The 72,089-nt window shown below is 35.5% G+C and overlaps 1 protein-coding gene across 1 annotated transcript; it reads left to right on the top strand.

The window, feature by feature from the left end:
- Nucleotides 1-24,287: 24,287 nt before the first annotated feature.
- LOC149161292 (disease resistance protein RPS2-like) lies at nucleotides 24,288-27,260 on the top strand. Its single transcript, XM_089435505.1, has one exon. The coding sequence runs from the start codon at nucleotides 24,525-24,527 to the stop codon at nucleotides 27,189-27,191; it is 2,667 nt and encodes an 888-aa protein (XP_089291631.1). The 5' UTR covers nucleotides 24,288-24,524; the 3' UTR covers nucleotides 27,192-27,260.
- The last annotated feature ends 44,829 nt before the right edge of the window (nucleotides 27,261-72,089 follow it).

The following is a 72,089-nucleotide window of genomic DNA, read 5'->3' as shown; positions in this document are numbered from 1 at the left end:
TGAAAATGAGAATTTTGAGTGGGGCCCTCCACTGGCAGCTGAGTACCATGGGTCTCTCGTACGTTGAGTCAAGTCAAGGCGCTCTCATGATCTCAAGTTGGTAGCCAGCTGTTGAGTAGGAAAGGACTCTCAACTCTATTCGCTGCTGAAATGAAATAAAGGACCCCGCCTGCACTCAACTTGCTTCCCAACGGCTGAATACGGACGAGTCAACATCTTTCTTGACGTGACGTAAAGTTGTTCAGTGGCCGTCGAGTACAACAAAATGATTCACCATGTGATTGTTGGAGTGTAAAGCAGAGCAAGAAAATAAAGTAACCAAGTGATGCCGCCGTAACCATTAAAAACAAAACAAAACGTGGAAGTGGGCCCTGGAAATAGTGGGGTTCTATAAACGAACAAGGTGGGACCATTTTGAACGAGCACATTATCCGAAATAGGCCTTGGAAATAGTTTCAATGGTTTTACACGTAGTTGAATATTTACTATTAACTGCTTTACATGTTGAACCTTTCGTATTAAATGAATTTACTGCCGGTTGAACAGACCTTCACATATTATATTAAAATATATTAATAAAAACAAATATAAATTAAATTAATTAAATTTTTTTATGATTTAAGTTATTTTAAATAATAATTCATTTTTATTGGAAGAGAGTTGTTGGTGATGGAGGAGAGTAGATGGTGATATGGTGTTTTGTTAAGGTATTTAGTAGTGTAAAAGTTATTGGTTAGAAATTTCATAGTAAAATTTTAGGTATGTTAAAGACTAACCCAGATTGGTACAATCCTTAAGTGATTTTGACTACTTAAATACTTTTATTATTCAACCACTAATTAAACTTAAAAGATCTCAAAATTCATATTATTTAATGAAAAAAACAATTCATTAACTTTTTCATTTATATCTAATTATTATAAATATTATTATATTGAAAAGCATCCCAATTAATTAACTAGAATTCAGAGGAAAAAAAAGAAGTAGCAAAACAAATAAACGTAATGGCGCTAATTTAAAGGCAAATACTTAAATTCCATTGTAAAGTTGTTTTTCAATAGTCGAATCAAATGACAAATGACTAACAATGTCAAGAGTCTTGACATGAATGGAAACCAAATAATTTTATGTGTAAAGTCAAGTTGCTTGTAAATTTTTTGCTTGGTGAATGGAAACCAAATAAATATGTTGATTGTCTTGAAAATTTCTATAATTTTGTCAATATTAATTATATTTTTTTGAATATCAATGTGAAAATTTTAATAATTTTTAAATATTAACATAAAAATGATAAAGTTAAAGTGACATTAACCTGAAATATAAATTTAATATATTCATAAATTTTATTATAAAAAATATGATCAATATGAAAAAGGGATTAAAGTTAAGTTGATTTTAAAATTTATAGTTAAACAATAAATTAATTAATCGACATAAATTCATTTTAATTCTAGACTAAGCATTGAAAGAGATTAAATCTCTTAAAATGCAAATCTTTTTTTGGATGTAAAACTTGAAAGTTTAAACCTACAAATATTTGATTCCTTTATGGATCCATAATTAAGATGGATCTATACTAATTTTCTATAATATTATTTATATTACATATAATTTTAATATCTCTATATATAAAAAAAAAAAAATTAATTTTATTAAAATCTTCATAATACATATCCAGGACATTTTTCTTTGACATGTTTTATAATTTTATTTTATTTTTAATATATATATATATAATAGTTACAAATATGAATTATTATTATTTAAAAATTTTAAAATATGCTATGTATATTATGATTTTTATTTTTGAATAATTTTATTAATAAAAACAAATTTACAATACAAAAAATTTAATTTAATTTAGCTAACTTTATGATTTATTATTTTTATTATTTGATCAACTCTTCAGCACAATATCTTTTTTTTTATGGGTTGTAGCTCATCCAACAAACCACATCATATTTTCTCAAGCTTTTGGGTATATATATATATATATATAAAACCAAAGTTTACCCCAAAAAATAAACTCGTGGGATGTTCATACAAAATCATTGAAGCCATTAAATCGTTAATTTGATTATTTGACTAAGTACTTATAGTGCGACATTGAGAGGTTATGGCTTGGCCAACATTTTAAGGCTAATTACATTGAAGAAAGGTATTTCTTTAGCGAGTTGAGTTGGGTAAAAATTGTTCATTCCAACTAATACCAGAGTTCTATTTTCATCCCCCTCCATCCAACCATTTTTTACCCTGTGGTGACATCGGCGGCTCAAATGACGAGACAAGAGTAAATGTTATTTCACCCATGCTCTGACGCAACATGCAACTGGATTGAATTTGCCATTTGCCTCACTGCCAACCGATGGTACACTTCCAAATAGATCTTGCTTGGTGGTCGGGTCATCGTCCTAGAAGGGAGCAAATCATTAATTACGAATTCATTCTGAAAACCCCTTCAGACAGGGCCTTCCATCTTCCATTGCTAGTGAAGACCAACATAGTGGGAGAAGGGAACAATCTCTATCTGTTTCCATCTTAAAAGAAGAAGGATCACTTGTGAAGGTCGTTAGATTGATTCCCATTCCATAAGTTTTGATTAATGCAAGTAGGATGTATGTCATTCCTTGTTGACTAAATTTTTAATTCTAAGTTGACGCTCATATAGGTCTTATTTTCGTTTCAGTGGTAGTATTTACTGGTCTTTGCACCAATGGAATGGGTTTATGAATTTACTAGGTCTTGTTTCCCCTTTGATTAGTAGTACCTCTTGGCCTTTGCACCAACAAAAGTGGAAGTGATGAATTTTCTTCCATAGTAGAAAAGGTGAAAAAACCAATGTTTTTTCCCATTTTCCACAACAAAGCTTTTAGGATATGAAGCACAAGTTTTAAACTATTTCCTTGATTAGGATTTTTTCTGCATGTAACCACTTTCAGGTGGAAACCCAATGTGGGAAAAAACCACCGTTGTCGTCCTCTCCATCTTCCTTTTATTATGATGAAGTAATTTTTACAGTCTTGTACTAGTGCATGCTTATACAAGTATGCAGGCATCCACTTACATAAGGCTACAACCTTCTCTCATTTTCCAACACCCACTGGAAGGGAGCTCTAACCCCTTGCACTACCATGGACCACGTTTCATAAATTTTCACGCTGGATCCACCTGATACAAAACATCAAATCTGTAGGCCACATTTCATCAAATTTTCAGACTGGACCCGCTACTATCAAATAATAAAAATGAAACCAATCATCATATCAAATCACTTAATCACTATACCAACTGAGACTCAAATCAATATCAAACAACAAAAGCAGTTAGATCATTGTAAACCCATTCACTAGAATACCAATCCACATAATGTTCATCACATAAACTAGATTCTGTCATTGCACACCTTGATCAATAGAATATCAAAATATATATGCTACTTTGCTTTAGAATATCCACGTATATACGTGCTTTCCATGAGGCATACCTACGTATAGATCTCAAAACATTGAACCCTAAAACTGAATCACTATTATTCAGAAACACACACTGAGTTAAACCCTACAACACTGAATCATTCTGAAACTATCACAAAAACATCACAGGTCACATATAGCTAGCAACATCATCACTTCTTCAATCAATGAATTTAACTTCAAACATCACTATTAAACTCAAATTATCAAGTAAGACTTCATTTCCAGACAACAAAAACACAACAAGACTGATTACACTGATCAAACATCCTTTTCATCATAACCCTAGCTTATATATGTGCTTTCCAAAAGATTGATAATGTTTTAAATGACCTGATACACAATGTATAGTATTTCGTACCTATTTAATAACAATCTCAGAGTCTCCGAAGACTTGTAGATACTTGATATCTAATCCGATTGTCTTGTATAGTCCTTAGACTAGAGCTTCGTATTCTGCAGTATTGTTTGTGTAATCAAACTCGAGTCTACATGTTAGCATAGTTTTGTTTCCCTCTGGACTAACTAAAACACATCCTGCTCCTGCTCCATCATTAGACTTAGAACCATCAAAAAATAATTTCCAAAATAAATATTTATTTACAAGACTATCTATAAAATTAACACATTTAGAACTATTTGTTTGAGAAAAAATTTCCACTTGAGACAGAACAGAATGTTCTAGGTAAGGCGAAGTATGAGCATTAAAATTTCCTAAGAAAGAATCAACATAATAGTTGCCAATTATATTGTTGTTGTATGCTATAGGTTCATTTTCTCCTTCCAATTCCGTCACTATGTATTTTTGGTGTCTTTCTCGCTCAACCTTTATCTGATTTGGTTTACCATTGTAAGGGAGCCACATATGTGACCAATCGGTCACAAAGTATCCATGAAGCTTTTTATACCAATCCCTACTAAGAATTAAACCATAAAATTCAGGAATGTCTGCAACTAGAATATCAATAACTTGGCATACCTTTGGATTAGATGACAGCCTTATGGTAACTTGATTCAGTTCACCAATTACTTCAACCTGCAATCAGTCGAGCTGAACTATGCGTACTGCAGATTTTTGAGGTTGGACATTTAACTTTGCACATATTGTTTTAGGTAAGATATTAGATGAAGCTCCTGAATCTACCAAACAATTATGCAAGTTTTTATTGAAAATTTCGTAAGTAAGAAGGAATGGGGGAGTATGGGATTTTGACCTACCTCCAATTAAAGCAATATCATTTGGATCAACTTTATTTGCCATATTAGTTGGAGGTTTTCCCATCTCATGAGAAGCTTGCGAGATTACAACAGCAGGAAGGGGTGCAACGGGTATTGCATGTAACTCTTTCAAAAGTATCTTTTGTTGATGTTTCAATTTGCTCAATTCATGAAAAGTAATGTTAACCCTAGTCTTCTTCATATCTTCAATGATATTATACTCCATCTCATCAGAAACGATCAGTGTTTTTGATGGAGTTGAGGGATCGGATTGGACTGGGCTTGTTTGAGTCGCTTTTGGTGATGATTTCTTACCTGCGACTTTATCTTTAGATGTCGAGCTTGCGCTCTTCTGTTTAGGATTGGGTTGTGGAGGATCAAGTTGATTTCTACTTCTTGTACTAACTGGTAATACCTCTTGATCCTCTTCATCTGGAAGAATGAATTCCCACATTCCCTGTACTTCTACAACTTCATCTTCATTAATAGGTTCTTCATTAGAAACTTCCTCTTCTTCTTCTTCTGATTCTGCATTTGTTATAGCGTTGGGAAGCTTTGAATCAGTTGAGGGATTTTTTCTACAAGGCTTGTAGGGCTTTTTCAAAGAAGTCTTTGCTACTTGTTTCTTAATGTCAACCATTTCGTTAGATATGGTTTTTAAGACTTTCTGTAATCCTTCTAAATCAAATGGGTCTTTTGATTGCTTTTTCTTATGATCATCTTTAAAAGTAACCTTCTTATATTTTCTTTCATCGACAACGTTTTTCTTTTCTAAAGCTAAAATACGTTTCTCTACCGCTATTGCTTCCTTCATGTTTTCAACTAATGTTGTCTTGGCAGCCCTATCAACGAAGATCGCTATGTTTGATGGTAAAGCAGATATGTACCATTCACTTCGAACTTCTTAGCTAGGCTTGGAAGCGGTCGGAATTTTATTCAAAAGCTTGTTGAAACGTGAGTTAAAATCTTTGATAGTTCTCTTGATTCAACCTTTAGATTTGATAGATCATTGATCAGTGTCACTGTAGATCTATCATCGCCGAACTTAGTCAAGAATCGCTCTTGGAAAATGTCCCAACTAGTGATGGATCCTGATGGTAATGAAAAATACTAGGATCTGGCTACTCCTTGTGAAGTGTAAGGGAAAAGCCGAACAACAACATCTTCATTAGTAACACCATTTAAATTTATTGATAACATAAAGTTGTTTATGTGTTCTTCTGCTAGCATGTCTGCTTCAGGATTAAACTTAGGCAACCATTTTGTAGGATGGGCCGGTAATTGACTTAAGGGGTTAGGCATTAAGACTGCCCCTGGGTTATTCCATGGGGTTTCCATCGTTGAACTACTAACAGAGGAAAGCGCAGATGAAGTCGCTTGTGGAAGGGATGAGGATGTTAAAGTTCCAGTACTCTGATGGACAACAATTTGAAGTGGAGGGGTGGATGGTTGACTTTGCAATGGAGAAGTTGGAATGGATGTTGATGATGAAAGAGTCTCATTATCAGACCCTTGAGGTGATTTCCTTACTCTTTTCCTTTTAGGTAGAGGTAATTCGGTTGGTTCGATACCAAACTTTCCACTCTGCAATCTGGTTAGAGGATGAGAAGGATTGTATTGCGAAGTAACACTACCTTGAGATATTTCAGACTTTTGCGGTGATATGAAAAATCCTTGAAGTTTATGAATCATAGATTCAACTTCAGGAGGTTCAATAGTAGATTCCTTTGAAATTTTTGGGTTTGTGGCAATGGTTGTTGTTTTCTTAACTTCTCGCTTAGGATTCAAAGATTTGGAATGCGATGGAGAAGTCGGGGGAGATGTTGAGGGCTATTTACTCTCAGAATCGTATTTAGATTTAGATTTACTAGCCATTCATAGTTCGGGGCCCTCCTTCTAGCGCCAAATATGTTGAAGCCCCAAAAATCGGGTTTACAACAAGGGGGATACCCACCCGGTCCGGACCTTGAAAGCAACTCCTTTTCCGTTTGGGATGGTGGGTCTGACTGGGGATAATGGGACCAGTTTCCCAACTTGTGTGTGTTGATTAATATTTCTGTTTTCTAAATATTTCTAAGTAAAATGCTTTTAATCTAAGTCTAATTTAAAAATGCAATTGTATTCTAATGAATAGAAATATTTAAGTCTAAAACTAAACCGGGATTCAACTTTTTTACTTATGCGATCTAAAATGATTTCGAACAACAATTGGTAATAAAGATCATTCAATCGCTACAAGAAAAGAATTTGATAAAAGTGAATTGTTTCATATAAAAAGTTAGCCGAAACAATTGTGAGAAGCATATCGCATAATAAGTCATTCATATATTGAGCATAAACAGAATAGTCATCACCATACAAAAGTGCCAAATGATAACTCAAACATTCAAGCTTTCATATATAAATAACTGAGCATAAAATATTACTTGGACACATAAGCGGAAATCATTAAGAGATAAAAGTACCATTGATAACAAGTCCTACTCATGAGCTTCAACATTCATTCATCAAAACCTCCTTTGAGGGTGCAGAAGTGCATGTTCTGAGGAAATGTTTTTGACAAATTTTATGACCCTTCTCTAAATGCATGAGGGGTTAAAATACTACTTCCTAAATACTAAAAATAGTTTATTACAAAAATATAGGAGGAGGTTTAAATGACCGTCCTCATCTAAGGCAAAAATAAATCAAAACTAAAACTAAAAATGAATCTGGAATTAACTATCTATGTATCTGTTCTCTGTGGTCACAAGCATTCAGCATAGACTTGAGGAGTGTCGGTTGGCCGACCTCTTATTTTAGTTGCCCTGCGAAAATAGAATCGGCAAGTGTTGGCATTATCTTCTCGGCAGAGTTCGTAAGGCATTTGAGAGTCATGCATTGACTGTGCGGTTTCACCAAGTACTGCCAGTAAGTTTCCCAATTTAACTTGGTTAATTTCTTTATGGACTCTGCCCTTTCCTCAGCTTTCTGTCTCCAGCTTGTCTACAGTTGTTGTGCCTTTGGGAGAAATCCTGGTGCGGTCTCTGAAATGAGATTTGTTCTGTGTAGGTTTTCATTCACACAGTCAATGACGTTGTTTGCCGTTGTAGCTACTTATTCTGCTGCCATGCGTCGGGCGCTGAATGGAATCGCCAGATTTCAGCCAAATCTGCTTACCACCTAAGGGTGCACCTGATAAATACCGTCGGTTTTGGGGCGTGGGTCCCGCCTTTAGCCTTTAGCGTTTTTCCCCATGGTTTTCCGGCTTACATGTGAACGAATTCTCGGGGGCTTTCCTTTTCGAGGGGTTTTGCCCAGCGATGCACTAATTGCGCATCAGAAACTGATTCCTTTTTCTGATCCGGGCTTCCCATGTGCTATTTTCGCCTCTTGCGCGGTCTTGATGGGCCTTGGTCGGCGCACTTTGCCTTTTTTTAATGGTTCTTCCCTTACCAACCAATTCTTGGTGCACTCCGCCAAATCTTCGTTTTCCTTGGAAAACTTTTCTACAAACTGCTTATTGTAGGTTGCCTGCGGTTCTGGTAAATGATACATAAGCCTTAAATCTTATGGAGTGAATGACCCAATGAGGTCTTGGTCTCGAGTCTTGAATTGTCTATCTGTTATATCGGCAGTGTCCGATGCCCACTTGACCATGTCTATGTATGGAAGAATCTTTGGTCTTGCCACTATTCGGTGCAAGAATGAACATGCAAGTTCAGTGATTGATGCCTCAGACGATCGGCATGAGTTTGCTATTTCTTTAACCTCCATAACTCTTGGATTTTCTTCTTCGAGCAAACTGTACATGCCTTCCCAAGTAGTTATGCCAACATCTTTGTTACAGGTGGTGTCTGTGTATAAGGGCATCATCTCTTTGTCCTCTATAACCAGAGCTTTTCCCTTCTTTCCCATTACGTTCTGCACACTGCTGCGTATATTACTTTGCTTGCCGCTCCTGCAAATTTACAAGTAAGGAAAGAGATAAAGTGACAGGAAAGCTCTTTAATTCTGAAATCATATCAAATATACCACCCTACGTGAAATAACCTTTCGATCAGATTTAAATCTTATCTCATAAATGACCACCAACTAACCATTAAATTGACATTAATGCCCATGACTCGGTATCGGATTACGAAAAAAACTTTATTGAACGATGAGCCTTGTAGATCCGCGATAAAGCGATTTTTCGATTTGCTTCACATTATCGCTAATTCGTTTTGTCAACAATCATTTATCACCTTATGCATCTGCGAGATGCGATTTGCAAGATGTCTTATCGCATATCGTTGGATTAGGATATTTTACCTTAGGTGATACTTGCGGCGTATGAAAGCTGCGATGCACGATGGGTCTTTAAGGCGCACGATCTCGCATCGCGTTTTCTCAATTTCGGAAGTTTGTTTATATGATGTCCTCCATTATCCTTTGCGATGCAATGTTTTATTGTTTTGAGAACGATTTTATTCGGAACTTATCATAAAACTTAAAAAAATTGTTTAGCGGGTGTTTTCCTAAGTTTATGATAGCATGTTTTATTCAAAGGGAAACATAAGTGCTAGTTTTTTATTTTTTAGAAGGGTCCCCATTTATTTAGCTTTATTACTAAAACTAAATAAAAGGGGGGTTGTTGCTGGCCACAACACCACCTTAGAAGCTTCTAGAAGAGGAAGCTTCAGAGATGTCTTTTATTTTTCTTGAATTTCTAGAATCAACACACTTGTAGAAAGGAGAAGCCTGTGCTGGTCAACACTGGTGATCAGGAATGAAACCTGCGTTGAGCATAAGTGGGCTAAACGGCCAGGTGCACTAGGGATTAAATCAATGATTTTGAGCTGTCAGTCCCAGAACCTCATACTTTTTAGGATAAGTGATGCTTAGGGATTTGTGAATGGATGATGACAAAATCTATAAGGATGTTGAATGATCCGGTTTGTAGGCCTATTGACCAGATGTGAAAAATGCTATATAACATGTATATTATGGCTTTAACTCGTCTATGTGTGCTGGGATACATATTCTAGGGCTTCCTCTACCTTGAAAACACTTTTTTCCATATGCTAGGGAATCCTTTTGTTATGTGGAAAATTATCTTCTGCGGAAAAAGGGAAATTCCTAGATCTAGTGGCCTGATCTAGAAACAAAATGGGTAAAAAGAACTATGTTTTCCTTAGAAGAACTAAAATATCGAAGAAAGACCTACCTGGAATCTGTAGTAATTCCTCTTCTTCTCCTTGCTTGTAAACTCCAACTTTAGCTCCAAGCGCTATCAATAGAACCTGCAAAACGACTAAAACAAGAAAGAGAACTACAATATCCACAAAAGATAAACCAATATCTCTAATAAATGAGTTAAAAGGCATTGAAATACATAAGCATCGATATGACACAAGTGTAGGAAAAACATAGTGCATTTTGTATTAATAAATGAAGGAGAGAGTTACAACAATTTATAGATGCTTAAATTTGTAGATATCTCCCCAATTTTCTTGTCCTTCCTTACCACAAAAAAAACCTTCAACTTCAACCCTAATGTATCAATGGATGATGATTCCTTAAGCTCAAAGTAGCAGCATGAGGGCACTGGTAATATCCAAAATCCAACCCAAACTCTATGGGAGGAAGTGAATTTATAGGGTAAAAGTGGTAGTTTATGATTTACCAATCTAGGCTTGAGATCCACATATGAAGGAGGATAAGCTCTAAGGATAAGAGATAAGACCTCTAGAGTAGGAATTTGAGATCTCTATTAGTGGTAAATGGTTAAAACCACCTTAGAAGCTTTTGGAAGGAGAAGTTTCGTATATATATATATATATATATATATATATATATATATATATATATATATATATATATATATATATATATATATTTCTTCTGAAATTCTAGAACCATCACACTTGCAAAGGAGAGTAACCTACATTAGTCAGTGCAGGTGCTAAGTTATGAAACTTGCAACCATTGTAGATGGACTGAAGTGCGAGGTGTGTTGGGGCAAAAAACTTAGTGTTTGAGCTAATTGAACCAGAAACCCAGACTTTTTGGAGAGATAATGATTAGGGCTTTGCAAAAGGACAATGAAAAAATCTTAAGGATGTTAATTTATTTGTGTTTTCAAGCCATTTGATTCGATGCGACAAAATGACCTGTAACACCTCCAACTCTTACTTGTATACCCCCACTTACACCCCCCAACAATATCTGTAACATTAAATCAATTAAGAAAAACCCTTCACTCCCTTCACATGAGTGGATATAATATTGATTTCATTTTCCATTATATTAAAACAATGACTATGAATGGACTTATTACCCTATTTCCTAACTAATAAACCCCTCTTGGTATTATACTAAATAGGGAACTACACTACCCTAAGCTTTGTTAAGGAGCCATCCATGTAACCAACAATAATGAAGTGGTTTCTATCACATTCTTCTCTTTTATTCCATTCATATAAGTTATGTTCTATGATGTCAAAATTACAAGTTTCTTTGGTTTTCTAAGGGTAGATTTACAAGTTTCTTACTAATTGGTGATTGATGTGCTATGCATGAATTGTGCATATCATCTACTAGTGATGGAATTTCTATTATATTATGTAGTGCATGTTTTAGCATTGAATATTAAGATCACTTGGAAGTATTTGACCACACACAAAGATAAACTTTACAAATGAGTTTGATATGGGTCTTAGCTATCAATAATTCTCTTTCATAATTGATTACTCATCCAATTGAAGTTTTTTCTTGATGAAATGCATGCAAAAAAATTAAAAGGACAAAATATATGGAGAAGAATTTTACATCAAATCATACTCTTTGGGGGAAAAACTACTAGTATTTGTTTCACACAATCGAAGCAATTAGGATCGATTATTTACATTCTAGCAAACCAAGTCATCTAAACATCATTCCTTAAGCTCTTATTTATATGTATTCGTGGTGAAAATAGATTGAGTTACATCACAAAATCATAATGTTTTTATGATTCTATTTTGAAGAACACATGGTAGGTTATCAACTTTAGGAAACGATAGTTTTAATTCAATGAGGGTTAACGACCTTCAATTACTTTTGGCTCTAGATACTTAAAAAAATGGTTTTGATTAAGAATAATCTATGATGAAAAATAGAAGAATGACTCCACTTTAACTCCCAAATTGTATGAAGAATTGAAGAAATATATTACACATATTTTTGGTCAAAAATACTAATAAAAAAATGAATATTTTATATATTTTGGATTTGTAATATACCTACTCTAACTCATGTATTTACCAATGGTAAAACATTTTAAAGTTAATATATGGTTAACTGTTTGGTCGTAAATAAGGTTGTAACTAAGTAAGTTCGTTTTGGACCTTATACTTTCACTTTTTCTTTCTTGGTCAAGAGGGTGGGTGGTTTTTACAGTACTCTTGTTGGATGATAATGGTTTGTCATTCTTTCTCGACAGTAGATCTGTGCTATGGCACACAAGGAGAGCGTATGCTTATTTTATGCAAGAACCCTATGACGTGAAGAAAAAAAATGTTCTCTCGAATTGTATATACATAGTACAAAGTGAAATTCCTGAATGTGAGTGATTTTATAAAATAATTGGACGAGGAACAAAGCCTTCTTTTCATTCCAAAAAGCTACAACTGGAGACACCTTGTTCACCTCACATGTTTCAAGCTTCCATTTCAAATTTCCTACAAGTCACCGATTTCACATATATTACGCTCAAGAGATAAGTACTCTTATCATTATTCTTGAAATTATAATTTGCATACAAATCTTTTTATATTTAAAAGAAGAAAGATGTATATAAATATCATTTACATAGTTTATGCACATTTTAAGATAAGTAACCATGCTTTTCAATGGTATTTCATATAAAAGATAAATAACCATGTCATTCTTGAAAGAAAACTGCATGGTAAAAGATAAAGAAATCTTATTAATTTTTTAAAAAGAGAAATAAGATTTGTTACTGGGGGATGTTACAAGATTGAAACTCGCGGTAAATCTTACCAAAATCCACTATTTTATAATATTACAATATTAATATTGATTTATTTTTATTTATTTTTATTTTTTTACATTCAATTTTTTTAATTACAATATTTTGAGGTGTCTATCACCATCAAGAGGTAGAATTGTGAATTTCCATTGCCAACTCAATAAAGGTGAGAGATTGTGATAATTACTTCTATATTTTATTTTTTCATCTTTTGTTGTTTGTTTCCCTTTCCAACTTATTTATTTTTGAAAAAATAATGAAATTTCTATAGCACTCACCTTTTTATTTATTAGGAAGGTGTGAATATATGATGTTGATATCATGGTGTCAACTTTTACATTTAAATTTCAAGCCTCCTCATAAAAATGATTTTCTATACTTTTAGATTCTATTGTTGTTGTTATTATATATTTGAAGTTTTTTCAGAAGAGTTATTATATATTTGAAGTTATAAGTAAAGATGTAAAATTATTTTTATAATTTAGTTGATTTAAATAATTGGTGATTCAAATGAGATTAGTTCTTTCTCTTGTTATACCATATAACATGTGGAGTTGAGGCGAGTAAAACATATTACGTGCCCAAAGGAAATGATGGTTTGGTGATAAGAATGGATTGTATTTGGGATATGTTGTGGGAGTTTGAAAGATGGACAATGCATTTTTCGTAACTTCACACTAAATCTTATTTAATCAATCCAAGTTTGGTTGCATCAAATCCACTTCACTTCAAACATTGTTAACGCAATCATGGATCCCAAGCTTCTATACACTAGGATATCATTGACACATGTATTTGTGGAAAGCACTCATGGTAATGTTGGTTAATTACTCGTAAGCCTGAAGTATAACCACTATATAGTCTTGTTGTGAACAAATGCAATTCTAAAGGGAAGACCATTTCCTTAACCATCCAAATCATCATAATCATAAAATAAATCTTCAATAATACCGTTGCTACCATAACTACTTACATGATATGAAGGTGAATTATAGGTTCTTAAATCCTTTTAAACCTCTATGAGGTTTATCACCTTTAAAATGTCTTATATCATATAACTATATCGTGATTCTAAACTTATCTTTTGATTTGTTTGTTTGGATTTTTTTATTATATAAAACTATTTTATTTATTCACCTTGATATTGAATAAAAATATTAATACTACAAGTATAGAAACTTGTATATCAAAGTATAAAATACAAAAAGCTTGTACATCAAAATATAAAATACAAAAGTCAGAATAAACTATGAAACAAAATGAGATAAAATGGAAATGTTTAATTAAGTGCATTATATTGACAAAGACAATAATTTTAGTGAAAATAATTAAATGATTAAATAAAAAGTAAATATAATGAACTTTTATTTAAAAATTAAAGACTAGTATGGTTTATAGATTATCTTGTAGAACCCCACCAACTTTTTGTAAAGTTTTGAAAGAGAATGTAATCAAATCCTTTAAGAGAAGGCGGGTTGATAGACAAGACATTCTCATAATTTCTTAACTTTTTGAAAAAATAATCTTGTAGACTCCCACCAACTTTTGTTAAAGTTTTGAAAGAAAATGTAATCAAATCCTTTAAGAGTAGGTGGGTTGATAGACAAGACACTCTCATAATTTCTTAACTTTTTTAAAGTTTAAAGGACTATGTTGAATTAATAAGCAATTTGATCAAATACCACCTAAGCATATTATATTTTTGTGGATTATTTTTCCCAACATTGTATTCAAGTAAATATAATATAATCTATACTTTGTTAATTCAATTTGTAAATTGATAGAAAGGAATTGGAATAAAGGTGGAAATTGTAGAATAATTGCAAGTCACTTTTATATGTTATTTATTGTGCAAATTATTAATTTTGATAATATTATTTTGCTCCACTCAAAACTAATCTTCCTTTTTCATTTCATATATTCTCTCATATACTTATAGAATTTTAGTTTTATTAAGTTAAAAAATAAAATAAATTTGAAATTCCAGCCTTAGCCCTTGACTCAACCTGCTAATAAGTCGAATCAGTACAATAATGGCTACTACTTTATGCCCGTAACCATTAAAAACAAAACAAAACGTAAAAGTGGGCCCTGGAAATAGTGAGGTTCCATAAACGAACAACCTGGGACCATTTTGAACAAATAATAACATGAACTGCACATTATCCGAAATTAAGTGGTCTATCACTAATTTAGTTTCAATGGTTTTACACGAAGTTGAATATTTACTATTAACGGCTTTACATGTTGAACCTTTCATATTTAATGACTTTATTCGCTGCTGAAACGGCTTTACATGTTGAACCAAAATTAAAGAGATTTTAACAAACATGAAAAATTGAATATTGACTTTACGATGATCTACCCCAATGTAGACAGGAGAAATAGATATCGTATGCAAAGTCCAAATCATTTTAGAATTCCAGGGGATAGGCGGATCAAATTGAATTTCGATGGGGCATCGAAGGGTAACCCTGGACAAGCAGGTTGGGGGGGCATTTTCAGAGATAATAGAGGTATTACACGGTGGGTGTATGCTGAATGGGGAGGGGAAATGACAAACAACGAAGCGGAATTATGGGCAGTATATAATGGTCTTCGAATTGCAGTTCGAAATGGATATAGGAATCTTGAAATTGAAGGAGATTCCCAGATCACGATAGATATGTTAAGGAAATTACGAAATGGCAAAAGATGGGATCATGTGGCGACGAGTTGGCGGACAACAGCGATTATACAAGACATAGAAGGGTTGCTGAGAACGATTGAGTATACAATGATAAATCATGTTTTGAGGAATGGTAATCGAGCAGCCGATTTATTAGCCAACTGGGGAAGTGAAGCGCCGAACAGGGTAATTGATGGTTGTTGGCTATCATTTCAGAATGATCCAAGGTGGAACGCATTACAAACTATACTACGACAGGATCATTATGAAGCGACTGCATCAGAAAGGAATGATTAGTCGCCTCCTGATTATGGATAGGAGGGGAAAAGACAGGATAATTAATGTTGGGCAAGAGCGTATGAAGAAGCGAGTGTATGGAATTAAACTTAGGGGCGGCGAGTTTAATCAAAACATGGGAGGAATGATCATCCCAAGGAGGAAAGTGGGTAAGGTTTCGAGGACGAGAGGTGGCTGCGTCAGAGAGCCAGCGTACGTCTCACATCATGACCCAGTAAATGAGACGCGTATTAATGAAGAGGTCAGGCGGAAACGAAGTTTCAAGAAGAAAAGGTGGCCGAGCAGGGAGTCATTACTGTTTGCATGCGATCGAGCGGAGAAAAGGAATAAGCCAGAAGTGAATTGCAGCAAAGAGAGGAGGATAGTGACGAGTTTGCAGCAGACGAAGACAGGCAGAATGGCCGTGAACCAAGATCAGGGAGAAGGCCGGTGGACGCGAAGCAAGGGGGCGAATTTAGACAAGAAAGGAAAGAGTCTTGCAGAGGAATCCTTACAGAGGATTTATCTTGACATCCCGGATGAGTCGGAGGAGGAGTTTGATATACGAGATTACTTTGCAGATGAGGAGCCGCGTCGGGCAACAGGTGGGAAAGTAGGTAAGTGGAAGCAGAGTAGCAATGAAACGGAAGATAAGAATGAGGGTCAGGAAGATGATGAAGAGGGAGCGGGTGGAAGACGCGGAAGAAGCAGAGGAATGCGAGGACGTGGGAAACAGAGGGGTAGAGGTAGGAATGGAGGATGCGGAGGTAGAGGGAGCAGGGCCCAAAGAGCTGAATTTGAGGAAGGATCAGCTAGTGAGGTCAGAGGCAGAAAAAGAGGAAAGAGAGATATGAGGAAAAAATTGCAAGAGGCAGAGGAAGCATATCTTCAAGAAACAAACCCAAACATCAGAAGAATTATTGACCATTTGGAGGAAGAGGCCATGCAGGAAATTTCAGACCCTGAAATGGAGGATTGGGAGCGATTTATCCCTGACCCGGGGCACACAAGAGGAAGAATGTCTTTGTACAAGCAGTCATTACATGTTTATTGGGGAATGAAGAGATTATTGGCCAAAGCTATGGAACAGGTGGCCATGGAGATGGTGGAATTGGCTCAAGGATTCCCCACCCTCAAAAGGGAGCTGAAGAATATCCAGGTGACTCTTCTTATGCAAGACAGAAAGATGGACAAGATTCTGCAGATGTTTAAAGCAAGTGGAATGGAGATCAAGGCAGAGAGCGGACCCAAGCCAGATACAATGAATCAGTAGGATATGGAATTGCTGCAAGGAGGTTTTTATCTGTTTCTTTTTGTTTTTTGTAATCTTGGATGGTAATGTTTCAAAGAAAAAACAGTTTGATTGTAGAAACAATAGTTGGGTTTTTTGCATGGTTAGATAGACTGGATATATACTTCTTGTGGATGGCTGTTAAAAACCTTCGATGGTCACCCGGTTTCCCTTAAGGGCGGGTTGAGACCTGCCTATGTATGTAGTATCTTTTATTTTCAGTAATAGAATACCGCCTCAGTTTACAAAAAAAAACAAACATGAATTTAAGTTGTTTAATATATAGAATTTGAGTGTTTTAGCTACTTTTTAAGGTGTTGAATCTATGGATACTTTTCAAAATGCATTCTAAACAATAACAAAATCACATTCTTGCTTGAAATTGTATTGTTAGATTCTAGTGAAAATTTCATGATACTTTGTTTGGTTAATTTTAACCAAAATTCAAGATATATCATCATCATCACTTGACACTCTGGTGCTGGATATAGGAAGCAATTCAATTCTTTTGCTACCCTATAATGAATAAAATTGTGGGTGCTTCCTGAATCAATCAACACTATTACCTTTTTCTTCTTGATTTGTCCTTCTATCTTGATGGTTTGAGGAGTGGTAATTCCTGCCAATGCATTACAAGATATGGTCGTATTTATTTGTTCTTCATATAGGATTTGTTCCTGGAGTATATCCTCTTCTTTTGACCTTTCTTGCTCCTTTTCTTCTTCCTCTTCACAATCTATGTAGAATAATTTCTTCTCAGCACACTTATGACCTTTAGTGTATTTGCTATCACAACTGTAACAAAGCCCTTTTGCTCTTTTTTCTTCCAATTGTTGTGGTGTCAACCTTATAGCTTGTGGAAGACTAGGGGCAACAACACTTCCGTCTTTATAGTTGTGAGTGGTATGCTTCCTGGTTGCCATAATTTTGCTTTCCATTTTTCTTGCTAACCTGAATGCCTTCTCTAATGAATCAGGTTCCCAAAGGCGAACATCATGTTGGATATTATCCTTTAAATACCCTATGAACACATCAATCCTATGCTCGTCTGGAATATCTTTTACCCTTATGTTCAATTTTTGGAACTCCTCAATGTGCTCCATTATTGAACCCTTTTGTTTGAGACTTATCAATTGGCTAAAAAAAGTGTTGCTTTTTTTATCCTCATAATGTGCTATCAATTCTTCCATAAAAATTGCCCAAGTGATAAATTGTTTACGAGAGCAAAGCCATTGATACCATACAAACTGATTTGGTTCCAAATATACAGTTGCCATACATACCTTTTGTGTGTTTTACACATTATTGAGATCGAAGAACTGTTCCATCTGTAATATCCATGTGGCGGGATCCTTGCCATCAAGCTTCCTCATATCGATTTTTGGAATATGGTGGGTCTTCGATCCAACATTAGAGTCTATGGAATCATGATTAACATTTCTTTGGTTCACATCATGAGTTTCCTTTACAACCTTTTCACCATTAGGATGTATTTCCTGTAGAAAATTTGTCAAATCTTTCTTCAAATCTGCCATGTCTGTCTTCAAATCATCCATCTTAGCTTCCATTCCCTTTATCTTAGATTCCACGCCATTTATCTTAGATTCCACGCCATTTATCTTAGCTTCTGTTAGCTATTGTGACCGTGACATTTGTTGCATTTGTTCTTGTAATTTTGATATATCATGTAGCATTTCTTCCTCTTCTTCATGAGTCATGCTAGATCTTTCAAGTTCCTTACTAGGTGTTTGCATTTTCTTTTCTCAGGGCATCATTTACCAATAATAATGCTTTACTATGCCCTTTGAATTCCTTCAAACCAAGCTTACACAAAAATTAAAAAAAATAAACTACACAACTGTTTTCACTTTGTAGAAGCCTGATATTGAATCTGATGTATCTCTATAATTTCGGATCATCCAGTTCTGAAATTGCAACTTGTGGTAGCTTCCTACGTCCTCTTTCCAATGCCGCAGGTCTGACCCAAATTGGATTCTCCAAGGAAGAGTTATACGAAATCTCCCACAGTGACTTGATTATAGACTAGTTCAGTAGATCGAACTTGTACGACGTACCACGAGTCCCTGTTTCAACCTTTGGATCTGAAAAACACTTATAAGAAACTAAAGTCTGTCCTCTTTCTGTACCTTCTTACGAAATCTCAATCCGATCCCCAGAGAGAAAGTTATGACGATTTTCCCCAGGTCACCTGTTTGGAATGTAATTCAGGAGTCTGCAAAAGGACCAACTTCCTCAGATCATAACTCCAAAAATATAGCGCAAAAAGCTCTAAAATTTGGACCCAAGGTTCAACACGATTTCTTCTCAAATGGGTTTTTTTTGCGACTTCTGAAATGTCACAGAAAAAAAGTTATAGCGAAAATTCCATGATGACCTGTTTGGAGCAGCGAAACCCTAGAACCCAAAGCTTTGATACCAAATGTTATGAAACCAACTCAAGAAAAGATAGAAAAGATAGATCAACGCCTTATAATTCAGCCTCTTCGAGGGGGAAACCTCCTTTACATTACATAAATGAACAATTCTTCGATGATTCAAATGACAAAACCTCCTTTCTATATATAGGAGTCTAAGGAGTCACAATATAATCCAACCGACCTAACAATAATAATATAAAGCCACAAAAATAACAATAGAGGGATTCTATGGGGCACAAAAATAGCAATATGGGGGTAATAGAGGCACAACAATATAAATAAGGGGTATAACTACAATAGTAATGAGGTAATCACTAGTATTATAGGGACCCAACAATCTTTCATCTAGGTGTCACCACTCGTTTAAAAGCCTCTTCAGAACTGCTTCCTTCGTGCTTAGCTCCTCCTTGGATGCATCGACACCCATTGCAGTAAGATCAATTAATTGTTTTTGTTCCTCTTTGTCTGATAGTTCTGTTTTGACTTTCCTCTTTGGTGTGGTTGTTGATTTTGATGGATCTCGGTCTTGGTCCAGATCCTGTGGTAGTTCTACCTCTTTTGAGGTTTCCCCTTCCTCCTGCAGCTCTTCAAACCTGTTCTGGCTTACCCCTTTGTTTTGATGGTTGGAGCCTTGATTTTGCTGCACCATTATGTTCTTCTTTTTGTGTGGAATCTCCTTAAACCCCTCATTCTTGTCTTGTGGTGAGGTTTGTTCCTACGACGACGTCAGCTCTTCCAAACCAGATTTTTTCAATGGGCATGCTTTGTACAGATGACCATTCTCATGACATCAGTGACAACGAAATGGTATGTACTCATAATCCAGAGGTTGCTGCCAAACCTCATCTTGGCATTCCATTTCCACTGATTCTGGGAAGGGTTTCGAGATATTCATATAAAAACAAATGTGTGCATAGGAGGTATATCTTCCCCTACGAGTAGACTCTGCTATTTTCACAAATCTGCTGATTGAGTTTCCGATACCTTCCAGGATTTCAGGGTCCCATAATTAAACTGGTAGGGCATAGAGGCGAACCCAGATAGGAGCCCCAAGGAATTGCTCCCTATCTGGGTTGTAGCATTCCTCCTAGTATCTCATGAAGAGACCTGCATTGTGGTAGAAATAAGGGCCATTTTCGAAAACTCTTTCCTTATCTTGCAAATTCGAGAAAATTACTGTAAAAAATTTTTTGGCTCCCAAATTTAGTTCTATATGGCCTTTTGGATGCCATTTCTGTTGGATCCATTTGATCAGGTCCTTTTCCGTTGGGCAAATGCCAATAAACTTGCAGATCATAGCATGGTCTTTCATATAGATGCTATATTTCTCTAATTTATTCATTGGGATCACGAATCGAGGTTTCTTGGTTGCTCTATGGAGGTATTGCCCTCAGATTCATGCCTACCACTAGGATCTGAAAATAGGGCCAGCGATAGGGCCGACATTCTCAGGGGAGCCAGGTTGATTGCGTGGATTACCGCTTGAATCTCTAGTGGCTACACTGTCATAAGAGGGGATCGCTCCCCTCCCCCTTTCCGGGGCTCTCATCGCCCCTGTCAGATTCAGACTTTGTCGTATCGATGGCAAGGTGATCTGGGTGGCTTCAACGTTCGAGCAGGTTCACGAAACCCTAGTAGAGCTCCGATATTATTCTTCCATTCATTAAAAATACATTTTCTAAAATTTAAAAATTACACCCACCATCAATGTCACAAAAATCCACTACTTTATAACATTACAATATTAATACAGAGAATTTTCTATCACATTCCATATCCTTAATCCAGTCAAGTCTGACTAGCTGGTCAAAGTTAGACGTTACATAGTCAAATATAGCCATTAGTCCAGGCCCATATAGCCGTTTCCTAGTCAAGCTTAGCTGTTGGAAGATCTGCTCTCCCTATTTAACATGTAGCCATGATTTGCTTATTCAACTTGTTCGAACAATGAACCACACTCGTTGGTTCGAAACACGTCGACAATTATATCATAATGCGATTTACGCCGAAAAATATTCTCATAATATTGTGAGTTGTCCATCACCATCAAGAGGTAGAATTGTCGTTCTTCATCTACATTAAGAATACAATTGTGAATTTCCATAACCAATTGCGGGTTGTCCATCACCATATGGAAACATGATGATCTAAATAAAAGTGAGAGATTCTAATAATTACTGCTATATTTTACTTTTTCATCTTTTGCTATTTGTTTCTTGTGGCAGTTTCATCTTTTGCTATTTGTTTCTTGTGGCACTAACTTTTTTATTTATTAGGAAGGTATGCATATATGATATTGATATCATGTTGTAAACTTTTACATCTAAATTTGAAGCCTTCTCATAAGGGTGGGAAGGAATTTAAAAACGCATGTCTATACTTTTAGATAATACTATTGTTGTTATTATATATTTGAAGTTATAAGTAAAGACATAAAAGTATTTTTACAATTTAGTTGATTTAAATAATTGGTGATTCAAATGAGATTAGTTCCTTCTCTTCTTATATCATATAGCATGTGTAGTCGAGTTGAGTAAAAAGATTTTAAGTATCCATGATAAGAATGGATTGTCTTTGGGATATGCTGTGGGAGTTTGAAAGATGAATAATGCAATTTTTTTAACTTCACACTAAATCTTATTTAATCAATCCAAGTTTTCTTGCATCAAATCCACTTCACTTCAAACATTGTTAACATAGTCATGGATCCCAAGCTTCTAGACATTAGGGTATCATTGGCACACATGTATTTGTGGAAAAAACTCATGGTAATATGACAATCCTCTTCTACTCCACAATGTTATAGATATCCTCATGCATGTTGCTTAATTACTCATAAGCCTTAAATATAACCACTATTTAGTCTTGTTGTTAACAAATGCAATTTTAGAAAGGAAGATTGTTTCCTTAAGCATGCAAATCATCATAATCATGAAATAAATCTTCAACAATACTGCTACTACCATTACTACTTACATGATGTGAAGGTGAATTACAAGTTTTTAAATAATTTTAAATCTCTGTAAGGGTTATCACCATTAAAATGTCTCCGATCATATAAATATATCGTGATTCTAAACTTCTCTTCTCATTTATTTGTTTGTATTTTCTTTAGTTATATAAAATTATTTTATTTATTCACCTTGATACATAATAAATATAATAGTACAAGTATTGAAGCTTGTACATCAAAGCATAAAATGCAAAAAGCTTGTAAGTCAAAATATAAAAAGAAGGAAGTTAAAAAAAATATGAAACAAAATTAGATAAAATGGAAATGTTTAATTAAATGTATTATATTAAACAAAAACAACAATTTTAGTAAAACAATTAAGTGACTAAATAAAAAGTAAATATAGTAAACTTTTATTTAAAAATTATTGACTAGTATGGGCTATAAATGATCTTATAGATTCCCATCATTTTTTTGTAAAGTTTTGAAAGACAATATAATGAAATCTTTTAAGACTTAGATGGGTTGATAAACAAGACAATCTCATAACTTCTTAACTTTTTTAAGGTTTAAAGGACTATGTTGAATTGATAAGAAATTTGATCAAATACCACCTAAGCATATTATATGTTTGTGCATTATTTTTCCCAACATTGTATTCAAGTAAATATAATAATCTATACTTTGTTAACTCAATTTGTAAATTGATAGAAATAGATTGGAATAAAGGTGGAAATTATAGAATAATTGCAAGTCACTTTATATGTTATTCATTGTGCAAATTATTAGTTTTGATAACATTATTTTGCTCTACCCAAAACAATCTTCCTCTTTCACTTCATATATTCTCTCTCATATTCTTATACTTATAGAATTTTATTTTTATTATGCTAAAAGATATATTTTGGAATATAATTTTTTTTATTATTTAAATTGGAATTAGAAAATATTTCTCTTAAAATAAAACTAAAATAACAACTTAATTAAAAAAAAAATATTTGCTATCATATATATATATATATATATCTAAATGTAATTTTTATAAATTATAGAATCTAGAATTGCTTTACAACCTCTTAAAAATATGGTAAATTTTTTTAATATTTTCAAAAATTACTCTTATCAATAAGTCATCTTTCTACATTATCAATTGAAATACAAAAATATGATTTAATAATTTCCTATTATACACTTTATAATATATCTCTAATAAATCATGAATTGATATTTTATTTAAAAAAATATGATTTAATAATTTCCTATTATAAACTTTATAATATCTCTAATAAATCATGGTTTGATATTTTATTAAAAAAAATATGATTTAATAATTTCCTACTATATACTATATCTCTAATACATCTCTAATAGATCATAGTTTGATGTTTTATTCTCTAACTAATATATGTGAAATCCTCAACTCACCCACACTCACCTTATTATCTTATTTTACATATCTTGGATCTCACATTTTTTTTTATTGCAAATTTAATTTATAAAAAAAACCTATAATTTTAATTAAAAGATATTAATAATTTAAATAAAAATACATAGATTTTAGTTCTTCTCAAAGTAAGCGAGTTGATGGATAATCTGATAAAAATCCAACGTAATATATAATATATTTCGTTGTCGGGTTTGTCCACACCCATTCAAAAAAAATGACACCCAACGCCCACTTCACAGTGAACCACTAATTTTTGTCTAGAGGTACAGTAATAAAAAAGGTGCATGGAATTTTTGTCTTGAGGTACAGTAATGAAAAAGGTGCATGGAAGTTCAATAATGCTCTCTTTAAGTCGCTTTCATGCCCACCTTCAAGAAACGACAGATCCAATTTCCACCAATCCATTCATAATAATGACAACAAGTGGGAATGACAATTTTGAGTGGAGCCCAACTTTTGAATTTTCTTTGTTTTACCAGGTCCGTCCACGGGCAGCTGAGTTGCTTCACAGCTACTGAGTGCGAAGGGAAGGTTGTCAAATCAAGTGACTTTCCAGCTGTTTGAGACCGAATTTCTCTGAACGTTACTGTGAAAACGAGGTGAAGCAGAACTGCGAAATAAATCCACACACCCTCTTCATAGCCTTGGCACAATTTGAGCGAAGAGAAATCTGAATCTTGCTGGTGATTTAGCCGTGGGAAGATCAATCTTAATTTTGCCTTGCAAGTTTGATTTGGGATCTACGCGCTGTGCATCTCTTGAAGCCAATGGCGGGCGTTAGTATTGGTACTGGAATTGCAGGCAATGTGTCTAGCAATATTGTGAGCGGCGTTTGGAACAAAGTTGCTCAGGTTGTCAAAGACATTATTTCTTTGCCTCAAGCTGTCGCTGAAATGGAAGATCAGGCTCAACGTCTGGGCAATGTAATACGTGGTATAAACGAGAAGCTGGCTCAAGAACAAAAACCCCCTCAAATAATAGTGAAGGCTTGGCTGGACAAGGCGAGGCAGACCATTGAACTTTCAAGATCTATCTGCAACGAGTACCAGCAACGAAGAAATTGTGTGAGTTGCTGCCCAAACTGTTTCTCCCGCTACACAATCACCAAACGTGTTGGAGATTGGAAAGTGAAAGTTGCTCAACTCCACTCAGAGAAGGCGGCCGATTTTCCAGCCAACGGAGAATACGGTGAGCTTATTCCGCCGACCCAGATGCCGATCCCGACCCGAGAGTTTTTTGGAAATGGAATAAAAGCTGCACAGTCGGAGCTTGAGAGTCTGTTAATTGAAGACAGGAACGTTCGAGTTATCGGTGTGTACGGCATGGGGGGTATCGGTAAGACGTCGCTGCTTAAGACCATCAACAACAGCGACAAGGTAAGCCAATCATTTAACCCCATCATTTGGGTCACCGTCTCCAAAGATCCCGAGATCTTAAATCTCCAAAAGCGCATTGCTGGTAGATTAAACATAACATTACCAGATGAACGTGATTTTGAAAGGCGAAAATCTGCGCTGTACTCATATTTAAAGGATAAGAATTTTCTCCTTATTCTTGACGATATGTGGGAGAGTCTGAAGCTTGAAAGCCTAGGAGTGTCATTGGATGACACAGCTTGTAAGATTGTTCTGTCCACCCGGAGTGCTGCTGTTTGTGCGCGAATGGAAGTGGATAAGACCATCAGCGTGGAACCGCTGTCAAATGATGAAGCTTGGCAACTGTTTCGTAGCCGAGCTTTTCGATGTGGGAATGTTCCACAGGAAATGGAAGACATTGCCAGGAAAGTAGCCGGGGAATGCAAAGGTTTGCCCCTTGCTATAAATGTAATTGCTGCTGCAATGCGAAACCATAGCTATCAACATGAGTGGGAGCATGCTTTACATCAAATGCAAGCAGTGGAGGAGACCTTCTATGGCACGCACGATGAAATTGAAAAAGAATTATTTCAGCGCCTCAAGTTGAGCTATAATGTTCTTACAGAGTATATGAAGATTTGCTTTCTATATTTTGCAGCTTATCCTGAAGATGAACAAATCTTGGTCGAAGAAATTATAGACCTCTGGGTGGCAGAAGGTCTGGTCAAAGGCAGCGGAGAGAATTATTTGGCTGACACTGCGCACAGTTTTCTCAACGACTTGAGTGATCGCTGTTTGATTGAGGTGGTAAGCAAGGATTCTGTGGGAAGAATTTATACAGTGAAAATACATGATGTTCTTCGCGATCTGGCGATTCGGGTTGCGGAGAACGAACACAGGTGTTATTTTAAAGAAGCCGGACGGGGCGTGAGCAATTTTCCCTCAGAGGAAGTCGTGGGCGAGGGCTGTGAAAAATTGTCGCTGATTCGTAATAATCTACGATCCCTCCCGACAACATTCGCATGCTCGTCCCTCTCGGTTCTCCTGTTGAGGGGGAATCGTGGTATTAAGGAAGTTCCTGGAAGCTTCTTGAACGAGTTGCCCTCACTGAGGGTCCTCGATCTTAGTTGGACAGGCATAACGTCTCTGCCGCTTTGCATTGGAAATATGAAGCATCTCGTCTCCCTCCAACTAGAATGGACGGGCATCCGTGAATTGCCTGAAAGCATTGGCGACCTGAAGGAGCTACAATTCTTGAATCTTTACGGTTGTAAACAATTACGGTGTCTTCCCGATAGGATAAGTGAGCTCAAACGGCTGAGGGCCCTCAACATAAGAGGATGCAGCAGTTTGGAGCATCTTCCGCGAGGGATCTCGCAATTAGTTTCACTGGAAAGATTGGACATGTCTTGGTGCAAGATTGCATTGGAGTTCGAGGAGGAGGAGGCAAATGCAGAAAGAAAGAATGCTTGTTTAAAGGACCTGCAAACATTGAGCCGTCTCAGGGTTTGCCACGTAAACATAAAATCGGCTGTTAAAGAGGGGCTTTTCGGAAATTGGTCAAAAATGAGAAATCTGTATCTGGATTGTGAGGATGGAAATGGTCAAGATTACCTTCCGCGTGATATGCAGGCGATGAAAGATCTAGAATGGATGACTCTTCAAAGATGGAATGTGCAGCGACTGCCGAGTTGGGCTACTCAATTCCAAAAGGTCGCATTCCTTTGGCTACGTGAATGTAAGGAGTTGAAATATCTCCGGGCGGACTTGCCATGTTTGAGACAGCTGTGGATAGGGGATTGCGATGAGTTGGAGGAGTTGGAGTTGGGGATGGGGGCAGTGGGAGCAGCAAGTGCAAGTGGAGGGTTGGGAGAGGGCGCGTCACCGCTATCCCCTATGCTCAACTCTGTCTTCGTACTCGGTTGCCCGAAATTGAAGAGAGTGCGTGGCGGATGGGACAAGCTGAATCATCTGGAGGAAATAAGCTGTAAGAGAGAATGGTGGGATGCAATCCAATGGGAGGATCCCAACATGAAAACATTACTTCAAAATAAATTTAAGGATAGGTATGTAGGGTAGAGTGTGTTAGCGTGGATGTAATTGGAGTAATTATTATATGAAATGTAGTGTTTGTCATGTCACGTGTTACTCCGGGATTTTTACATGTTCCTTTACTTTTGTGTAAATATAAATATTGTGAACTTTTTAATTCCAAACCATGTAGTTATATTTTGTATTTTGTAAGTAATGCTAATAAAAATAAAAGTCATATATTTAATGGGAATTTTTAAATTTATTTAAATTAAAAAAAATTGTAATTAATATTTTGGTTAAAGTTGTTCATATTTCTCATTATTTGTAATTATATTGCTGAGTAGGTAGGTTTATAATTTCAAAAAGCATTAATAAACATTAAAAATATTAATTTTTACTTATCTAGATTAAAAATATAATTATTAACCTATATAGGTAATGAAAATTTATTTATGTATTGTAAAATAATTAAATATGTTAAAATTTTGGAATACATAATTAAATATATTAAAACATAGTTTCCAAAAAATGTTGTATTTCTTTTAAATATGAAATTACATTTAAATGAAAATAAGATTTAAATTAAATATTAAGTATTTATTGAAATTGATTATTAAATTTCTAAATTGTAGTTAGTTAAATTCAAATAATTAAAAAGTAAATATATCGCATGTGTTACTGAAATTTTAAGTTAGAAAATTTATGAATATAAAAAAACTGTAAATTAAAAGATTTTATGATGGATTTATCTTGGATATCAGAGTAATGTTTAAAGTAATAATCATTTATGAATATAAAAAATTATTAAATTAAAATATTTTATGATGGATTTATTTTAGATATTAGAGTAATGTTTAAATTAATAATTAATAATATTAAATTTAATATTTTGGTTTAATTTCTATTTTGATAATAGATTTAGTTTGTTAATGAATCTATATTCAATATTTTTTAATATTAATTATCTTTTGTTTAAAATTTCAAAGTGTTAAAAAAAATATTGATAAAGATAAAAATTGATATTGAATTAGTGTAATACATTATTTCGTAATGTGAGATTTTGTCCCTTTCTTGGCACAGAGTCAACTTTATAATAAAGTCCGAGGCATAACATTGCAAGGTTCATATATAACATAGTTGGAAGTGTGCTACTATTGTATTGGTTGAGACCCTGGTTCGAGTCCTAATGGTAGTCAGGTCATAGCAATTTTTTTATTTTTTTATTTTTGCCATAAAGCTTTATTTTGTTCAATGTTTAGCAAAATGACAGTGTACATTTTAAAGCACTCACATAAGCATTTGAGTATTTTGTAGAAGACGGCTAGAAAGGGGTAATCTATAGAACCCTTAATTTATTATGTAGTTTTGTATTGTTTATGAGTTTCTAGGGTAATTATTGGTCCAAATTGGATTCTAGATGATGCATGATGATCATGGCTTAGAGATGAATGCTTTTAGAGGCATGGCATGTCTTGTTAACAAATATTCAATGTCGAGAATCTCTATTGCATGATTTTTTGGGTCCATGATGAGGGTGTAGTGATTTTTTTATCTATAGTGAAAATACATTCCCAGAAGGATATTTGGTCATCAGATTGTTGAGCATGTTAAAGAAGAAGTATGACAAGGTATGATAGATTATGGGCAATAATTTTACAACGACAACCTACTCATTTTGAAATCTTATTTCGATTAAAGATAAGGTCGATCTAATTGAAATAATTTGAAAAGAGGTCGATAAGGAGTTGTAGAAGGAGCTGGGTGCCTCTATTGAGGTTAGAACCCCAATCAAGTTAGAGCCTTGAGTAGGTTGGATCTAACTCATCATCAAGGTTAGTTCCTTCAAGCAGGTTGCAGCCTAAAGTAGGTTGGAGCCCGCTCATCATTAAGGTCGGTGCCTCAATCAAGTTGTAGCCTATAGTGAGTAATTGTTTGCATACTTTTGAAGTTGGTACCTCAATCATGTTGTAGCCTACAACAAATAACAACCTGCATATCTTGGGGATGGTTGCCTCAAATATGTTGGAGTCTGCAAATCTATGTAATGAATTGAAGATAAAGAAGAAGAAGGATTAATGCTTTTCTTGTATGGATTTCCATGAAAAAACTTGTATGTGTTTTATGTGATGGCTCCTTGATGTGTTACTAATATGATGCTCACTTTATGATGCATTATTTTACGTATTGATACATTTATTATGGTTATGATTCATTGTATTATAATTGAATTACTGTGAAAAGTTATGAAATAGTAAAATTGCTCTCACACTGATTCAACCCCTTTGTAGAAATTTGATAGAAATTGCAATTGCTCAATATTTCAAACTGAAAAAAAGAGACACAATTCTACTCTACTAATATGCGGAATAAAAATCACAATTTAGAAAAACATGCATAGACATGCAATAAGAAAACCAAATATCTACAGAGATTTCTATGGGAACCCAACTGGGAAAAACCCCTCAAGCCCCTTTGCATTAAATAGTTGAATAGAGAAACTATTACAATTGCTAACTCCAACTCTGAGCTCAACCTGCAAAAGAATAATTGTTCTCTCTACTGAATGAGAAACTCTAGCCAATACTTAGTCAATTATCTGCTCCTTAAGCCTCCTATTTCCTTGCGCAAATCCTCAGGAAATTAGCCCCTAAAAGATAGGAATTTCCTCCAAATTGATTGTGTAATTCCAAAGGATTGATCTCATGATTGCATGCAACACCTATACACTCAAACTAGTATATAACGCATGTTGCACTGGCTTTGACATTTCCACTCCAGCTATGGAACTCGAATTCCATGCATGCATTAGCTATTTTGGGCTAATTTATTAGTTAAATGATAGATATTTGAGTCAAACTATTGTCCCACATCACAACTGACCTTCAACTGAATCTATCAATAGTTATAGGTCAATTAATTCAATACAACTAAAAATAAATGAATGATATTACTAAAATTTAGCAATCACACATGCATAACTGAACTCCAAGCCCACTAACTTGAATTTACTGAGTTAATTGAGTGACAATATCCATGTCACACTAGTCAACTGCCTTCGAGTTGTCCCGCTGATGTGGAAATTCAATTTAATAAGGCTAAAGTCAAATTGAGCCTTTCTTGCTACATTTTTTCAACACTCCTTGTTAGCAAGAAATAGATTTTTCATTACCCCTATCCAACACCTGTGGAATTAGAAATTTACCTCTTGACAATACCTTTGTCAAGATGTTAGCATCTTGCTTCTCAGCTGGAATGGACTCTAGCAACATAATTCTCCTCTGCACACAATCATGCAAATGGTGATATCAAATATCGATGTGCTTGGACCTATCGTGAAATATTAGATTCTCATAGAGCTTAATGCACCTATGATTATCACAATATATCACTATCAAATCCATCTCCTGACTAAAAAGACCCACAAGTATTTTCCTCATCCATATGGCCTCGCACGCTACTTGACTTGCAACCATGTATTCAACCTTTGTTGAGCTGAGTGCCACAAACCTTTGCTTCATGTTTTACCAAGAAATAGTTGCGAATCCAACACTAAAGATAAAACATGAAGTACTTTTCTTGTCTGATGAAATCCTTACCCAATCTGCATCGGTGAAGCCTTGAAGCTTCACTCCCTCTATCCTCTTGTACCATTATCCATACTCAATAGTGCCTCTAAGATACCGTAACACATGCTTTTCTACCTTCCAATACAACTTGGTAGGCCTCACCATAGCTTCACCCAGTTGGTTTACTACATAGCACATGTCGGGTCTTGTGTTCACAAGATACATCAAAGACCCCACAAGCTGCCTGTAAATGGTAACATCAACATCTTCACCTGAAGTGGAATTCTCCTTCCTCCAGTTTGTAGCTAGAGGTGTGTCCATGGGCTTACAATTCTCCATGTGAAATCTCTGAAGTATTTCAGAGGCATACTTCCCCTGAGTTTTTTTTTTTGGAAAAAAAACATGGAAAGTTAACCCATGAGTGAAATTCAGCCCCTGAAATTTTCTCTAGATTCAATGTACTATGATGCCCACAACTCCCATAATATTTACAATTAATGTAGCAATAATGCAAAGAAAAACCCAACAACATACCCAAGGCTCCAACAAACTAGGAAAATGTCATCCAAATATTTCAAGAAAACCCCAAATTCAACTTTTCAAAACCTACATATTAGCCCTTGTAAAGACAAAATAATACACCATAGTCAATAAAATATGTGCCTTTCTTAGACATAATAAAAGTAAACATAATGAAATTTTCTAAAGCTTAAAATTACTAGGTGATTTGATAGATAATCTTATAGAATCCTACCATAACACACCGATCTCTTTGTGTAATATTCCTAATTAGCCATGGCTAATTGGAATATTCGATTTTGTTAAATTTTTGCCTTCTATAGTTATTTGTAAATAAATAAATAAAAAAGTGAGGACGGGGGACATAACTCACTTTTAGAATAAAAAGTCACTTCCTAGTAGCACAATGTTGTGACTTAGAGGAGAGCCAAGGGGGCCAAAGGGGGACGCAGACATGGAGCCCACGCAAACACATGGAGGGACTACGCCAGAGGGAAGAAACACGTGGCAAGAGAGGAATCACGTAGGAGGAGGTGAGCCTTGGGATTGAGAGAGGCAAAGGCTATAAAGGAGAGAGGAGCCCCCTCATTTTGATCATTCTGGTTATGAGCATTTGTGATAGTCATTTCGACTTAGAGCACGCTGGCTGTTTAGCTAGTCTGCAGCACTGTTTAGTGCATTGAGTGTCTCTGTTCGGAGATCTCACCCTTAGCCCCAGGGGACTTCGAGTGCCTGCTCACGCAAGGTATTCCCATTAGCATTCCGACAGTAGTTTCATCAACATTTCAGCAGCAGTTTCATCAGCGTCTTTGAGGAACTGCACAGAACCCCAAGGGGGTGATTTTCGGGGGTCGGCCATTTCAGAAAAGCTTTCTGGGTTTTTCTGGGTTTCTTGAGTAGAGTCCGATTCCAGAGTTTCAACCTTTTCTGAGGAGGGGAGCAACCCCAAATCCACATTTGATTTCCAGTAGTAGCAACAGCATGCCAGGTTTCCAGCAGCTGGGACGTAGATCAATGTGAGGCCATTCCTTTGTTATTATGAGTGTATTTCTTCACTTGCCTTGTGCAAGTTGAGGTGCCGTCCTTCTGATCACCTCTGTACTCATTCCTTTACTCAGTATAATAAAATGGCTTAGCATTTCTCGCTGCATTTCGTGTGTATCTGTTTATATTTCATATGTTCATTATTGTTGTTGCACTACTATTATATCTTTGTCATTATATCTCTGTGATTTTCTCGGCTACTATACCACTTGTGCATTTTCCTGGTTGAGATTTTGCTGGGGTTTGAGGAATATTCCGGGTTAGGGATATTACACTATGTCATTTAAAAAGAAAAATGTCACTAATTTTTTATAAAGTAAAAGATTATGGCTAATTGAGAGGTGATCTAATTAAATCCCATTGTAGAATTTTTTTTTTCTTTTTAAATAGATGGAGCCTAGGCTAGGACCAACCCTAATGTTGAATGAAAAAATGGTTTATGCACCAATGGGATAAAACAACCATTGCACAAGACTTGGTTGAGCTTGGACACCCCTTGGGATAGTTTATTTCCCCCCATAGGTGGCAATCACTATCAATCCCTTCTCATGAGATTTGAACTTGAAAGTTAATGGGGACTAAACCCCATAGAAGCCAACTAGTTTACATCTCATGGGTAAATCACATCATAACATATTTGGTCATGGATTATTTTTCCACTTACTATGATTAAGGAGATTTAATAAATCACACTTTACTTACTCAACTTGTGAATGAATATAAAGAAGTACAATAATGGTTTCAATATGTTGAAGTGCTACAATAATTGATACTAAATTTAATCTTATGGATATTCTCTATATTCACCATCTACATTGTCTGTTTTTTTAATAACAATGCTTTTCTCCAATCTATGATGTGTAGATTGATTAATTTGTGTGGGGTTTTAGTCTCCATCAGGTCTCGAATTTTAATTTTATAGGGAGGGGTTGAGAGTGGGAGATAAATATCGGGGTTGCACTTTCCCGAGAACCATTCAAGTTTGACCAAGTCTTGCACAATCTTGGTGCCAACATCATATTGGTGGATAGATTGTTCTTCTATCCAACATTAGGGTTGGCCTCATGCTAGGCTTATCCTAGTTTTGAAAAAAAGAAAAGAAAAAAGCATTGCTATGCTCCACACAAATCAAAAACGTTCTTAACTCTATAATTTTTAAACAATGGGAAAATTCATCATAACTCAGTTGTTAACTAATAATGGGGGAAAGCATTTGTGGATAACTAACAATGGGGGAAACCATTACTGGATGTTATCCACAAATGTGAGTTGCCTGATCACTATATTCAAGAAAAACCATGCCTCTTGGAATAACCCACTAGTGGATTGTAAGGGGCTATGCTTCCTCTCCTACCAAATGTCTTTGAATCTTGGTTCATTAACTTATTACGTTACATCTAATAAAAACAAACTCTTAAACAATCATAACTAATTTCGTTACCTCTATTCAATATCCTTTCATTCATTAAAAATATTTATAAAAGTTTTCTAAAATACAATGGTAAAACTTATCATAAATCAGTTGTCAAACCAATAGTAGGGATAACCATCACTATAGCTAATTTATATAATTAACCTATATTTATATAATTATTATTATTATTATTATTTTATTTAAATTAAAGTAATTTTTCTATTAATTTTACACAAATATATATATATATATATATATATATATATTGTATTTATTATAATACATATTCCATCGCTGTTATTATTCCTAAAATTCAATGTAATCTTCAATAAAAATGTATATTGTATTTATTATAATACATATTCCATAGTTGTTATTATTCCTGAAATGCAATGTAATCTTCAATAAAAATGCACTCGTTTTATCATAAGTTATGATAATTTATTCATAAAATTGTTAATTGTCCAATTGTGTAATCTTCAACCTAGATGTATAGGATAATTTCATCTCTCTTCTTTTATGATGTACATCATAAGTTCATCTTTAAAAAAATGTAAGTACTAAAAATATACCAACATAGATCCATTTTGGTTTTAGATTTTGATGGTAGATCTAGAGTTAAGATGGATATATGATGATTGAATTATTAATTAAAATTAAGTATATTTATAAGTATACAGATAATAATTTTGTTTTATTATTTTATTTTTATGTAATTTGACTAAGTCAAAATGTTAAACATTACATTACATTATAACATCTCTAACATAATGGACTAGAGAGCTCTTCTCGACACAATAATAAATTCATTATAAATCACTTTATTTGTAGTAGAAAACCTAATGACAATTACAATTACAAATTCAATTTATATTTTAATTAGTATAGTTTGCCCCATATATATTTTATTAAGATAAATATTTGTCATATATTATCTTTATATTTTTTAAATGTTTATTATTAATAGTAAAACTAATAAGTCCATGAGGTCTTGGATAGATGTTGATCGAGTGTGATGTTAAGGTACTACTAGATGTTAAGTAATCGGTTCAATTACATGCCCTAATCAGGTGTTATTCTTGGACATGACCATGATGTAGCCTCACCGTTGCCGAACTTACCAAAAAAAAAACTTAGAAGTTAGCTTTTAATATATATTATTTTTAATATGAATAGTTTATTTATTCAATATGAATAATAATACACTGAATGATGGAGCAAACACGAATTTAGCAATCATAGAATAAGCTTAAAACATTTCCATTAAGTAAGCCAATATTTATACATTTTTATGAGCCAATGCTTGTCTCAATCATCTCCTATAATCTTTCAACTAATTCTACAATCTCTCTAAAATTCCCTTAACTAAAAAAATCTTTATCTAAATAATACTTTTGAGACATAACAATAGCAACAAAAAAAAAAAATTCATAGCAATAATAATAATTCTAGAATACTCCAAATGTTCATTTTCTAACATTTCTTCCTCATAATGATCATTTGGAGAAATTTCAAAAACATCTTTCCTTTGGTAGTTCCTTGGTGAAGATATCTACAACCTGAGCCTCTATTTTTTAATACATGATCTCAATCACACCTTGTTGAACTATATCTTGAACACAATGATACTAGATATCAATATGTTTGATCTTCTTATGAAAAACTAGATTGTTGGAAAATTTAATAACACTTTGATTATCACAATCAACTAAGTAGGTTGCTCTCACTACTCATGTAGATCCTCCACATTTTTTCTTAACCATATTGCTTGACAAGATGTTGTTGTTGTTGCTTTATATTCTACTTTAGCTGTGGAGAGAGAAAGTTATTTCTAAATATTTGAAGCAACTATGGTTGAACCCATGTCGAATGAATATCTTGAAGTTGATTTCCTGTCACCCATGCAACCTTCCCAATCTAAATCTGTAAAATCAATCATCCTAAAATCCTCTATTTCTCTGTATACTAAGCCATAACCAAATTTAGCAGGCATATATCTCGAAATCCTCTTAACTTCCTTCTAATGCAATTCCTTGGGTTCTGACATTAACTTGGAAACCATATTTATTGCAAAAGATATATGTAGTCGAATTGAAGTTAAGTAGATCGAAATTCCAACCAACAATATAGAGTAGTACCATCTATATTGGAGTCATCGTATCTATATAAATTCATTGTGACTTCCCAAGGAGTTGCAGTTGGTTTGCAACTCAACATGTTGAACTTTTTGAGAATATCCCATTAGTATAATTGGCTTGTAACATAAAAATACCATCTTCCTTCTGCCATACTTCTATACCCAAGAAATTTATGACTCACCAAGATCCATCATTTCAAAATTTTCAAACATATGTGACTTAAACATTTGAAACAATTTATATTTTTTCCTTGTAGATCAAATCATCAAATAAGAATATCTTGTCCTAATAAGAAACTCTTGACTAAACCATGATCTTGAAAACCTTATCAATTTTTAAATACGAAGCCCTTGGAGCTTTCTTTAAACCAAATAGAGTTTTCTTTACTCTGTACAAAAAATCTTCTTTTCATGGAATCTCAAAACCTTTAGGTTATTGTACATAGATTTATTCATCTACATAACCATTCAAGAATGTTAATTTAAGATCCACCTGATAAATTATCCACTTATATTGTGCAACCAGTATAAGAACCATCTTGATTCTATCCATCTTCGCTACTGGAGAAAATGTCTTCGTATAATCAATCCCTTCCTTATGAGTGTATCATTTTGTAGCTAGGTGGGCTTTATACTTATCAATTGAACCATCTGATTTATACTTAGTTTTACGCACCTATTTAGTACTAATTACATATTTTCCTTTGGGTAATTTGACCGAATTCCAAGTATCATTCTTCATTAAATTATTGATATGTGCTTCCATGGATTCATTTCGTTCCTTTTTAATTGATGCTTCTGCATGATTATCTGGATCATTCATCTCCATTGCTTTAGCCATAAGTGCAAAATTTATAGCCTAACTTTATGATCTAGTAATAATTTTTTCAAAATTACTATCATTTAAACTTTGTGAATTGCTTGGAACAAAGGAGAGCTTGAAAATCATATCTTCAATCATTTCTCATCTTGCTACGACTTCTTCTTTATTCAACTTATCCATGATTAAACATCCTTTGTTTTCAAATATCAACTTATAATTATGATCCATAATTTGTCCCATAGAAAAGAAATTTATTCCTCAAAGTTGGCGATATCAATGTGTCATTAATAAACTTGTTCTTCCCATTGCAATGTGGAATTGAAAGTGTACCTTTCATTTTCACTTTTGCAATACTATCATCATCAAATACAATTTTACCATAATAGTTACCATTTATTCTAGTAAAAAACTCTTCTTGAGATGTGACATCCTGAATCAATATACCATGCATTAGTTTCTTCATTATGTGCGATCAAACTTGATATGAACCACTTATCATTTCTACTTTCTTCAACCATTGTATTATCACCTTTTCGTTCATTATCTCTCATTTTTGCATAACAATATCTTTCAATATGACCAAATTTGTAACATTAATAACATTGTGGTCATTTTCTTTGATATATTTCTCTTCCTCCATCTATTCTTCTTCCTCAAGATCCACATTTTCTTCTTCCTCTAAACCTACTCAAACTCATTCCTCTGCCTCTTGAAGGGAATACATTTCCTTGTAAATTATGTTGATTTTTATTCTAATTATGAAAGCTTTGATTATGGAATTGTCCTTTGCTTCTTCCTCTCCCTCTATACGATGTGGAGAATGCATTATCCATGTATTCACTTGAATAATTTTCTTCAACAACCAACAAATATCTACTTAATTCATCAATCCTCATGACATTAAGATCCTTAGAAACCATGATACTTGTAGTGACCATTTCAAATTTTGGTACAAATTTTTTTAAGATATTCTTAATCATTCTTCTTTTTGGAACTTCTTTTCATAATGTCCTTGTTCGATTCACAAGATCCTGAATTTTTGTGATGTAATCATTCACTCATTGATTACTTTTCACCTTTGCATTTCCAAAATTAGTCCTTAATTTTAATAGTTTAGAAACTACTACTCTTCATATTTATTTTTTAAATTTTTCGATGCATCATTAGAGGTTTGTGCCATACTAATTTGTGGAAAAATTGAGTCATCAACTACGATGCCAATTAAGGAAGTGTTTCATTGTCTTTCTTGATAGATTCCTTTAATTTTTTATTATCGTTAGTATCTAGTGCTTGATGTTCATCATCATAAGGCGTATCATAACCATCAATTACCAATTCCCATATATATTTGCTTATAAAGATTGGTTGCATTTTTCTCCTCTAGTAAACATAATTAACACTTGTGAGTTTTGGAAGTATTATATTGCTTTTCACCATTGTAGAAATTGAATAGGACACCAAAGGAAGCAAAGAAAACAATAACAATGTCCCACTTCAACTCGAGACAAGAACGATTGTCCCAAAAAACAAGACTGAACAATCGAAAATTTAAAGATGGGATTATTTTTTAAAGTTTAGAAACCTTGAAAAATCTCACTGCTCATAATACGTGATCTCTAAAATGTTTGATGATATTTTTGTAACAATATTCAAATGTCTAAAAAAATTATATTCTCTAAATACAATTTTGGCAAATTTTAAGGTAAAATAGTTCTATATTGTAAAATTTGAGCAAATAATATAAAAAAAATGAAATTAGTGAATAACTTTGTTTGGTAAAAGCATAGAAAAGTAGGCCACTTGTAAATATTAGCCCTTAAAAGTTTACCTATCGACCACCACCTCCACCAAAATATTTTATTAAATTAAGAGTACAAACATTGACTATATATATATATATAACTCAACTTTTAGTTTATATAAGTCATTGGTAATGCCATGGATAGAAAAATAATTTTCTATTTGGGTAATATCTAAAATAATCAAATTTATTCGTATGAACTTTGGAGAGTGATGCATTAAATCATGATCCCCAAAAAGTGGTTGGAGATTTTTTATAAAGAGCATGTGAGTGATTTGCATTTAAGTTTTTGGGATTATTTCTTAGTTAGATTGATGTCTATATCTAATATATTGATAACTAAGTGGGTACTTGCCTTATTAGTTCATAATCATATATAGACTTTTAAAGGAAGATTGAATACTATTATCTTTGTTTTCAAGTTGTTTCTTGTAAGAAGGTGGGATTTGAGCTCATTGAATATACAAAGAATAAGGAAAGCTAATAACATTAAATTCATTGTAAAATGATACTAGACAATGTGACATGTTTTTGAATGAAGAGAATAAAAAATCAACTTGTAAAAACTTCTCCTAAAACGTATGATTATATATATGTATGTTAATTAGCAATTAAATAAAAACAAAAATATTATTTTATTTTATAAAACAAAAGCTATTCAATATAAAATTTATATGAATAAAAATTATCAAAAAATATATATTTTTTATAATTATCTTAAAATCTATAAATTAAACTAAATATTTTAATCATAACATGTACATAAATATCTTAAAAACTATAAATTTAACAAAATATTGTGATCATAACATGTACATAAATATCTTAAAAACTATAAATTTAATTAAATATTTTAATGATGACATGTAAGTTACCCATAATTTCTATCACTGCCATAGTTTTAAAAGTCAAGTTTAAAATAAACTAAATTTTAAATTTATGGGTAAATTTTGATAATAAAAAAGTGATTGTCTTGTGAGACGCTCTCTAGCTCAATATGGAAGAGATGTTGTAATGTCATGTCCTATTCCGTTAAACATTTTGACTAGGTAAAATTGCATAAAAATAAAAATAAAAATGAAATGAAATTAATCTTTAAAGTAAGGATGACGTAAATTAGTAAATTTAGCATTCATGGTTTTGACAAGCCATGGCTTTTCCCATAGTATTCTTAACCCATGTTTCTTCTCATCATATTTTTCTCTATTATAGCCTATTTAAAGGCATAAAATTCCATATAATTTAACTTTTTTATGTGTAAGATGAAGCATGTAATTTACTTCATATTTGTTTGTATATTATGGATATATTTTTGAAGAAAAATTGAAAAGTAGTTGTATATTTTTGCATATAATGTATATATCATGCAAAATAAAATTTAAAAAATATAAGTCCATTGATGAGTGTGCATGAATACTTTGAAAATAACACTATACATTCAAAGGGAATGATAAATAAAAATCAGAATAATGACAAAATTCTATTTCAAAATCATCTCTAGTAACATTTTCATTTTTCTTGAACTAAATTTATTTTTTTATAAATTTTTCCATTGTTTAAATTTACTTGAAATCTAAGATTTAGTTCCAATCAAATTTAAATTTTATAGAATTTTGAGATTTAAATTTTATGAAATTAAAATCACACGAGGAGAAGTTAAATTAAATTTATTTTTAGTTTTATTTTTTCAAATTAATTTTTCTTTAAATTTTTAAATATATTTAAATTTAAAATTATTTGAGTAAAATAATAAATAAATGCAATACCCTTCAGTGAAGTGTAAATATTTCAATTTACTAAATAATTATGCCATAAGGCGTTCCATTTGAAATGAACTTCCCTCTCGGCTTCGCTGTCTTCACTCTACAACATTAGATCAAGTGTTAGATGATTGAAGTGTTCCCTTCCACTGATCCCACCAAGTGAACTGATTTACTCTGCTCAACCAACTCAATCAACCCTTGATTTACTCTCCTCAAGTAACTTGCTCATTAATTTTTCAGTTGGACCATTGCATCCTACCCACTGAACTCATTGTTTGCAGACTCTTTAAGTTTTCGTTGAACTACACGGTAAGCCAACTCATTAGGTTTGCGATGCTTTCCCTTGACTCTCAAGATCATGGGGAATCTAACCCCAAGGTGATTGTGGGAAACGCCTAGACTCCATACATTTGTGAAAGATCTCGTCATAAGGTCACACGATCGAACCCTAGGGCACATTTCGTGGACGAATACACTGAGAATTGGTGGTGAAAGGGTTAGAACCGCATCACACAAGCTAGTGAATGGTTAGAATATGTCATTGAGGACACTAGAAATACTTAGTATGCAGGTCAAGACTGATGGAAAAGTTATTTGCAATTCCAAACTCTGGAGATTCCAACTTGCACATACATATTGTACAAAATAAGTTAGATATGTTTAGTGATTTCGTCTGTGAAATTTTGTGGTTTAAAGACGAACTCAAGATCTACACATGGCTTGCTCTTCATCATGAAAGCATCACTCTCAATACCAAGGATGCATTAAATTTCTATTATATCAGCATGGGATTTATGTAAATCATGCTCTTGTTAGTTCTTTATGGATGCATTAACTTATGCATACTCAGAAGTCATGTCAAACTTGTTTTTGGAAATGTGGAGTACAATGTTTCATATGTCTATCATGCTCTCTTTGGATACTTTGATAGAGACAACGTGGCTCTGCTAGGCTTTGCTAAGTGAGTACCCTGAGTTTTTCTTCATATATTGGTGTGTATGTGTATATGTATGTTTTTTATATATCTATGTAAGAGGAAATAAGTAGCATATTTTCACTGATCTGACAGGTACTTTAAGGATGCTAGTGATGAAGAGCGGGATCATGCAAAAAAGCTCATGAAATATCAAGTTTCTAAGACTTGAGAGTTTTAATTCAATCTGTTGTTTCAAGCCTTAAACATTAGTCACGCTGGTTATAACTGTTATTTTAAACTCTAACCTGTATTAGTGCTTTCTTTGAGTAGAACATCAGAGGTGGGAAAGTTAAACTACAGTCCATTTTATTGTCTGCTGTCATGGAGTTTGACAATGTTGAGAAGGGTGATGCCCTTTATGGTGAGTCCAATCCATGGACTTGTATATTTTCATTCATGTGTCATGTCATTTTTTGGTAGAATGTAGCTTGATGTTTTTTTTGGTCGGTTCTCAATATATTGGTTATAGCCATGGAGCTAGCCTTGTCTTTGGGGAACCTGACAAACCAAAAGATTTTGAACTTGCATGCTATAAGTATTGACTGAATTCTTTACTGGTTGATTCGATATATCATGTTACTTTTAAATATTTAAAATTATGTTGCGTTAAGAAATAATTTTGAGAGGTCATGCGTTTGATGGGAGCAGGTAGCCCAAGAGGCTAACGATGGTCAGAAGATGGATTTCATCAAGGGCAATTTTCTCATTGAGTAGGTCACATGCTCTGCAATTCCTACCTTTACAAGTAGGAGAGAAGTATAAAGAAGGATCTAATAAGAGGCTAATTTTATGTTTTCCTCTACAATTTTGCAGGTTGAAGCTATCAAGAAAGTATAAGAATATGTGTCTCAGTTGAGAAGGATAGGGAATTTCCACGGTATGATGATGATATGTCAATTTTAATAATATTTGAGAAGAGGCATTTTTTTCATACTGACAATGAAAGTGAAGAAATTATATGCAGGATTAGTGATTTGATCATGGCTGATTACTAAAAGCTGGACTTCTAATTCATTTGATTTTGTCCTTTCTTTCTTTGCACTTGTATGGAATTTTGATCAGATGCTCCTCAATAGAGATAATGTGGCTGACGCAAGAGATCTTGTTGCTACCTGACCTGACTGAGAATTAGATTTTGAACCCTATCTTGATAACTTGAATAACCTCGAGTCCTTTGAGATAAATTTTAGGTAGTAAATGATTGCAATATATATAGATATATGTATATATCTATCTTAATATGAATTTCAATGTTATGATTTATATTTTTGTCGCAATGCTAATGGACACATCATCAAACTGTTTCTCAATTAGCCCTCGCTAGAATTCTTGGGGATATAGTTGCATCCATTTGGGTTTTTCAATACAGAAATAATTTGTCTGATATGATTGATGTTTGGCTTTATTTCAGATCTATATTATTAAGGAGCCCTAAGATTCTTTGTTATGATTGATGTTGGCTGGCCCTAAGATTCTGTGTTATGATTGATGTTGGTGTTCTACTTCTTATCCCTAATATGAGGCTAGTAATCTTAGAGAAGTTGCACCCATTTCAAGGTGTGTGCTGAGTTGGTTGGTTGGACGCGATTGTTCTATCTCATTTCATGGTGTTAGCACTTGGCTGTCACCAATTTTAGGGAGTTTTCCTCTGATTCAATTTCAAGGTGTCTTGGTTGGTTTGTTAGATACGATTATTCTATGTCATTTCATAGTGTAAGCACCTGGCTGCATGTATTTTTTGGGAGTTTGCATCTGTTTCAATTTCAATGGTGTTTGACTTGGTTTGTCGGATGCAATTGCTTAATGTCATTCCACAGTGCCAGCACCTTCAAACTCCTATAATTAAAAACATAAATCGAAGTACAATAAGATTAGAATGCTTCTAAATGATGTTTATGGGTCATCTATTTAGAAATATTTATTCTTAGGATATCATGTTAGTTGGATGCATTGGGACTTTTAGGGAGCATCTTCATGTGGATTAGCCTATTTTTTCATCATCAATTTTGTTTTTAAATATATATTTTTAAAGTGTAAATGGATTTCAGTTTGGAAAATTGCTTCTAAATGATGTGTATCAAGGTCATCTATTTCAAAATGTTTATTCTTAGGATATCATGTTAGTTGGATGTGTTGGGACTTTTAGGGATCATCTTCATGTGGATTAGCCTATTTTTTCATTATAAGTTTTGTTTTTAAATATATTTTTGAAAGTGTAAATGGATTTTAGTCTGGAAAATTCCAGCCACCAACCCCCCCCCCCCTCCCTTATATTAAAAGTCATACAGAGTCTAAAAATGTTCGATGTTATATTGATGACCACAACAAATCAAAACAATATCTAGGAGAAATCTTATCACAAAAAAATTAAATTAAAATTCAACTAAGCGTGGGCGTGGACACATTTAGAAATCTCCAATTTTAGCGAAGCTGCTAAAATACAAACTTTTCCAAATATTCAGTTAAAGCTTAGATGATTGCATTGGAAGTCCATAGAGCGTTTCAATATCCAGCTAAGAATAGAAATTTCCAGGTTCTAACGATCCTGCTAAAAAACCATGGGTGGTTTCAAAGTCCAGTACAGATGCTGCCCATAGATTCCAAAAGTGGTATTGTGTGTGAATATCCAATATCTTGGATAGCCATCTCATCTCACTCAGAATTCTCTGATCCCCTTTTCTCTCGGGATCATTTATAAAAACTAGCAGGTGAAAAATGTCAAGCTTCATGTTTTCTCCTACTTAAATAATTCACCATAAATCCACAACTATGAAATACCCAACCTGAAAAACAAATATGTGAAAATTTTGGAAGTAGTCAATGTTAAAATCTAAATCCCATTGTGAAACAACAAACAACCAACATCCCTTTGTTAAGTGTCCTTTTCTACAAGCTAAAACCCCATTTTTAGATTTTCGTTCTACATTTCATCCTCATTTGTATTGGATAGTAAAAATGAATCAAATCACAAAAAAATATAAACTCTAAAATTCAATCATTAGTGTGTCAATGGACGCAAAAAAAGCTACTTTTTCTTACCTTGGATATAAATGACCCTTTCAAATTCCTTCTATTCTTCTCAAGGTTCTGGTTGCCATTCACACTTGCAACAATGGCCTCTTCAAATGCAATTTCTTTCGTATAAGTCTCCAACGTAGGTTGAAGTTCAATCTTGAACTTTTCTAATCTACTGTTTGTCTCAGGCTGCATGCATGAATCATTTTGCCAAGCTAGTTTCACCGACCCTTGATATAACTGGGCCTTCAAAATCCCTTTTGTTGTTCTCTAGCCTCTGGTTGCCATTCGCACTTGAAACTCAACTTTGATATATAGGCCTTTAGAAATCCCTTTCGTTTTTCTTTGATTAAGGGTAGCTTCTCACAAGCACATACATATTGTACAAAATATGTAATTCATGCATAAACAATAGTGGTTTGAGGCCTACAAGGCTAGGAAAGGACTAGATTTATAATGCGAGTGGTATTGCAACTCCTTTGGATGTGAAAAGAAGTGTTCCTTACCACTGTTCTCTTGATGGAAAGGACTTCCTTGTGTTGGCTTCTCTAATTGTTTATTAATTAAACAGTCGAGTACCACATGAATTGTCAACCCGGGAAAGTCCTTTTATTTCAAAGGTGACTTCGTACTGTATGAACTCAATTCTAAAAGCATTAAACGCTGTAGTGTAAACAATTTATTGTCAAATCCTTACTCTGTGTTACAGCAGTTATAATCTATTGCAGGGATGGAATGGAAAGAAATTACTAATTAAAGATAACAAATCTGCAAAAAGAAATGATGGATGTCTTGTAACAAAGGATCAGGACCCTATCCTCAGAGTAAGAACATTCAGCACCTGCCCCTGTTATCCAGTTTGCCAATACACTCTGTAAATCCTAATCACCGGTGAGACACTCTTTTACAACATCAATCGATTAAGAGAAGAAAACAGAGTCTTAGCAAAGGTAAAATATCAGAAGCAATGCTCATGAATAAGAAATACACAGAAATTACACACACACACACACACACTCAACAGAAAAGAAATGGGTGAATCTTGTGATGAAGGTGGGCCCTGTCCTTCTCACAAGATTCCCCAGGACACAGATGCTAAGATAAAATACTCAGAACAAAGCTTTATTCATCTGCCAATATACCATATTACAATAAAGATTCAATCTTGTTTTTGCACTACAATTCCCGTGTTACCGCTCTCCTCCTTTCTAATGTAGATGTCTCTCCTTTATAGAGGAGACATCTATTACAAAAGATTGTCATTATTCATTCCAGTTTGACCCTTTGAAAAAAATAGGAAATCAATTCATGTTACAACATGCTGTTACAGTAGTGTGTAACTGTTTATTCCCTAATTGATCAGATTCCTTTGCTGTTGCAGTCCTGGTAGACAAACCTCAACCGTCCCCTCGAGATTCACGTGTTTTTCTTTGTTGTTTCACCATTGTTGGAGATTTGGTAAATCTCAACTGTCTCCTCGAAGTTCTCGTGTTGTTTCTGCTGTTTCTGCATCTGTGACTTGTGGTCTTGCCGGCTTTAGACAATTGTTGATTATGCTGTTTCAACATCTGCGAAATATAGTTCTGCCAGCTCTAGACGGTTGCTGCTTCCGTTCGACAGTTGTTGTTTCTGCTGTTTCAGCAACTGAAAAATATGTTTTTCCAACTTTAGACAGTTGTTGTTTCTGATGTTTCGGTAACTGCAAAATATAATTTTTCAGACTTTGAACAGTTTCAACAATTATTCAGCAACTTAGTCAACTTCAAAGATCAATTATAAAGATAGCATGATTATGTGTTGAATGATTAAACATATAGCAATGAGGAGAGTTACTTCATACCTTTGGAATAATTAGGTCAAAATGCTAGCAAAGGCTTTCAACTATGGGTTGAAGAGGGTAACATTATGACAAAATATAAGGTCAAAAGTAGACAATATGGAGTCCTAACATCCCCCCCAACTGAAAGGGTTGCATGTCCTCATGCAACGTTTACTCTGAATCTGAGTCGGAATACTGGGATGAAGAGTGTAAGTTGCTTATGCAGTAGCTATGGAAGGTGTTGTCAAACCTGTTTCTGAACCCATAGACAGTCTGTAGTTGCTGCCATGCTGCCAACTCCTCCTTTTTGGTCAGTTTAAAATGAGTCTTATATTGCTGACCAGGTAACCACAAGAGAGGGAAATGAAAGTGGTAACCAATCCATCGTTCAGCACACTGTCCAATACATTTAACATAATTAGGTATGCGTGAAATTGCTACCTGAAGATTGAGGGGATTATAAGGATGATATTCCCGTCTTTCTTTCGGACAATGTTCCCAAAATAGATTGTTTGCTTTGATAGCCAGAGCTCCCTTTGTTTTCACATAATGTTGGCAGTCTTGCAAGACTGCTGCTTGTAGTTTCCTAATATGATCAACCATCCCTGGTTTGCTTAGAATTCGTTGATGTTGTGCAATGAAGGTGGCTACATTCTGTGGTTCAGCACGAATCCAGAGAAGACAGTTCTGCTCATTGTGTGTTGCTGACATAAAAGCATTCTGCCAAGTAAGTTGATTGGCTAGGAAGGAAATGAAGGCTCTTATTTGGATGTCGCCAGCAAGAGGGAGTATATTCATCTTTCTATCTTCAGGCATAGCCTCATTGTGAAGATAGAGTTCACAGAGCAAGTTCTGGTCATTATTTGGTGCTTCTGTGAAAGTCTCAATAAATTGCTCTGGTGTAGAAACCTGGTGGGGTCTTCCATCTCTGGTTGCCTTTATTTGTAAGAACGCTAAGCGTTCTCTCAAGAATACTGAATAGTTAAAAGAGGGTTTCCTTGTAGCAAGTACCCTTTGGACCAAGTCAAAGATATAGGACAACCTGGTTTTTAATTTCCGATTCTCTTTGTGTTGAGCTCGAGACTGTTCGAGCGCTTCCCAATTTTTGTATGCATAGCTGAATCAGGTTGAATTTTGTTGCTGAAATGCCTTTCCTTGTGAAAGCTCATACTCTGTCTTCCATGTGTCCTTTAGTTCTTGAAAACTAGAGGTCTCAGTGTAAGCATTGCTGACACAGGGAGGTTCAGTCTGTGTATAGGCATCATTAATACATGAAGGTTCAGTCTGTGTATACATATTCGTAAAAGATTTATGCTCTGTAATAGTTTGGGTAGGCCGGGGTGGTTCTGTGTCTTCTTCTGCAATTCTTGAAGAGCCTGCTGGTTCTTGTGTAACAGCAGGTTGTTCTGTTTTGATTACAACAGGAGAAGGCTGTGGACTGGCTCCAGTCATTGGAACTTCAACTATCTTGTATCCCGCTTGAGTGTAAAGCTCACCACACTCATTGCACATATATTCATTGTATTGAATCTTTTCGGCTGCAGATGCTACATGTGCTAGGATGTGCAGATTGAATTCGTTTTGATAGGTTTCCTCAACCATTATTATCTCCTGCTGATAATCCTTAATTTGAGATTTTAAAAACTCAATTTCTTCCTGCAGGGAGGCTAAGGTAGCCGGGGCTTGTGTAGCTGCAGTTTCCAGTGGAGGAAGGGATCATTGTTCGACATAAATTTAATCATTTGCATCCACAACAGGTGGTTCTTGTGTATCACCTGTTGGGTCAGTGGCTGGTTCTTGTGTAACAGCCACATGTAGGTCATTGTCTTTTTGTTTCCCAACAGGTGGTTCTTGTGTAGCACCTGTTGGGTCAGTGGTTGGTTCTTGTGTAACAGCCACATGCCCAATATCATCTTGGGTGTCTACTTTAAATGTTTCGGCAGCTGGTTCTTGTGTAACAGCTGCCTCTTTTAAAGAAAATAATGTCACAAAATTATGAGCGCTCTGCATTTCAGCACCAGAGGGTGAGGAAGGTGAATGCTCAGAGCTAGTTGGAATGCAGGATCTTAGCATGATGGGTGGGGAACTAGGGATAATGGGGATAATGGGTTCAGTTGCTGCAGACGACCCTGTTCGTCGCCGTGGTAAGGAAGCAGGAAAATCGGTGATTTTTCTCTTACGGCCACTTTTCTTTAGAATAGGGGAACTATCAGAAATAGTGGCTTCCTTAACTGAAGCCCTGGTTCTTCTTCTTTTTGGTGGGGTTACAGATTTCTGTTGCTTTTTCCTTTTAAGAAAGGTGATGTGGGTATTATCATCGGAGTCATCAGTGGAGATATGAACTATGGGGGTGGATGGTTTAGCTTCATTGGGGGATGGGGTCCTTTGCATATTTTCAGTGCTTAATTTGGGTGTTTCTGCTGCTGATTGTTGATTTTTAGCAGCTTGCTGGGAGCTGTGCTCCGACTGTTGGAAATTTTCTTCTACTTGCTGGGGTATTTCCTCTGTTGGTTGGGGAATTTCCTCAGCTTGCTGAGGATTTTCTTCTATTTGCTGGGGAGGGTTAATGAGGAGAGGTGGGTGGTTCAGGGCAAAGCCTCTATTTATTAGGAGTTGGACTAAACGATGGTGTTTGAGGGAGAGGAGCTGGTGCTTTGCATTCACAGTATAACGTGACATATTTTTTAGACAACCCAGCAGATAATAGGGCATGTTTATTAAATGACCATGCCTCAAATGATTTAGTAAAACGAAGTCGTGTTGGTAGATTACTTGATAACGACCTTCGCAAGTGAAATATTGCTTAACGAATTCTACAACCTTTGACCATGGTGGGGGTAGTGATTGAAGTGCGACCCCTCTGCCTTTGGTTTCCACATGCTCGCCTGGTAGCAGAAAATCTTGCTGTGCATTGAGAATAAGGTGTTTCCTGCTGAACCATCGAGTACCATTGGTTGGTAATCCGGAAACTTGCGCTATGTCTTCTTCTGTCACTGGAATTTGCACCCCCTGGACAATGGAGAATCCTTCCCTTAAGTTGCATGCAAATTCCAGAACCTGCTGTGTATTAAAATCCGGAAGTCTTCTGAAATAATCTACCCATCCTGCTTGAAGAAAGATTTGGTAAGCCTCTGGGTAGAGTTCTAGTAATGCTGTTGAGCCAGGTTCATGTGTAATCAGATTTCCCCCCATAGTTACTGGTTCAGACAAAATACACAGTGCAGAGCCGAGTTGCCGAGGTTGAAACAGAGTAAACTGTTACAAATGAAGTTATGACACGATAAGGTACAGACGAGGTGACTTAGATACTACCGCGAGAACTAGGGATGGCGGTGATTGACGTGTTATGTAATAATTACGATGTTTTGGTAATCCCCCCAAAGCTACGGCTGAATGATCTGATTGGTAGTACGATGATTTCGGCAGTCGTATCAACATCTCCTCATTAACTACAATTTAATATTCACACTTAAACAAGCATACCTTTATATTTACCTTTAGTTGTTGCGCCAAAAAGTATTATCTTGTCCTCGCTGGATCAATAATGATTAAAAAGGGTCTGAAAGTATGAAAATACAGGAGGTTTTCATTATTGACAAGAAGTAGTAGTGAAGGAATGTAATTATCAGGGCACATGGCTGGTTCCTTTAATGAAGAATGATATGTTCCATCGAAATAATAGTTCATTCTCGGGAACAAAAATGGGGAAATTGGTACTCTTTAGTAAAAATGAAAAAGATTGGTGTTAAGCGCTGGAATGTGGTGTTTCAGCAACGAGAAATGGTGTTTCAGCAACGGGAAATGGTGTTTCAGCAACGGGACTTGGTGTTTCAGCAACGGGACTTGGTGTTTCAGCAACGGAAATGGTGTTTCAGCAACGGGACTTGGTGTTTCAGCAACGGGAAATGGTGTTTCAGCAACGGGAAATGGTGTTTCGGCATCGGGAAATGGTGTTTCAGCAACGGGAAATGGTGAAAGGAATTATTTATGGTCTAAAAGACTTTCCCAAGCCGCAAAGTGATTCTTTTGGAATTTTTGTTCTCAGCCACCCTCCGAAACTAAGATCTGCAAAATAATTAATTGTAACATGGCAACCCTTGACAGGGATTATTAGTTAAGAAATCTAATCTAAAAAATAAATAAACAGAAATTTAAGTGCATTGAGGGACAGCAGGTCCCCCCAAAAAGGCATAATGTATGTCTGCCATGCAAGTAGTTTTGAAATCCTCTTTAGAAACAGGCTGTTGATACAAGCGAAGTTGATACCCATTCACTAATAAAGGTGTTCTACTATCATCAATCGTTAGGAGTCTGACTGTTCCATTTGGAAAAACAACATCTACTTCATAAGGTCCTAGCCACCTTGCTCTTAATTTACCTTGAAAATTTTCAAAACGGGAGTCTTACAGTAGAGCCCAATTACCTTTCTGGAACTGCTTTTGCTTAATAGTTTTGTCGTGCCACCTGATTCTTTGTTGTTGTACCATGGTTGTTTGATGGATGGTATCCAACCTCTTTTCGTCCAATTCCTGAAGCTGCTGCAACCTAGCTGTCTGTGCATCAGTCAAGTCAAGGTTAACAGCTAAAGCAGTCCTTAAGGTTTTGATTTCAAACTCCACAAGGAAAACAACATTTTTACCAAAAACTAATTCATATGGTGAAAAGCCTGTAGTGTTCCTCCAAGTGGTTCTATAAGCCCATAGTGCTTCAGGCAACCTTTGAAACCAGTCCCTTCTATTTTCCTTTATTTTTTTTGTTAAAATGGCTTCTATGACTTTATTGGTGCTTTCCACTTGCCCATTTTCCTGGGGGTGATAAGGTGTAGTCATTTTATGCTTAATATGATATTTCTGAAGTGTATTTTTGAAGCCATGAGAGTTAAAAGGAGGTCCTCCCACTAGTTCTCTAGGCAATCCAAACCTAACAAAGATTTCTTCAAATAAAAATGTTAATACTGATTCTTCATTAGATTTAAGGAGTTCCTTAGCTTCTACCCACTTAGTCATATAATCCGTGCAAACTAGTATATAAACTTTTGTATTAGATGGAGGATTGATGGGACCTATAAAATCTAGTGCCCATCTTTCAAAAGGTTCAAGAATTACCTGGGGATTGAGTGGCATTTCGTCCCTGTGATTAGGCTGGCCCATTCTTTGACAACTATCGTAGGCCCTAACATATTTCCTTGCATCCTTGAAGAGTGAGGGCCAATAGTAACCCATTCTGAGAACCTTGTGCGCTGTTCTTTTATCTGCAAAATGCCCTCCACAAGGGCCATCGCGACAAGCTTTCAATACATCATAAACTTCATCTTCACCAATGCATCTCCGAATTTCCTGATCGAGTCCCGTGTGAAAAAGACACCCGCTTATCCAGTTGTACCTAGCACTTTGCTGAATGATCTTTCTTTTTTCTCTGTGCGATAGGTGTGATGGTAGTTTCCCTGCAACTAAGTAGTTGGCAATGTCTGCATACCAAGGTGAGTGAGCAGATACTGCAAATAAATATTCATCAGGAAAAGAATCATCTACTGGAATATTTTCATCAGTTTTTAACCGAGAAAGGAAATCAGCAACTACATTCTCTTTACCTGGTCGATCTACAATTGTGATATCAAATTCTTGTAATAATAATAACCATCTGGTAACTCGAGCATTTGTAACTGATTTGTTCATTAAATATTTAATGGCCGAGTGATCAGTATGCACAAAAGTAGTATAACCAGTAATATAATGTCGAAACTTATTGATAGCATAAATAACTGCTAGGAATTCCTTCTCAATAACTGTATAATTAAGTTCAGCCGGGGTCATATTTTTACTAATAAAATAAATAGCATAGGGAAGATTGTTTTCTTCTTGACCCAAGACAGCTCCAATTGCAGTATCAGAGGCATCAGAGGATATATGAAAGGGGAGTTCCCAGTCAGGTCCTCTTAAAATGGGAGCTGTAGACAACTGATGTTTAAGTTTATTAAATGCTTTTTGACAATCATCAGTCCACTTGAATTCAACATTTTTCGTAAGTAACACAAACAGAGGAGAAGCTATTTTAGAAAAATTCTTGATAAATCTTCTATAATATCCAGCATGTCCTAAAAAGATTCTTACATCAATTTGTGTTTTGGGGATAGGGAGAGTCTGAATTACTTGTACTTTAGCTGGATCAACTTGAATTCCTAGGAATGAGATGAAGTGTCCCAATACAATACCTTGATTCATCATCATATGGCATTTTTCAGTACTTAAGGCAAGGTGTGCTTCTATACATCGCTTAAGTACTTTTTCAAGGTTCTGTAATGCATCTTCAAAAGTCACGCCATAAGGAGTAAAGTCATCCATAAATATTTCTAAGGAATCATTAAGCATATCAGAAAAAATCCCTATCACTGCTCTTTGAAATGTTGCTGGGGCATTACATAGCCCAAATGGAAGAACTCTATAGGCAAAGGTCCCCCATGGGCTAGTGAAAGTGGTCTTGTCCTGATCTTGGGGTGCAATCTTGATCTGATTATATCCACTAAATCCATCCAAAAATGAAAAGAATTTCTTACCTGCCAAATTATCTAGTACCTGATCAATAAATGGTAGAGGGAAATGGTCTTTCTGGGTGGCTTTATTTAGAGCTCTGTAATCCACACACACTCTCCATTTCCCATTTTTCTTGGGTACAATTACTAATGGAGAAACCCCTTCACTATCAGATATAGGATATATAAATCCTGCATTCAACAGTTTTTGAAGTTCTTCCTTCACAATTTCCCTTAAATTGGGATTCATTCGTCGCTGGGGTTGATAGACTAGGTGGGATCCTTCTTTAATATAAATGTGATGAGTGCATAATTCAGGAGAGATCCCCTTCATATCTGTGTAATCCCATGCAAATGCTTCTTTATTTTCACGGAGTAGCTTCATTAACTGCTGTTTTTCATCATCTGTTAGGTTAGGATTTATATTTAATGTTTTTCCAGGCTCAATTTCTACTGTTATACTTTTGGAGGAGCTGCCAGCTGATGTCTGAGATAGATTTTCAATTCTAAGGTTCTGCTGAGATTCAGATTCCAATATTTTAGTCAAGTGATCATGTATTTCAGGGCTAACCGAAGAAGGTTCAGAAATAAAGTTGCTGATTAATTCACCTTCGGTTGAATCTTTAAAAGTTAAAGCTTGTCCGACACTCAAGATGGGTTGGGTTTCCTCATCCTCATAATCTAACCATACAGAATTATCATTATTAATCATGGGTGTAGCATGAGGATAAAGGGTAAGCTGCTTGGTTTCCTGCCCATTAGAGATTTTCATTGATCCTGATCTACAACTGATGAAGGCATCTGCTATAGCCAGCCAAGGTCTTCCTAAAATCAGTGGATGACCCCCCAACTTTGTTTTAGTTTGTAACACAACAAAATCGGCTGGGTAATTCCAAGATTCTATGGAAATTATCAGGTCTTCAATGACTCCTTCAGGTTTGATTGTAGAGCGGTCAGCCAGCTCTAGAATGGTTGGGGTTTCCCTAATTAAATTTTTTAACTGCAGTAACTGTGCTGTTTCAAGTGTCATGATGTTTATTGCAGCACCCAGATCTACTAGAACTCTAGAAACAAAGGTTTTACCAACCTGAACTGTGACTGTAGGGTGACCAGGGTCACCATATTTCACAGGGGGGTTTTTTTCTGTCATTAAAGCAGTCAGTTCTCCCATCACATGGACTGTGAGGGGATCTTTAGCTTTTCTTCCAGGTTTCTTAATGCAAATATCCCTAACAGTTCTAGCATAAATTGGTACATCTCTCAGTGCTTGCAAGAGTGGAATTTGACATATAAATTCTGCAGTTCTCCTAAAAGGTTAAAAGCAGGTGGCTCAAGTGTTTTGGTAAGAGCCAGACGTTCAGGGAATGGTGGCTCTGCTGTTTCAGCAGTCTTATTAGAGGATGATTCAACTATTTCAGCATTATTGTTAGATGACTTTTCTTTTCCAGTTTCTTCTTTATCAGAGTCAGTAATGTCATCAATAATGGGTTCAACTATTTTCCCAGAGCGTAAATGAATATCATTACATTGCATAGGGGAAACAGGTTGGTTTTGAATATCAATTACCTGCAGAGCTTTATTGTTATTTGGGTTGGGGTTAGGTTGTACAGGCAGCTGGGGTCTGATTGTCTGGTTATTCGGTGGAGCGTTTGATGGTAAGGAAAGAGATTGCTGATGCTGAGGAAATGGAATCTGTTGAGCTGTCCAATTTGGGTTCCATTGATTAAAATAGGATTGCTGTGGAGCCCAAGGATTCCATACAGTAGGATCAGCAAAAGGAGGATTTGGTTGCTGCATGGGTGGGAAAGTCATTGGATTGAAGGGTGGGTATTGCATTTGATTCAAGGGTGGGTAATTTGCTTGAAAAGGAGGGTGATTATTCCAACGACTAAATGATGTGTTAGAATTCATACCTTGTCCTCGTGGTTGGCATTGCCTCCTCTGTGTCATCAGGTACACTGCTTCAGCTTCTTCTTCAGTTGACTGCAGCGCTGCTTTTATTCCTGGCAAAGAAGGGAATTATTGAGTCTCATGGTCCTTTTCACAAATAGTGCAAATTGGTACCTTGTCCAGTGGGCATTCCCTTAGTGGGTGCGTTTCTCTGCATTTAGAACAGAAAATAGCCAGAGCAGCTTCTGCTTCTGCCTGCTTCTTTTTAACCCGCAAGGCATCAATTTGTGAAGCAAAAGAGCTTAACATTTCAGTTTTAAACTCTTCAAGTAAGTTACCTATTTCAGCCCGTGTTGCTCCTCCACTTGTTGATTTCTGGACTCTTGAGTATATACTATCCTTGCTTTTTGGTCTGCTTGCTGCTCCTCTTGAACATCTCTTACAGAGGTTGACAATCTCGTCAAATGATTCTTTGGAAATATCCCCTTTTCCAAGCATATTCAGCATGTCCAAGCAATCATCTCGTACCCCTTTTAGCAGTATTGTCTTAAGAATATCCTTACTCATATCCAGATGATTAGATTGCTGCAGATTATACTGTAGTATTTCCATGAAGTCCTCCAGATTTTCGTCCTCCTTCTGAACCATCTTAAACAGTTCCTCCTTCCTTTCTCTTGTTCGGCAGTAATCCTGATATTTGGCCAGAAAACTTTCTTTCATCTGATCCCATGTAGTGATTACATGAGCTCCTAAGCTCATAAACCATCTTAACGCATTCCCTTTCAATGTTGCTGGAAACAGTTTTAATTTCTGAGCAGGATTTACATAATCATAGCTCCTACACAGTATATCAAATTCAAAAAGGAACTCATCAGGGTCTTCAGAGGATAACCCATGAAAATTAGGTAGTGCTGAGAGTGGAATGTTCTTCATAGGGGTTGTTCCTCTTGGGAGATCCCCAATAGGGAACTCCAGGGTGGAGAGAGAATTTTCTCCCCTTCCTTCTGCTCTGCGACCTCCACCGAAAAGTCCATCATTGTTGTCCTCCATTGGTCTTTTTCCTGAATCGCTTGCCCTGTCTTTAGTATCTTCTGTTTCTTCAGGTTCTTTTACCGATTCCTCAATGTGCTTTGGTGTTTCCAGCTTCCTTTCAGGTCCTTGTACTTCCTTCGTCTAGTGATTTGTTTGGGAGGAATGCTGGATCTGAGGCCTTCGGGAACTTGTCCTCTGGGATGTCTCGGCTTTTGAAATGATCTCGTCAATGAAAGTTTTTCTTCCTCCTCCTCTGCCTTTGCCGCCTGTAAGGTTAGCTTTCCTGCGTCCTCTCATGCATACTGTTATTCTAAAAGAAAATCATCAATTCCTTTAAAATCTCCAGTCGCCTTCCCCGGCAACGACGCCAAAATGTTGGCTGCTCTAATTGTTTATTAATTAAACAGTTGAGTACCACATGAATTATCAACCTGGGAAAGTCCTTTTATTTCAAAGGTGACTTCGTACTGTATGCACTCAATTCTAAAAGCATTAAACGCTGTAGTGTAAACAATTTATTGTCAAATCCTTACTCTGTGTTACAACAAGTATAATCTATTGCAGGGATGGAATGGAAACAGATGACTAATTAAAGATAACAAATCTGCAAAAAGAAATGATGGCTGTCTTGTAACAAAGGATCAGGACCCTATCCTCATAGTAAGAACATTCAACACCTGCCCCTGTTATCTAGTTCGCCAATACACTCTGTAAATCCTAATCACCGGTGAGACACTCTTTTACAACATCAATCGATTAAGAGAAGAAAACAGAGTCTTAGAAAAGGTAAAATATCAGAAGCAATGCTCATGAATAAGAAATACACAGAAATTACACACACAACACTCAACAGAAAAGAAATGGGTGAATCTTGTGATGAAGGTGGGCCCTGTCCTTCTCACAAGATTCCCCAGGACACAGATGCTAAGATAAAATACTCAGAACAGAGCTTTATTCATCTACCAATATACCATATTACAATAAAGATTCAATCTTGTTTCTGCACTACAATTCCCGTGTTACCGCTCTCCTCCTTTCTAATGTAGATGTCTCCCCTTTATAGAGGAGACATCTATTACAAAATATTGTCATTATTCATTCCAGTTCGACCCTTTGAAAAAAATAGGAAATCAATTCCTGTTACAACATGCTGTTACAGTAGTGTGTAACTGTTTATTCCCTAATTGATCGGATTCCTTTGCTGTTGCAGACCTGGTAGACAAACCTCAACCGTCTCCTCGAGATTCACGTGCTGTCCTTTGCTGTTTCACCATTGTTGGAGATTTGGTAAATCTCAACTGTCTCCTCGAAGTTCTCGTGTTGTTTCTGTTGTTTCAGCATCTGCGACTTGTGGTCTTGCCAGCTTTAGACAGTTGCTGATTCTGCTGTTTCAGCATCTGCGAAATATAGTTCTGCCAGCTCTAGACGGTTGCTGCTTCCGTTCGACAGTTGTTGTTTCTGCTGTTTCAGCAACTGCAAAATATGGTTTTGCCAACTTTAGACAATTGTTGTTTCTGCTGTTTCGGCAACTGCAAAATATAATTCTGCAGACTTTGAACAGTTTCAACAATTATTCAGCAACTTAGTCAACTTCAAAGATCAATTATAAAGATAGCATGATTATGTGTTGAATGATTAAACATATAGCAATGAGGAGAGTTACTTCATACCTTTGGAATAATTAGGTCAAAACGCTAGCAAAGGCTTTCAACTATGGGTTGAAGAGGGTAACATTATGACAAAATATAAGGTCAAAAGTAGACAATATGGAGTCCTAACACCTTGCACCTTTCTTGAGCTAGAGATCGGTGAAGGGGGCACTGAATGTCGAACAAGGTGTGGAGTAGGTACCTTGTAATCCCAGGATCCATAGAATTATCCAAGTTGTAAATGTAAATGCAAACAGGTAAAGGTTCATGGTGCGTTCAACATTGTTGGTGCTAATAGAATTCTTACCATCGAGGAGCTATAGTCATTCATCGAAGATCTATCTATATTTACTAAGCGTATTCATTCCGTTCCAGGGATTACTCACTCACAAGGAGTAGAAACAACTCTTCTCAACCGTACCAACTACATCCCTATACTCCCAATCTGGTGCAGTTTTCTTTGTCGTGGAAGGCACAAAAATTAATAGAGAAGACACAAAAATTAACAGAGAATGAATGCTTAGATGGCAGCTATTTAGGGCGACAAGGAGCAACAACTTAGAGGCTTGATTGACAAAAAAACAAAGATGGAAGCTGAACTTCAATCTAGTGAGACTATGAATGGTGAACTGCAACAAGCTCAAGCTAAGACACAAAGGCTATTGTCAATAATTCTACCTTGTTAGCTTTTTCCAAGCCATTTATGATTTCTTTTTAGTTGTTTATAAAAGGTTTCAAGGAATTTTCTTGCATTGCTTTGTTCCCTCATAGATTTTCATGAACAAGATTACACAACATTTGTTACTCACCACTATCTTCCAGGGATGAACCTTTCATTAAACCTTTTGTACCATAACATGAGACATATATTGACAGGAATTTACTTGAATTAAAGATAAGGGAAGGATACATGATCGTTATTTATTGGAAGAAGTCTACAATTTATATGCAATCCAGATTCATTGATATTCTTCAATATGTTGCTTCACAGTCACCAATGAATGGATCTGCCCAGGTTCTTCATTAATCTTCCTTTTGCATTTGTAAATCCATGTTTCTTGTTGGATTGATGTTGTTTGTTTGACTACTTTATGTCCCTATGACTACTTGAGATATGGTGCTAAAATGATTTAGGGTTTTCTTACAATTATTGATATCTAAGGCTCAACTAACATTGCAACTCGTTTTTCTTTGAATGTATAGAATTTAATGGTTGCTTTGCAATGGTAGGTATTTTCGATAGAACATTGGTTGCTTGGAATGAAATTTCCTAGTTCATCTCGGTTTTCGTATGATAGAATACATTTGAGAGTTATACGTGGGATAGGATATCTGTTATACATTGGATATTGGGAGAGAATATATTTAATACATTGGATAGTGGTATAGAATAATAGTGACGTAGTTTATTATCATCTAATTTATGAAAAATTTCAATTATGTTTAGACAATGCAGTACCTTTACAGAAATGGTAGGTCGAAGACACATGCCATAATCACATGCAAGACACCCTGGCATGGTTCCTGACCATTTTGGTCCAGCTATCCGTCATCCTTTAGGGCCACATCCTCTGGATCAATTACCTCCTATTGAGCTTATGGAATGGAGATTGGCAGGTCAACATGAAGAGTTACAAACGCTTGTGATGGATAACCAAAGGGTGGGTGCAACACATGTAGCTCTAAGAGAGGAACGTGTTGGTACCCTGCAAGAGTTGTAGAGAATGCATGCTCAAGTGGCATTTATTCAGGGCAACAAGGAGCAGCAACTTAGAGGCTTGATTGACAAAACAACAAAGATGAAATCTGAACTTCAGGCTATTGAGACTCTGAAAGGTGAACTACAACAAGCTCAAGCTAACACACAAAGCCTGATGTCAATAATTCTACCTTGTTAACTTTTTCCAAGCCACTTATGGTTTCTTTTTAGTTGTTTATAAAAGGCTTCAAGGAATTTTCTTGCACTTCTTTGTTCCCTCATAGATTTTCATGAATAAGATTGTCACACCATTGTCTTTTAAGGACTCTATCCCTTTGATTGTGTTGTTTTTGTTGTTCATATATATATATATATATATATATATATATATAGTGCTGGATGTTTTGGTTTTTGTGATAATATTGCATATGTTTTTTTCTCTTTTTCATTATAATGTCAAATGTTTCTTCTATGAATGCCTCTTCATTCTGTTTCTTATCATTTCATTTTCTTAGCCTTGGTTCTAAAGATGTCATTTTGTAACCTAACAATTGTAAGTTAAATTTTTTAAATGGATATCTTGTTAGATCTAAAAAAGTTATTGACTTTGTTTTATGCATTGTATAGTGACAAATCCTATTATTGGATATCTTGTTAGATCTAAAGCGAGTCACGAAAATTCTATGGAGACAGGGTTGGGCTTAAGCCCTGAAATTGAATTTGTACCCTAGGTTCAAATTATGTTTCTGCTGTCCAAATTCCTAAGCATGCAGCCTGAGTTATGCCTGTAAGTTCAACATTAAGATCCTTTTTTCAGTTGGCTATCTCAACGACCTTTTTTCATTTTTTAGCCCGCATGTTTCATTTATTTCATGGTTGTAGGAGAGTTGAAAATTGCATGCCTTTTTCTTTTCCAGAGAATGTATCTAATAAATGAGACTGGTAGTGTTATCAAAGATATTTTTAGGAGCAAAATTTAACCTTAAACGTTTCATGTTTCGTTTATTTCATGGTTGCAGGAGAGTTGAAAATTTCATGCCTTTTTCTTTTCCAGAGAATGTATCCAATAAATTGCACTGTTAGTGTTATCAGAGATATTTTTAGGAGAAAAATTTAACCTTTTCGCAACTTTTCATTAAACATTTCTTAATAATGTAGTCAATCTATCAGTTGGTCTTGGAAGCAACTAGAATGGAACGAGTAATATACAAGTTTTCAAACTAGTTCCCTTTTCCTTGATGGTCTCATAGAACTACTAGCTAGTAACCTTCATAGAAGACTAACTACGATTGAATGGAGAATTACTCACACTAAGTCAGTTGCTTGGATCAAACTATCCATCAGATAAATATTCTCTGTCTCTAAAAAAATATATATAAATATTAACGATGATTTTATTATTAGTAATTGATTAAATACCTCATCTTACTTATGTGTTTTGATGATTGATATATGTTTTCTAAAATAAAATAATTGTATTATAGCAAAATAAATAAACCATTAAAAGTATTTATTTTACAACTACATGTATTTTAGAGAAAATGTACAATTTTCTAGTTTAACTTTATTGATGAGTCGTGTGTATCACCTTTTCAAGTGGCATCTACATTTGAATTGGAAATTTTGACATTGTAATTGTTTTATTTGTTCTTAGTTTGATAAGCCAAAGATTTATTCTTAAGAGTTCACCACTTAAGTTTAAAGTTACGTAGAACAATTATTTGAGACATTGGTTAAATTTTAGTTTTTCTTGGAGTTGAATGCATCAAATTTGGAAAATAAATCTACTCAGGAGTTTTGGACTCTTATTTATGGATTCTTAGCATTCCCTTTTGCGAAATGCTCTATTTATTTTCTCACTCATTTATATTCTTTTCTTTACATTGTCGAGAATTCTTATAGTTCAGGTGTGTAGTAATATCTTGCACCTATGACTTCTCCACCTCATATCTATCCCTTCGAACCATTTCCTCCTATCAAGTTGTATGCCAATTTATCCTATACCTGAGAGTGAATAAATCATGATTGCAAAGATTTGTTATCTATTTCGTGTGAGAGATTGGATTGTAAGTCAATATACTTGGAGTATTATTGAAAAACTATCTTCTTGAACTAGGTCTTATTACGGGATGCATAAGGATAAATTAGATGTGGACATATTAAGTCGTAATGAGAGGAATGATATAAAACATTAGGAGGTTAAGTAAATATTATCCATAAATAAGAAAATCACTCCTATTTACAGTGGTAGCTCATTTCTGAGAAGAGATGTGGGGTGGTTAGGTTCCTATAATTTTTAGGATCAATTGATGATTATCTATTGATTTTCATGTCATGAGATGTTGTAAATAATGATATCATTATGCAAATTATTTTCAAATTTTCAGAAGAACAAGAAGAAAAGAAAAGAAAATATGATATAGAAAAGAAAAATAGAAGAAAGAAAAAAGAGAAAAAGAAAGAACAAGAAAATAAAATAGGGGATAAAAAAATGATATATATATATGAAAAAAAAACAAAAGAAATGAATAAAGATTAGAAAAATAAAGAAAAGAATGAATCCCTATAGTGAGCTAGCAAAAATGGCACTTTATGTTCCAAAAAATGCAAATGTATAAGGCTTAAAAAACCTTGGTATATACGTTTTATGTGATCTTATTATCCATTTGATGTAAAATAATACGACAAAGTTAATTTTTCATTTTGCAAATAAAAGTCACGCTAGAATCAGCGGTGGAAATTTACTCCACCTAGATCTATGACGACGGGGTATTTTCGCTCCCCCACCCCCCGCACTCCTGACAGTTAACATGGGGGGGGACATTGTTTCCGCCGAAACCCCCTAGGCGAATGTGGTAGTGCTTGGGGTATTTTGAGGGGTCCCCTCCCTATTCCACTTATTGCCTACACCCCCCCCGAAATACCACCTCTGCTCTCCTGCCAATAGCTTGTCCATCCGTCGCTCACCTCCCGCCAAGTGTCTCCCCCATTAGCCACTCATATCCTAAAACATACCCATTGCCCCCCTGCCACTCCACCTCTGTCAGCTATCTTGTCACATCACTCCCCTCCACCTGTGTTGTTAAGAGCTGATTTTTTTAAAGACACTTTGCTCTGGCTTATAAAAAAATATTTATGTTTTCACTCTAATATTAAGTATAGAATTCAATTTAGCATGCTCTATATTTAATGGAATCTAAATATTTTCATCCCATTCACTCCAAAAAATATCTAAAGATCCACAAGCCTGCCTACCTTTCCCTGTTACATATGTTCTGTCATTCTTGTATTTGATCACCCAAAGACTCACGACTCCATTGCCTAATGGAAGTTCCTTGTAGTTTCAACCAAATCTTCAAAAACCCAACCTCTGAACTCAATAACTAGCCTAATACCTTAAGACATAAATCTAAATCCAATAGAGAGATCCCTCTCTGAAGCTGGAAGGGCTATATCCCATCTTTGGCCTATCAACCAAAGATAATAGTAAATATACTAATTAACAACAAACTACTAGAGACTAAGAATAACAGTAATTAAAACTAATATACTTATTTTCTAAAGATTCAAGACAAAGACTTCAGGAAAGTTGGGTTGAGAAGGATAAAATTCCTTCAATATTGGCATGACTTTCCTTGATTTGACAAAAGTTTCCCATCTTCTTTGATCGATGTCGCAATGCTCTTGTGCCCCTTTTTCTAATCCTCCCTGACCATCTTGGAGGAATATTTGAAAGATTGTGTGTGAACTACGAAATGGGTATTTTAATAACTCGAGTCAAAATGAGCATTATTTGTTTGATGGGATGACATGGATTACATATATTTACTAATCCAGGCATTTGCTAGAGCAATCACACATGGAACATCTTGATCCATATCTTCTAGGAGGTCTTCAGTCTCATCCTCTTCCATTAATGAGCTAGTTTGCTCCTTTGGCAAAGAATTATGTGGATTACCTTATGGATTCTTTTTGTCTAGCTCTTTTGGAGGCAACAAAGGCTTGGGAATACTTCTAATAGTTGACTAGGGGATAGATCGATTAAATTCTTGCATTGGGGTCTCATCCAGAGAGGAGGGAGACATGAATGTGTTTTCATATTTTTGGTACTAACCGGAGTTTGTGGCTCCCTAGGGTCTCAATTTTCTTATTCTTTGGGGGGGTGGGGAGTGTTTCCAAAATCCTCATGCTATTTATGAATTGATTGATCTCTTGGTAAGTAATTTGCAATCAAAGGAAGTATCTAAAAATATTCTCATATTCATGACAATGCTTGCATCTAAATAGGACATTTTTATAATCCAGTGTATGTTTCCTAACATTATCCTAATAATAAATTTCTATTAAATATGGAAGAGGCCATTAAACATTCATTTATACACCTATCCTTGCATAAAATGTGTATTTTCCTCTTTTAGTTTCCTTGGAAACCTTGACAAAGATACCAATGGCATTGTCAATGCTTTCAAGGATTTCTTCTTCCCAATATTCCTTTGGAAGATAAAAGATTTAAACCCACATCAGGATAAGAAGGAAGTCATCCTTCTCAGGACTATACTACTCCTTTTGAAATCACATGAAGAGCCCAACATTATTAAAAAAAGTAAAGCCCTCCTTCAAAAACCTTCATTCTATCTTCCAATCTATAAAAGAATGCTATGAAGAACCATTTTCCTCCTAGCTCTAGATCTATTTGTCCCTTAAGGTTCCATTTATTTTGGATTCAATTGATCAATGACTTTTCAAAGGGCCATAATCTAATGAACTTTCATATCACAACATGATCCTACATATATTGGATGCATTTTGCAATATTGTTAGATATGACCTTACTTTTCATCTTGCATTGCTTTTGGCAGGTGATGCTCTTGAATTTTATTTTGACAAAATGCACCAAGTAGTGGTTTCTCTAAGTGACCAAAATATTCATTACCTCCAGCTAAGATTTGGAAAGGAAGAAAATGATGAAAATTTTGTGAGGGATTCTCATTCGATCCAACATTCCAACGAACTACTAAGACAATTGAATAAAGGAGGGGGACAAGTCCCCTCCCATGGAACAAGCCATAGATAGCTATATAGAAGAAACCCTAGTATTATGGTATATCTGTGTGTGTGTGTGTGTGTAATATGAAGTTGACATTGAAATATAATATTTAACATGGATATTCAAATACTTTATTTAAATTTTGTGTGTAATATTAAAAAAAACGTATAAGAATTTTACATCTTCCTTACACATGAAAGTGAAATATAAGATTTTTGTTTTTTCACTTTTTAATAATTTATCTCTTTCTAAAATTGATATAAAATTATGTGACATAACATGGACATAAAAATATTTTATTTATGGTGGAGAGAGAGAGAGTGAAATCTTTTTGCCACGTCTCCTTCATATTCAACTATAATATCAACTACTAGCTAATACAGCTATCTGGGTTAAGGAAGGAGATAGAAACACCTAAATTTTCCATAAATTTGTAAATTTTAGGAGAGTCGCAAATTCTATTTGGGGTTTAAAGGATACTAATGATAAAAGTTGATGCTCTCAGGTGGATTTAGAGGAGGTTGCATTGGAACACTTCTCTAGCCTTTTCAGAAAATCTAGGAAGAAATACCATTTCAACACAATTACAATTTATTCAACACTATCCTCACTTCTTGTTGGAGGAGAACTAATCAAGGTGGGTGGCCCTATTACTTTGGAAGAAAATAAATTGTTATTAATATCCTTTTCTATGGATAAAATTCCCAACCCTGGTGGGTGGACTTTTGAAACTTACCTTGCTTTCTTTGATTTGATGGGAAATGGCATCCTTCAAGTAGTGGAGGAGGACAAAACTTTAGGGAAGGCTTTTAGGGCTGTAAATTCTACCTTTATTGCATTGATAACTAAATGCTCCAATCCTTCTTATTTTAATGAATTCAAACTGATTTCTCTTTGCAATATGATATATAAAGTTATTTCTAAAATCATATCAAATAAATTAAAAAGAAAAATCTGAGATACATTATTGTTAGAACAGTTTGGGTGTAGAAATTCCCACTGTAGATCACCAGATAATGTAATATACTAAAGCAAAATACTTTATCTACTTCTACAAACAAACTTGCGGAAGCTTAATCGATTTTGAGCAAGATAAAATAGAACACATATAACAGAGAATGAGAAATCAATCACACATGAACATAGAAGAATACTCTAGGGAAAGCCTCAGCTAAAAACCCCGCTATCCGTATTATCATACAAGTGGAAATATCTCCAGATTACACGAAGCTTTAGCTCACAAGCTATCCAACTCTTAGTACAATCCCTCAATGCTGCTAATAGACTGAATAGACACAACATGTGCCTTCCTCTAGTCCTCCAAGCCTCCTATTTCCTTGCGCAGTTTCTCCTGTATCCTCTGGCTTCCACTTGTGTGAATTCACCTCTCACACAACTCACCAAACTCAAAAGTAACTACACAATCTCCAAGGAATGAATTCCTTCTGCATGCAAGAGATATCCTCAATGGAATATTCCTGCAACTAATAGTACACTGTCCCATCCTCTGATCTTAACTGGGTCTCTGCCTAAACTAACATGCATTGTTATTTATGAGAGAATATTCAATTATCTGAAGTACAGTAGTTACATGCATTAACTAATTGAACTCACAATCAGTTCCACAAACTATTAGAACTAATCTAACTGGACTTAACTTAGTTAACTGAGCTAACTAATTACAACTCAAAATACAACTCATCCTGATCACTTTAATTAAGGGATAACTTCCTCAATCAAGGGGAAAATTGTTGCATGTCTTCACATAGACTTCATGTTTGATTTTCTCCAACTAATTAACTCAAGATGGATTAATTAATTATTTTTCAAACAGCTGCTAAGATCAAATTCGAATTTTAATTCTCAATTTTAGTTCAGGGACTAATTAAAATTGGAATGTATCCCGAATTTATAGCAATGCTATTTTTATCACTTCTATATTTAGCATTTCTTGTTGCTATTTTCAACATTCCCTCTCAACAAGAAAGGGATTATCTATCACCCCAATCCTGTCTCTGTGGAACTCGAATTTGACTTTTGACAATGCCTTTGTCAAAATATCTGCTTCCTGTTCCTTGGTCGAAACATACAGCAACAATATGATCCTCTTCACCACACAGTCTCGAAGATGATGATACCGGATATCGATGTGCTTGGACCTGCCATGAAATACTGGATTCTCAGAGAGTTTGATACAACTCTGACTATCGCAATAGATCATAGTTGGATCCATCCACTGACCAAACAATCCAACTAGAATTTTCCACATCCAAATGGCCTCACATTCTTCCTGACTAGAAGCCATGTATTCAGCCTCTACTGAGCTAAGTGCAACTGACCTCTGTTTCCTGCTGTACCAAGAAACTGCAGCTGAACCAAGGTTGAAAATTCCTCCTGAAGTGCTCTTTCGATCTAATGGACTCCCTGCCCAATTTGCATCTGTGAAGTCCTGAAGCTTCACTCCCTCTGTCTGTCTATACCATAATCCATACTGAGATGTGCCTCTGAGGTATCTCAACACATGCTTTGCTGCCTTCCAAAATAGCTTGGTAGACTGAACTATAGCTTGACTTAGCTGGTTCACCGCAAAGCACAAATCTGGTCGTTTGTTCACTATATACATCAATGAACCCACAAGCTACCGATAAACAGTAGCAACTACTACCTCACCTGGAGTAGCATCCTCCTTCCTCCAGTTACCAACTAGAGGAGTCTGCATGGGATTGCACTTATCCATGTGGAATCACCTGAGTATCTCATTGGCATACTTGCCTTGAGACACAAACACTTCCCCATCCTTCTGCCACACTTTCATGCCTAGAAAGTAGTGCATAAGACCCATGTATTTCATCTCGAATTCTCTTGCAAGGTCCTCCTTGCAAGACTTGATCAATTGATCATCACCTATCAATATCAAATCATCAGCATAAAGAACAATGATCAATGGCTTACCTTCTACCATGATGTGGTAAAGGTTCGCATCTGCTTCACTCTTTTTGAAGCCCAACTTGGTGAAATAACTGTCGATCCTGGTGCACCAAGGATGAGGTGCTTGCTTCAGCCCATACAAAGCTCTCTTGAGTTGACACACATGTGACTCACGATCGAAGGTTTCAAATCCTTCCAGCTGCTTTATGTACACCTCTTCCTCAATATTGCCATTGAGGAATGCAGTATTCACATCCATTTGATGGATCCTCCAACCCATCCGTGTTAATAGTATCAACATCGATCTGATAGATGAGTACCTTGCTACAGGAGAAAAAGTCTCATCATAGTCGATCCCCTTGACTTGTGAGAAACCACGGGCAACAAACCTTGCCTTATGTTTCTCCACACTACCATCAGCTGCTTGCTTTACCTTGTAAAGCCATCAGGAACTCACCATTGATTTGTACTCCGGTCCTGGGACAACATCCCAAACACTGTTCTGAACTATGGAGTCGTACTCCTCCACCATAGCATCAACCCAGACTGGTTGCTGCATTGCTTCCTTGAAGGAAGATGGTTTGGTCTCTACAAACTCCCCAACCAGTGCCATGTAACCAATGTACTGCTCGGGTGAACTCCTCTGTCTGCGTTGAGAAGATGTCTGTCCCACATTCTCTCTCGCATCCAGCATCAATCTGTCAGCTTCCCTTGAGCATTTCTACCCATCTCTGGAAGACTTTGCATGAGTGGATGTCTCCACTCCTAGATCCTCTGCATGTGGCTGCTACGCATCAGTCTGAGGCTCCTCCTCCTTAGGAACTAAAAGTTCCTCCTCTGCATGCAACTTGAGCTCCCTCTCAAGGGAAACTTGCATGGCCTTCTGCTCATCAAACTTCAGATCTCTACATATCATTGTCCTCTAATTGGTAGGCAAGAACACCTGATAGTTATGGGGTGTATCAGTGTACCCCACAAGTATCCCCAAATCAGTTGTTGGCTCTAGCTTCTCCCGGGCATCTTTGGTCACATTGCAATAAATCAATGATCCAAAGATCCTGAAGTGACTCACATCTGGTCTCTTCCCAGAAAAGGCCTCCACTAGTGTCTTCATCCCCAGTATACAATGCGGGCTTCTATTCTGCAGGTATACTGCCGTATTGCATGCCTCAACCCACAAATGAAGTGGTAGGCTTTGGTCATGCAACATCACCCAAGCTACTCCCACAATTGATCTGTTCTTCCTTTCAGCCACCCCATTCTGCTGTGGGTTATTTGGTGTTGTCAACTCCCGTTTAATTCCTTCTGCTGCACAGAAATCCTTAAACTATTGGGAGACATACTCTCCACCATTGTCCCTTTGCAAGGCCCTTATTTTCTTTCCAGATTATTTCTCAACCAAGGCTTTGAACTCACGAAACCTTGAGAAGGTTTGATCCTTCTTCTACATGAAGTAGATCCAACATCAACGAGAAAAATCATCAATAAAAATAACATAGTACCTTTGTTTAGCAGTGGAGGTTGTCGAGAATGGTCCACACACATTTGTATGAACTCGCTCCAGGATTGCTCTAGCTCGACTGTCTCGATTCTGAAAGGAATATTTTGCATACTTACCCAAGGTACAACCTTTGCATGTATCCACTTGCTCCAATTTACCCTTGGGAAGTCCAATAGAAATCTGTTGATGATATTCAAGGCCCGATGGTGCAAGTGACCCAATCTTCTATGCCATAGCTTGCCAACATCTTAGCTCTACACCAACTCTGCTTTGGAACTCAATGCAACACAATCATCTACATCCAACTTGTAGAGATTCTTTAATCGAATCCCAATCCTCTTGGTCTGTCTAGTGCCGATATGCCTCAGGAATGCCTTTCCTTTACTAAAGACTACATCATAGCCTTTGTCTTCCAACATAGCGACGGACACAAGGTTCTTCTTTAAACCAGGTACACACTTTACGTCAGTCAAGGTGAGAGGAGCTCCATGCTCCCTCTGAAACACACCCATGCCTTCACCTGAAACACGATACTTTCCATCATCGCCCATCTCTATGCGCATTTGGAAGTCCTTCTCCTCCATGGTACTGAGTAGACTCTTGTCACCGATCATATGGAATGAGGCTCCACTGTCCAGGTACCAAACACAACCCAAGATTGATGAAACCATGCATGCGATGAGGGTGAAACCAAATTCGAACTGTGAGGCTAGTGCCTCATCATCTGATCCCTTCGAGGATTTCCTCTGTGGAAAATTTGTAGCATAATGACCCACCTCATGACAATGAAAGCATCTCACTTTCGATTTGTCAATCTTCTTCCCACCATGGGAAGAACTCGATTTGGAATGGGAAGCCTTCCCCTTCCCTTTCCTCGCCTTACTTGCTAAGACTAGATTTTCTTCATCATCTTGCTTTGATGAAGATCCATCTCTGGTGCTTCTTCTTATCTCCTCCTGCATCAAATCTAACCAAAGTCATTCCCAATCTGGCAGTTTATCTCTTCCATTTACCGAGTCTTGGTAGCTATGCTAGCTCTTAGGAAGACTGAGGAGAGCAAGACTCACCATGTCATCATTGACTGTCATGATCCCTACACTTCCAAGCTCATCCCTGCAGGTGGTGAGCTTGTTCAGATATGTAGAGATCGTGTCGCCCTTTTCACACTTGATTTTCCGAAGCTTCTCTTTCAGCACCAGCTTCCTCTGATCGGCGTTGTTCTGATATAGATCATTCAATGTTTTCCACATTGAAAACGACGTCTCCTTTCCATGGAGACTCGAGACAATGTGGTCTCGAACTCCCTCCAGAAGAATCCTCCTCGCTCTAGCCACACATTTCTTCCATTCCGCCAATTCTTGGGCATTAGCGGCTGCCAATTCTTCCATAAATTTGTAAATTTTAGGAGAGTCACAAATTCTATTTAGGGTTTAAAGGATGCGAATGGTAACAATTGTTTCTCTCATGTGGATTTAGAGGAGGCTGCATTGGAACAATTCTCTAGCCTTTTCAGAAAATCTAGGAAGAAATACCATTTCAACACAATTACAATTTATTCAACACTATCCTCACTTCTTGTCGGAGGAGAACCTAGTCAAGGTGGGTGGCCCTATTACTTTGGAAGAAAATAAATCGTTATTAAAATCCTTTTCTATAGATAAGATTCCTAGCCCTAGTGGGTGGACTTTTGAACCTTACCTTTCTTTCTTTGATTTGATGGGAAATGGCATCCTTCAAGTAGTGGAGGCCAAAACTTTAGGGAAGGCTTTTAGGGCTTTAAATGCTACCTTTATTGCATTGATAACTAAATGCTCCAATCCTTCTTATTTTAATGAATTCAAACTGATTTCTCTTTGAAATATGATATATAAAGTTATTTCTAAAATATTATCAAATAGATTAAAATGAAAACTCTGAGATACATTATTGCTAGAACAGTTTGGGTGTAGAAATTCCCACTGTAGATCACCAGATAATGCAATATACTAAAGCAAAATACTTGATCTACTTCTACAAAAAAACTTGCGGAAGCTTCATCAATTTTGAGCAAGATCAAATAGAACACATATAACAGAGAATGGTAAATCAATCACACATGAACACAAAAGAATACTCTAGGGAAAGCCTTAGCTAAAAACCCCTCTATCTGTATTATCATACAAGTGGAAATATCTCTGGATTACACAAAATTTTAGCTCACAAGCTATCCAGCTCTCAGTACAATCCCTCAATGTTACTCATAGACTGAATAGACACAACATGTGCCTTCCTCCAATCCTCCAAGCCTCCTATTTGCTTGCGCAATTTCTCTTGGGTCCTCTGGCTGCCACCTGTGTAAATTCACCTCGACCGCAACTCACCAAACTCAGCAGTAACTATGCAATCTCCAAGGAATGAATTCCTTCTGCATGCAAGAGATATCCTCAATGGAATATTCCTGCAACTGATAGTACATTGTCCCATCCTCTGATCTCAACTGGGTCTCTGACTGAATTGACATGCATGAGTTATTTATGAGAGAATATTCAGTTATCTGAAGTATAGTAGTTACATGCATGCATGCATTAACTAACTGAACTCACAATCAGTTCCACAAACTGTTGGAACTAATCTAACTGGACTTAACTCAATTAAATGCGCTAACTAATTACAACTCAAAGTACAACTCATCCTGATCACTTTAATTAAGGGATAACTTCCTCAATGAAAGGGAAAATTGTTGCATGTCTTCACATAGACTTCATGTTTGATTTTCTCCAACTAAATAACTCAAGATGAATTAATTAATTATTTTTCAAACAACTGCTAGGATCCAATTCGAATTTTAATTCTCAATTTTAGTTCAGGGACTAACTAAAATTGGAATGTATCCCGAAATGCTATTTATAGAAATGCTTTAGCACTTATATATTTAGCATTTCTTGTTGCTATTTTCAGCATTGGGTTATTTCCTAGACACCAGATTCATGATGCCAAAGGTGCGGCTCAAGAGTCTCTCCATACCATCAAGACTAAAATACTAAGGGCTATGATATTAAAAATGGATATGGTTAAATCATATAACAAATTAAATTGGGATTTCCTAGGGCTATTACTTCTCCACATCAATCTAGACTTGAACGTCACAAACGAGATCATGGGTTGTGTAAAATATGGAAAAATGTTGGTGCTTTTAAATGGCTCCTCAATTGTTTTCTTCAATAGTTCTAGAGGATTAAGACAAGGGTTCACTATATCTCCTTTTTTATTTCTCCATGTCATAAAAGGAATGAGTATAATGATCTCTAAAGCAAAAAATCATGGTTTGATAAAAGGGGTTAAGTTGTCTAGATTGTTGTATCTTACATATCTATTATTTGTGGATGATGCATTGATTTTTTGGGAAGGTAGGGCTGTTGAATGGGATATTTTTCATAGAATTGTTTATGTTTTTTTACATGCAACTAGTATGGAGATCAACAACCAAAAATATTCCTTCTTTCAGAACAAGACCTCAAATGAGACCATAGTTTCCATCATTTCTCTCTTTCTTTTTAAGGTGGAATATCTTGAGATAGGTTTTACATATTTTGGTTTTCAATTAAAACTAAATTGTTACCACCGGGAATATTAGTCTTAGTTAATTAATAATATAGAAAGAATAATTCATATCTGGTGTTACAGAGGTCTATCTCTAGGAGTTAGAATGATTCTGGTTAAGTTGGTGTTGGAAAGTATTTTAGTGTATTGGTTAACCCTCTCTAATATCCCCAGATCTATTATTAGAAAGATTTGTCAATGCATGTTTAACT

Source organism: Pinus tabuliformis, chromosome 5_2 (assembly GCF_031772625.1).
Source record: "Pinus tabuliformis cultivar Carrire ecotype Pingquan chromosome 5_2, CPIR1, whole genome shotgun sequence".
NCBI classification, from domain to species: Eukaryota; Viridiplantae; Streptophyta; class Pinopsida; order Pinales; family Pinaceae; genus Pinus; species Pinus tabuliformis.
The sequence above is the reverse complement of the archived record's forward strand: the minus strand, read 5'-3'. Positions and strand labels throughout refer to the sequence as shown.

Excerpts from the sequence above, each read along its gene's own strand:
- LOC149161292 (XM_089435505.1), top strand. The coding sequence starts at position 24,525 with ATGGCGGGCGTTAGTATTGGTACTGGAATTGCAGGCAATGTGTCTAGC.